General features: G+C 38.0%; 3 protein-coding genes across 3 annotated transcripts in view; 1 reads left to right on the top strand and 2 right to left on the bottom strand.

The window, feature by feature from the left end:
* LOC135779019 (macrophage mannose receptor 1-like) overlaps positions 1 to 8,679 on the bottom strand; it is a 19,206-nt gene extending 10,527 nt beyond the window's left edge. The window contains exons 1-3 of the mRNA XM_065289650.1: positions 8,614 to 8,679; positions 8,139 to 8,504; positions 6,548 to 6,883 (exon numbers count right to left, since the gene is read on the bottom strand). Coding sequence (XP_065145722.1) covers positions 6,548 to 6,883; positions 8,139 to 8,504; positions 8,614 to 8,647 — 736 coding nt within the window. The 5' untranslated portion in view covers positions 8,648 to 8,679. The remainder of the gene's footprint in view (positions 1 to 6,547; positions 6,884 to 8,138; positions 8,505 to 8,613) is intronic.
* Positions 8,680 to 49,987: 41,308 nt separating this feature from the next.
* On the bottom strand, positions 49,988 to 51,281 carry LOC135779020 (C-type lectin domain family 19 member A). Its single transcript, XM_065289652.1, has 4 exons — positions 51,276 to 51,281; positions 50,821 to 50,884; positions 50,347 to 50,712; positions 49,988 to 50,049 (listed from the first exon to the last, which is right to left on the bottom strand). Exons 1-4 carry the CDS (start codon positions 51,279 to 51,281, stop codon positions 49,988 to 49,990), a joined length of 498 nt encoding a protein of 165 aa, XP_065145724.1.
* Positions 51,282 to 66,910: 15,629 nt separating this feature from the next.
* On the top strand, positions 66,911 to 70,770 carry LOC135779021 (E3 SUMO-protein ligase KIAA1586-like). The gene is made up of 3 exons (XM_073815909.1): positions 66,911 to 67,301; positions 67,914 to 69,628; positions 70,585 to 70,770. The coding sequence occupies exons 1-3, from the start codon at positions 67,127 to 67,129 to the stop codon at positions 70,768 to 70,770; spliced, it is 2,076 nt and encodes a 691-aa protein (XP_073672010.1). The 5' UTR covers positions 66,911 to 67,126.
* Positions 70,771 to 72,089: the final 1,319 nt, after the last annotated feature.

Genomic DNA, 72,089 nt, shown 5'->3' with positions numbered 1-72,089 from the left:
AACATCACCATCTCCACATTACTTCACAGGAAGGACTATCCAGCTGGCCTGATCAACAGCATAAACCAGAAGATCACTTCTGCATGCTCCAGCCTCACGGCAATCAAAGTTGCACACCATCCGAGCCTTACAACAGAGGACTTATACGATCACGTGCACCTAAGCCAAGAGTGTGTACGAATCTTTGCTAAAAACTTAAAAGATGCAGCTCTTGGTAGAAAGACACAACCCTCTTCCTCACAACATCATCGCACAAGACCCAACAGCCATGACAGTAACCAGCATACGACTTCAAAGAGGCATCTACAAACAAAAATCTCTCCCATCAGAACACAGCAAACAACATCAAAACAGACTGAAGGCCAACCAAGTACTTCTCCGTTCAGCCTCAGTCAATCTACAAATATGGACACTTCTACCTATCAGTCAGAAGCTACCAACAGAGCAACACAGCCCATCTCACCATCACAGCAGTCCACATATGCTGAGATTACAAAGGGCAAACAACACACTGGCTCCTCAGACATTACAGAAGTGAGAAATCTCCTACACCTCATCTGTAAAATGCTAGCATAAGGCAACTGGACTACCAAAACACCTATCTCTACCTCACAATGGCATCCTTTACTATAAGCGCTTGGAATATTCAAGGCCTCTACTCCTCAACCTTAGGGGCCAAAACTCTAAAAACAGAGTTCCTAAAAAACATTAATAATCAGGACATCATTATTCTACAAGAAACATGGTGCAGATCGGACACTGACACTCGCTGCCCTTCCGGATACATAGAAATTATATTGTCATCACTTAAGAACTGCAACGTGAAACGTGGAAGAGACTCTGGCGGCATTATCATTTGGTACAAAGAGACTTTCAAAAATGACTTATTTGTACAAAAAAAGGATTCAACACACATCTGGCTTAAACTCAAAAGAGGCATCATAGACTGCGAAAAGGACCTTTATATCTGTGCAGCCTACATACCTCCATCAGAATCACCATACTACAAGGACAATCTCTTTGATCAGCTTCAGATGGAAACCAGCCATTTTCAGGCTGAAGGAAACGTACTGTTATGTGGAGACTTTAACGCCCGAACAGGCTCAGAACCGGACATTATAGACACTCATGGGAATAATCATATACTGAAAACAAACATGCATCTCATTCCCACTACTACAACACGAAACAACCCTGACAGTACAGTTAACAAAAATGGTAGGGAGTTGGTGTGTCTCTGTCGAGGTTTGGGCTTATATATGCTTAATGGTAGGATCCGAGGTGACTCCTTAGGCCGATTCACATACTGCTCATCTCTTGGTGCTAGTGTTGTTGACTATGCCATTACAGACCTAGACCCCTCCCTAATACGAGCATTTACAGTTAGACCACAGTCTACCTAATCAGACCACTGTCAAATAAACGTGTTTATAAAGAGAACACAACAAACTCATAGAAGCAAACAAAAGCCCTGCAATTTGACCAAATTGAACCCAACATTTAAATGGTCCCCAAACTCTGAAACCGAATTTATTAGTGCAGTCAGCTCCAAAGACATTTCCAACTTAATTAATACATTTAAAACAACACAGTTTATGACTAGTAAAATCGAGGTAAATGCTGCAGTACAACAAATAAATCATATTTATGAAAGATGCGCAATCAAAAGCAAACCTACTCCGTACAAACAAAAAAACTAAAGTAAAATCTGGAGATGAAATCTGGTTCGATAACGAATGTAAAAGTAAAAGACAACGTCTTCGACAACTCTCCAACCAAAAACACAGAGATCCACACAAACCAGAAATAAGACAAAACTACTGCGAAGCACTTAGGGATTACAAAAATACAATCCACTACAAAAAACAACAACACCTCAATTTTACTCTCAAAGAAATCCAAGACTCAGTTCATAATAATCAATTCTGGGAAAAATGGAATAGCCTAAACAAAAAACAAAACCAGGACATACCCATACAAAATGGAGAATTATGGAAAGACTACTTTAAAAACCTCTTCAGGGAAATCTCCTCAGATAGTCTTACACCTGATCAAAAAAATGTACAAACTAAACTAAAACAATTGGAATCCATCATTAAAAACAACCAAAACCCTTTAGATTACCCGATTAGCTTAGAAGAACTAAAAGAAGCACTAAAGAAATTAAAACCCAGAAAGGCATGCGGTTTAGACAACATCAGAACAGAAATGTTGAAACACAGTCCTGCAGCAATGCAAGAGGCACTTTTAAAAATGTTTAATTTAATCCTACAAACTGGACACTTTCCTGAAACCTGGAGTACAGGTTTAATACACCCGCTATATAAGAGCGGAGACAAATTTGACCCCAATAACTACAGAGGCATTTGTGTAAATAGTAATCTAGGGAAGACTTTCTGTAGTATCTTAAATGCTCGGATTCAGGCCTTCCTTACCAAACACAACGTCTTAAGTAAAAGTCAGATTGGATTTTTACCAAACCACCGCACCACGGACCACATTTACACACTACAGACGCTAGTCAATCAACACGTTCATCATAAAAACAAAGGCAAAGTTTATGCATGTTTCGTTGACTTTAAAAAAGCATTCGACTCGATATGGCACGACGGCTTATATTATAAAATTCTACAATCAGGCATAGGAGGAAAAGTATATGATATCATTAAATCCATGTACTCAGAAAACAAGTGCGGAGTTAAAATCGGTGACAAAAGAACAGAATTTTTCAGTCAAGGGCGTGGGGTGAGACAGGGCTGTAACTTGAGTCCAACTCTATTTAACTTATATATTAATGAGTTAGCAGTGTTACTGGAACAATCCAGCACACCCGGCCTCATCCTAAACAACTCAGAGATTAAAGCTCTTCTGTATGCAGATGATCTGGTGCTATTGTCAGACACTGCACAAGGTTTACAGCAACACCTGGACCTGCTGGAGAAATACTGTCAAAATTGGGCCCTGACGGTCAATCTGAAGAAAACTAAAATTATGATTTTCCAGAAAAAAGCAAGATTACAAGATAACAGATACACATTTACTCTAGGAAACACTGCACTAGAACACACCTTACACTACGACTATCTTGGGTTAAAAATCAGCGCATCAGGCGGTTTTGGTCTCGCGGTAAATGCACTTAAAGAGAAAGCTAGACGAGCATTCTATGCCATCAAAGGCAAATTTAAACAAACAGACATTCCTGCTAGAGTTTGGTGTAAAATATTTGATAGTGTAATAATGCCCATAGCTCTGTACGGTTGTGAGGTTTGGGGTCCACAAAGCCTAACAGATTACTTCAAATGGGACAAACATCCAATGGAATCCCTGCATGCTGAATTCTGTAGAAATATTTTAAGAGTTCAGAGAAGAACACCTACTAATGCATGCAGGGCTGAATTAGGCAGATATCCCCTAATAATACACATCCAAAAACGCTCCCTTAAATTCTGGTCACACTTAAACTCAAGTCCCCCGAACACACTTCAATATGAAGCCCTTAAAACCCAAGAGAAGAGACCTAAAACCAGTCCCATCTGTCAACTGGCTCTAAAACTCCAGACCAGCACTAATAAACGCAAACAAACCACAATAAACCAAATCATTAAAGAAAGTCAAACTTTATATTTGGATCATTGGGATAATGAAAGTAAAAACCAAAGCAAACTAAAATGTTATCGGTCACTAAACAGAAAATACAGTCTGTCAGAATATCTCTCCACTGTTAGAGATGTAAAGCAGAGACGAATCCTCACTAAATACAGACTCAGTGATCACAGTCTGGCAATAGAGAAAGGCCGACATAGACAAACATGGCTCCCAAAAGAAGAGCGAATCTGTGTCCATTGTGACAGTGGTGAGATCGAGACAGAGACACACTTTCTCCTTTACTGTGGTAAATATAAAGAGCTTAGAGAAAAACACTTTGACAAAATCTCAAAGCTCATACCAGAGTTTCATAGCTCTTCAGATTCAGATGAAATGAAGATGTTACTGGGGGAGGACAGACACCCATCAGTTGCTGCTAAATTCATTTATCAGTTACACACCATCAGAAATAATCTACAGCCCTGATCTTGTACAGTATTTTTATTTTACCTCTCATCTGCCTCCATAAATGTACATTTGTATACTTCCAATGTTTATATTTCAAAGTCTACTTTATATTGTAAGTATCCTCTGATTCTATTTTATTCTATTTGCAGTAGTACTTCATCCATCACCCAGCACCTTAGCTTAATTGCACCTTAATGTTTGTTAATACTGTGTTATTGTATGTTTCTCGTTTTATGTATAATGCTTTGGCAATATTGTAAGTGACACAATCATGCCAATAAAGTTCTTTAAATTGAAATTGAGAGAGAGAGAGAGAGAGAGAGAGAGAGAGAGAGAGAGAGAGAGAGAGAGAGAGAGAGAGAGAGAGAAGAATAAAGGTCTGACATCAGGTACCCAGGTCAGGGAAGCTAGAAGACAATAAACGTGTCAAAAGTATATAGCCATGGCACTCATCTCATTATAACTCATTTAAACTATAGTTTAATAAAATAATGTATGTTACCAGCAATACTTCAATTACAAACTTACTATAGTGATTGTATTTACCAGCTGCTGACCACCTTCAAAAGTGCATAACTCACATGGAAAAATCATCCATTAAATTTCCATAAATGTTTCTTAGTTTAAAAAAGCTTTTTATTTTATTAACTTTTTGTTATTGCACTTTAATTGTAAAGATGTTCCTACAATTAAAAACAACTAGTTTGAGATTTATATTCCCTTGTTGTTTTTGAACTATACTCAGTGCTTTAAGTGGGCCGGAACGTGCCGATACTCAGTACCTCCACTTCTAAAAAATAGCTCTTGAGCGTACCACCACCTCTAGCTGAGCCCAGAACGTGCTTTTAGCGTACCGGAACGCTCATTTGCACATCTGTTTAAATCAGAGGTTTTAATCCTTTGGCTGCGCTGCCGCTTTTCAGAGCGCTCTTCCCAATGTACACTTCCTAATTCGTCCCACCGAGAGCAGAGACTACATTACCCATACACCCTTGAGTTTATAAGTTAAAAGCGCATGCGTCACCTTTGCTGTCAGTCAGCCTCAACCTGGTAGCCTCAAGTATCCCGTTTTGGCCGGGAAAGTCCCGTATTTTACCCTTCTTTCCCGCCGTCCTCCCGTATTAGTATTTTCCCTTAAATCTCCCGTATTTTATCCTCCGTAATTTCGCACGCAAAGGTTGTGATCTATAAAAACATCCTAAAGATCGCTAAAGATCCACTGATTCCGCTAATCCACTTCGTGTTTTCCCGCCCGCTCCGCAGCATCTCTGTGTGCACTCTCTGCCTGGACGACAGTTTCTGAAGTTCGTTGCATTAACAGGTAGATTTATTACATTATATCAGCTGTTAAACCGCAGAATTACTCATTTGGAAGTTTGTTTATGTATTTGTAAAATGTAAAAGTGCTAACAACTTAGCAAGCAAACAACAAAAAAATATCCACATTCTTACTATTATCGCTTGTCTAGTGGATTTAATGTTCCCGATCAGATCTAAGTTAATATAAACACACTTAATTTGCTGTTGTTGGCACACTTTGTAGGCAAAAAATACAAAAAACATAAATGCCTTCACAAAATAAAGACAGAGAACGGAAAGGGAGGCTGCTTCTAAAGGCAGTTCAACATTGCAAACATGGATTCAAAGATCCATCAAGCCAGCAGGTAAATCATATTGAATATTTTTTGTCACACTTTAATTCTTGTTATTATATTTCCCATTATAATCACTTGTCTTAGTTGATGCTAGTAATATAACACGTCATATTTATAATACTTTATTAAAACCATACTAATAGTACCACTACCCCCTTAGTGCCCTTTTTGGTTTGGGACACTGCCCAACGAAATTTAAATGAATTTGAACGACGCGCACAGTAGTTTTACCACCCGCAAAATGGAAAATATGGGAAAAAATAAAGTGACGACTTTCTAGTTTTAAATTGCCAGTATTTAAATTGCTGCAGAGTTTTTGTTTTTAAGCTCTTTCTATCTGAACAACTAGTTTTAGCATTTGACCATGCTGAAAATTTTACTTATATATCTACCTTTTGCACATTTTATGTATGTTCAATAGCTATTTCTAGCTCAAGCAAATCCACAAACTTATATAAGGATTTATTATTTTTTACAAGGTCGTCTGTTGACTGCTGAATATAAAACCCCTTCAATATAGAAGTCCAGTCAGCAAAAATAAAAAATAAAAATAAAAAAATAGAGTACCGGCACTTCTTTTGGGCCACTTAAAGCACTGACTATACTAGAATCCTCCACCTTTCCCCGCTGTAAAAAAGTAACTTTTACTCTGAGTAAAGTTAAAATGACTTACTTTTTACTTTTGCGTGAGTAGATTTTTAGACAAGTAACTTTTCTTTTACTTAAGTAAAATATTATTAAAGTAACTTTACTTTTACTTGAGTACAATATTTTATTACTTTTTCCACCTCTGCCAAAAAGTGTTGACCAGTTTTGATCTTTTTACTCATGAAACTTACAACGTAAGCAGATAAATGGAAGGGTCTCTGTGCAGAATCGATCATCAAATCCATCAAGAGTTGTAGCGATACAAAGTGGGTATGGGCCAGTCATGTCAGGTTGTCCAGGGCTCCAGTTTCTGGGGAACGTGTTCATTGTTTTATCTGACCACCTAAAAGCGTCCTTAAACAGACCAATCCATGCTTTGTCATATCCTACCGTCATATTCACCAGCAGGTCATTTTCAGTTTGATTCAAAATCATGGCCAGCTCTGTGTGATACTTTGTGCAGTAAGCCCTAGCATCTGCCTGTGACTTGTTTTGAGGGATGAAAACAAATCGGTCTGCTGTGTTCGCTGTAATAAAATGAGAATGAGGTCATTTGTTACATTCCTTTTTCACACTAAATGTCTCCTTGTCTAAAAAAACCTGATTCAACTCAGCTTTTTTTCTGCTTTTAATTAGGATGATCATACTTGCCATTCTTCTCGGACGCATCTTCCGGAAGTCGTATCCTCAAGGTCTGATATTTCAGGTTCTATTTCAGACAAGCAACCATTACATTTCAAGGTAAGAATGAAATGACGATTGTATGTTTTACGTTTTTTAATTGAAATGTGAGAACCTTAATGACGTATGCGGTCGACAAATATGACTTCCGGAAGACCCCAAATCCTGTCCAGGACGCGTCTGGGATGAATGGCATGTATGGTCACCCTACTTTTAATAAAATGCTCCTGAAGACTTGAAGTCAGTTTGTCAAATAAAGGAAATATTCACCATTTGTACTGTAAAGGAGGCCTCCAAACATCAAATCCCCAGTGTTACATTAAAATCAAAACATTTATTTAACATTAAATGGGGGTACAAATATGATGTTTAGGGTGCCATTTTCACCGGACACGTCCTGACCAGGATTTTTGGTATGTACTCCGGAAGTCACATTTGTTTTCCACATACGTCATTGAGGTACTTACATTTCAGTTAAAAACATTATAAAATAGAGATTTATTTATTTCTCTTAAGACGTACAATCGTTGTCTTTAAATGTAACGGTTGCTTTTCTGAAATAAACCTGATATATTAAACCTCACTCACATATGGTCACCCTAATGATGTTGATTCAATGAAATTAATGTTGATGCATTTACACTGATTTAACATCACATCATGTTTGCTTGCTATCTAGGTGTGAACTCATTCAGCCAAACGCTGATTGAAGGTTTTAGTTAAAAAAAGTGCTTTGAATGTTCTTTGTATACTAATGTTATGACCACCTGGCTAATCTTATATACTGGTATATGATGGGCGTAAGGGCATTTGCTATTTAAACAGTGTGGGGCTGGACGTGAAAATGATAACGCGTTGGGCTGAAACTAGCCCCAAAAAAAATGTACCGGGGTAAGGCCCATTATTTCTACCATGAACACCACTTTCTTGAAGATGTCTACACACAGATTTGTGCTGTTGAACTGCCTGCGGCCTCATGTCTCTGGTTTAATCACAGCCATCCTGATATACAGACATATCACACTCCTACTCGAGCAATATCGCTACAGTAAATAGTATTCACCACTCACAATATATACATTATATAGACATGTTTCTTACCATTTAAGCAAAAAAATGGAAACATTTGACCGCATGATATATCATCCCATCCACTGGCACTGATGACACCACAATCCGATTTTCCATCAGAGTTGTCTGGCTGTCCAGGCTTCCAGAATGTGAATATGGCATTCCTTAACTGATAAGTCCACCCCCAAGTGTTAGTGTTTCTGTACAGTCCAGTCCAGGCCAATGCAGGCAGCGCAGTGCTAACCGCTTCTCGTACACTTGTCTGGTCTTCAGTGCTTGCAATTGTGGCCAAGTCAATGTGATACTTTTTGCAGTAAGCTTGTGCATTGGTCCAGGTCTTATTCTCCTGGATGAGAACAAATTTATTTGAGTTGCTCTGTGTGAACGTCCAGAATCCTGTTGAGAGGAGAATAAGAAATAGATAGACAGAAGCATTTGAAAATTAACTTTGTCAGACCCCCGGTGTTAAATGAGTGTTGTCCTGTGTCTGTATGAGTGCACTGACCTGAGAAAAGCAGTAACTGAATCAGCCTTTCCATTGGTGATGGGTTAACAATCTACAGCGAATCCTAAACAATACATGAAAAGAGTTTATTAATAATCTGAATAAACTTTCATTGTGAATACTAACAGCTGCTCTGACCTATACTGTATATGATTAGTCTGTCATGGGTGCAGTAACGGACTCAGATGCGGGAGTGCAGAAAACAGTTTATTAAATCAAAAGTCTCAAAAAACAGGAGGTAAGCAAAAAGCACAGGCGAGCTGAACTGGATACTGAGTCACCAACAGAGGAAAACATTCAGCACGGACGCGCTGGACAGGGTCTTTACTCCGCCGGAGCGGGCAGAAAGTTTAGAGCTCCTGCCATCACTGGTGAGATGTTGGTAGACTCAAATAATGCTCCTCCAAACCGAGATGCACTGAGAAGACAGCAAACGAGAGAAAAAGAAAACAGAAGCACAATCCGGGAGCCTGAAGAGCACGGGACGAGAAGACAGATAACAAACAAGACTTGACTTTAACTATGACTATAACTATAACTTGACTTCTAGAAACTTACAAAACTATGATTAGCTGCGAGACAAATCACAGGAGTCAACCAGTATGGACTGACAAGGAACGAGAGAAACACGGGGAATAAAAGAACATGGAATTAGAGAGAGAAGTGAGCACCGGTGTGAAACTAATGAGATAATGACAGAGGAGACGAGAAGGGCGGGGCAGACAGATGAGCACGTGGCGGCTGTCAAAACAGCGCGAGCCGCCAAAACAGGTGAGAGCACACACACACACACACACACACACGCACACACACACACACACACACACACACACACAGCACAAACACCAACCCAGAGTGATCAGAGCGAGGACATGACATAGTCAACTTTACTTAATAATAACCCTAACGCATAAAACTTTATTAAATTAGTGACATTAAACTAAACAATCAAGCAGGAGTGCGTTTCCAGAACAACAACGTAACTCGCTGCTAAACCACCATTTTACGATGCATAGTTGGAAAAACTAACTAGCTTGTCACGACTGTTTCCTGAAAGCATAGTAAATTTGTCGCACATTCAGCCTTGTTGGTTTAACAACAGAGTTGATGATGTCACATGTCACATTTTTATATATTTAGAATGATTGATATAGAGTCTATATTATAGACTGTACTACATTTTTTTGTTTATTTTGTTTAAAAGCGTGATCAACGAAAATCTTTACATTACAAAACAAGGAACCATGCTTCTAATGACAGGGGAAGAGCTGCCGTTCAAACCACACAAGTTTGCGATGCAGCTTGCAAATGTTCGTTGAACAAATCGTTGAACTTTGTCAGTAAGGACGAAACTTACAACAGTAGATGGCTAACGATGCTTTTGGGAAACGCACCCCGGAATGTTAAAAAAAGGTTGTTTAAGCGTCCTCTGGTAAGATGTTGATGACTATTTCATACATGCACAAACATCTTTGATGAGAATTAACAAATGTTTAACTTTAGTTCAGATTATATTAAAAATTAGTTTTGTCTGAAGTCAATATTATGGTGATCAGTGTTTCTGTTAGTTGTGCAGTTGAATTTCATTAAAATAATCCTCTTTAAACATTTGCAGTAGTGTTTTGTTAAAACATTTGTACATTGACAAGCTACTGTCATTATTGAGTTTAAATTATGCCTGATTTATTTAGGATTTTAACACTTCATCAACATTTTATTTCATCAAAATACTTATGTAAGGATCGAGCCACATATTGCCCCAATGACGGAATCCAATGGCGTGGGTGGAGGAATCTCTTGTTCTTTCGTGTCTTGGCACTTCTAAAATAATAATTCTATTTATCAGGATTAATTTAATTTCTTTGACCTCTGTGTTTAAATTATATTTTGACTCCAATTTAATATAATAGAAATTTAGTGCATTATACAAATTATCTGTGGATCATAATTTAGATATTTGATTATTTATAAATTTTCATAATCTTAATTATTTGTTCATTAGGGACCCGATATCGCACAGAGTATTTGTTGGCTGTTGCATATATCTCATAGACACAAAATTGTCAGTCTGATCTTAGTCAGAGGTTGCCGGGTAAACTATCATTTTATGTCTGGCCGCTCCATGCTTGCTCCGATCATAAAAATAGTTATTTTAGTCACAATCGTGCAACTTGCTAAGTCAGGTAAATCTGAGAGTCCTGGGGCCTCATTTATCAACAGTGCGTAGAAAATGTTCTATATTTGTACCTACGAATGAAATTTAGAATGTGTCTAAGTACAAAAAAATCGGGATTTATCAAACGTGCGCACGGGGTTCGTACGCACATCAGTAAGTAATCCTTGATGATAAATCCCACTTGTTCTTAAGCACCATGCTCGTGCACGTTCATGGTCATTTGCATTCCGAAACGCCTCCAATGAACCATATATGGTGACAACACCTCCCGTTATAAGTCACGTGGTTGTGCTTTTTCCCTCATCGCAATAATGGCAAAGAGAGCGAAAAAGAGGAACTTTACAGACACAGAAATTGAGTTACTGGTGGATGAGGTTAATAACACATCTGTTTGGTTCACTTAGTACGGGAGGAATGACTAACAAAAGAAAACAAATCTGCATGGGAACATGTTACCAGTGAGTTTAATTCCGTTGGGTATGAGAACACTTCTAGAAAAAAAAAGTGGTTTGACATTAAATTATCAGCCAAAAAAAAAAAAAAAAACGCGTCACAGCACACCGACGTGAAATCTGTAGGAGGACAGACAATGACAGAACTTTCCTTGGACAACCGCATAACCAGCATCATCAGCGCGATCTCTGAAAACACGCTCCCGGCGGAATGGATGATTTGCCAAGTCTTCCAATAATGCAAGATAAGCCACTGTTTTAAGCATTTGACGGAGCTTTCTTACATAGGGTTAGACACTTATTTCATTAATTAACTTCAATACTGATTTGCAGTTACTTTATTAACAGTAATCATTTTTAACACCTGGGGGTGGATAATAAATAGACAAAGTGTTCTTTTAACACTGGGGATGGACGGTCCTGTGTAGTATCGCTATTCTACCACTAGATGCTCTGCGTACGCATACTCCGAGGTGTGCGTATATTTACACACATTTCTACGTATAAGTACAATTTGATAAATTCCACACTTTGCGTAAAACTGTTCCTACGCACACTTTACGCACACTTCTGTTCGTACGCACGCTTGATAAATGAGGCCCCAGGTGAATGTATCCCATGCTCCATTCAACATCAAAACACCAGTATGAATATATCCTGACAGAATGAAATTAATAATAACAAAACTATTTTGCCAGGCAGGTTACACTTAAATCAATCATTTGGTTATTCAAATTCATCAATCAGGAATATAAACATTTACATCAAAAATAATATTTAACTAAAAAGACCAACAAAAGTCACAAAGTCGAATAATACCTGGCAATCAAAGACACGCAGTAGTGTGGGAAGTTCTGAATAAAGATGCTACCATAATGTTTGAATACACAGACAGACTGTGAGGGAGCTTCTTGCTAAAGAATTGCTCCATGATGTTTTAAATGTACACAAACAAAGTGTGAGGGAGATTCTTGCTAAAGAATAGGAAATCAAAGTCCCACATCAGGATTTGGTTGATCAGGATCTTGTGACCCGGGGCACCAAATGGAATTGTTAACCAAATCTCCTTAGGAAGACAGGAGTGCAGATTATGCTCGAAGTTCTTAACTTTGGTACACTTTATCTTAGAATAATAAAAATTAGACCTTATTACCATTTGCAGATTTTTTTGTTTTATGCATAAATTCGCTTAAATTTGATATGTTTGTCTAAAAACTAGAGTAATTTTCTTAGGTAATTTGCTCATCAAGAAAATACATCTTGATTTAAGAATTTTTAGATATTTCTACTGAAAACAAGACAAAAATATTAAGTAAGAAAGTCATTTTTTGCAATGCATGTTGTTTTTAAGTAAGGTTAATTTACTGGATTTGTGCAAGTAGAAAGATCAAAACAATACACAAAAAACCTCTTTGAATTGTAATGAAAACCTCCATGTTTACCTGCAGGAACAGTGAAGACTGAAGCTGAAGTGCTCTGTACTTTTTCAGTCTCTAATTTCGGGTTTTATTTCCTTCTTCCTACACAAATGCAGTATATTTTATGTAAAACCTCTGTCTTAATCTCATTTGCATTAAGATGTTTAGATTTTCTGTTCAGATTTTGTTCAAACGAACATGAGTCAAGAAAGCATTTCCATGAACTCTGAGTTCATATAAGCTCAGCCAAATAATTTTACTACATCTTGTTATGAAACGTGTTTGAGTGGCCAAAAGATGTAAGATTGACATCAAATGTTGCCGCCAAATAAACAGATCAAATATCCAAATCTTGATGTCCAGACCTTTTACATCCACACACTCATGTCCTTTGTAATGCCGAAAGCTTTTGCTATAGTTGACATTGCAGCCTCTGCTTCAAAAACAAACTGTGAATTTTTGTGCCTTTTCTGTTATTTATTCTGTTTGCGAACCACCATAAAACATCAAAAAAGATGTAACCCGTGGGTTGGTTGGGGTAGATCATTAAAAACAAAATAAAAAGCCCATGTATGTTGCTGAAAGCTATGATTAGCGATGCTAGCCCTGGCACAAGTCATGAACTGCGCAGACATGGTAAACATGCCGACAGCAACTTGTAAACAGAGCGAAGAGAAGAACTGGTCTCCTTCATGCTCTCTCTCGTACATGCAAAGAATAGGTGTTCCCTCTCTGGAGCAGGTAGAGTGTTGCGCATGTGCATTTTTTTAAATAGAGGCCCGCTTCAAATCACCCCACAGACCCTTATGCAACAAACATATATTTCTCAATATATTACATGACAATATATTTAATGTGTCTCCATATATTGTGAAATTTACAAAGTAATATATATCATGATATATTATATAAATATATATTATATATATGTAAGTGATATATTGCAATATATTATACAATACTGCAATTATTGCCGTTTTCATATATTGATTAAATACATCTCATTATACTATTTAATATATCCCATAATATATTGGAAATATATGAAGTAATATATTGATGCATATATTCTAAATGCATGTAATATATTGAAGTATATATTGGCAATATATGAAGTAATATATTGATGCATATATTCTAAATGCATGTAATATATTGAAGTATATATTGGCAATATATGTAGTAATATGTTGATAAATATATTCTAAATGTATGTAATATATTGCAGTATATATTGGCAATATATGGAGTAATATGTTGATAAATATAATCTTAATGTATGTAATATATTGCAGTATATATTGGCAATATATGGAGTAATATGTTGATAAATATACTCTTAATGTATGTAATATATTGCAGTATATATTGGCAATATATGGAGTAATATGTTGATAAATATACTCTTAATGTATGTAATATATTGCAGTATATATTGGCAATATATGGAGTAATATGTTGATAAATATATTCTTTATCTATGTAATATATTGCAGTATATATTGGCAATATATGGAGTAATATGTTGATAAATATACTCTTAATGTATGTAATATATTGCAGTATATATTGGCAATATATGGAGTAATATGTTGATAAATATACTCTTAATGTATGTAATATATTGCAGTATATATTGGCAATATATGGAGTAATATGTTGATAAATATACTCTTAATGTATGTAATATATTGCAGTATATATTGGCAATATATGGAGTAATATGTTGATAAATATACTCTTAATGTATGTAATATATTGCAGTATATATTGGCAATATATGGAGTAATATGTTGATAAATATACTCTTAATGTATGTAATATATTGCAGTATATATTGGCAATATATGGAGTAATATGTTGATAAATATATTCTTTATCTATGTAATATATTGCAGTATATATTGGCAATATATGGAGTAATATGTTGATAAATATATTCTTTATCTATGTAATATATTGCAGTATATATTGGCAATGTATGGAGTAATATGTTGATGCATATATTCTTTATGTATGCAATATATTGCAGTATATTGTAAAATACATGAGTAATATGTTGATACATATATTCTATATATATGTAATTTATTGCAGTATATTGATAAATATAAATAATTGTCGCTTTTAATATATTGCACGTGAATATAATATATGTGTTTATATATCTCAAAATATGCAATATTATATTTACAAATATCCACCATATTGTATTCCGATTGATATGCAAAAATGTATTAACAATATATGTACAGATATAGTGTCACATGTATGTTTACTATATTGTAGAATATATTTTAAATAATATGTAAAATTATATAGAAATATATACATAAAAATATGTACACACATTTATACCACATATTAACACAGACTAATGGATAATCTATCAAAAGCCACCTTTATTTTCTTTTAATCAGGCACACATACTAAAACTAATTTGAGGTAGAGAGCTAAACAGACCTATTACAACCACAAGAGATTTTGCACATGGTCAGACAATGTGGTTTGCTTTACATTACATAAATGTCTTGCATTACATTAACATAAATTACATTTTAAAAGAGTGACATAAAACAGAAAATATACAAAATATAAATGAAAGCAATTTAAATTACAAAGGTCTATTTATTTCAAACTTTCAGCAGTGCCGTTATACAGTTAAAAATACAATATAAACAAAATGCACAGACAATAATAGATAAATAAATAATAAACAAACTTTCAAGGAGCTTTGGCAATGTGAAAAAGCAAAGACATAAATTACCAAAAGAACAGGCCTTTATCCTGGCTAGGAGTCCATCTTGGCTCTTCACTGGTTTAAATTACTTATATACCCATGCTTTTGCACTTCACCTGGTGTCTTAGCTCGCATATTCTACTGTTGATGTATTTTCTAACATCAGCTTCGGCCGTGGAAACTGGTTTAAAACAGCATCTGTGGAACAAAACAACAACGATTACTCTCTCCCTTCTCACTCCTTCCCCTCTGGTTCACAAAAATCTCTCCTGGAAGAGATGCAATCAAAACTGGAAAGCACCACCTCTGAAAACTATGTACCTTGTAAAGCTTGAAGTTTTTCCTGGGTTGAGAGCATGCCAACGATCAGTCTCCTTCTCAAGTTTTACTGGTGGTTAGCAAACAACTTTTAGGTGCATTACCGCCACCTACTGATTAGGAGTATGAGTTAGGACTATAGGTCAGGACCAGAGATGTATAAAGTACTAGGGACCCAGACTTGAGTAAAAGTACAAGTGCTCTATCAAAAAAGTGACTTGAGTAGAAGTTGAAGTGCTCTTTAAGCACAGCACTTAAGTGGAAGTACTAAAGTATTAAACATGTTTTGTACTTAAGTATTGCAAGTAGTTTATTTTAAAATATACTACTCAAGTACTGAAAGTAAAAGTACAAGTATTGTGTAAAGTAGTTATTAAAGAAAACAGTCAAAAGTTTGAATATAATATTGTTTATATTATTTCAAATGTTTTAGCTAAAGGACACTCACAATTCCTTTGGCTGTAGCAGGAGTACAAAGACAGGACTGTTCAGATAATTTAGATTAATTTAACCAAATAATTAAATATTAGTCGATATAATGGTAATAGGTACAGTAAAGGTACAAGGTGTTTCAATGAACTTAAGTTTCCTTCTTTCACGCACACTCGCCCTTTCTCACGCATTCTCTCTCTCTCTGTCTTTCTCGCGCACTTTGGTTCTCTATTTGCTTCACTTTGTCCACAACCCCGGCTCATATTTGGGAGTGAGAGGGAGGGAGGGGTCCGCCCTTCACTATCTCCGATTGGTTTAGAACACGATCTGTGTGTGTTTCTAATGTGTATCACCGCTCTGGCAGTGATAATGTGGGTTTGGAATGATTCGTAACATTTGAGTGTAACGAGTAACTATGCAGCACATAAAAAATGTATCGGAGTAAAAGTATTAAACTCATCGAAAATATGTACTGAAGTAAAAGTGGAAGTAGGAGAAAAAATATATACTTCAGTAGAGTACAGATACTGTCTTTTAGTACTTAAGTACAGTAGTGAAGTAGTTCTACTTCGTTACTATACATCTCTGGTCAGGACCTATCAGCCTCATTGTTGCTAGTCACAGGTATGTGTCCTTGTCCTCTCCTCGCGCCTGAATCTCAGCTTCCTACTCAAGCATTATGCTCCATCGCCTTTGGCACGCATTCTGGTTGAAGCAGTCGGTGCTGAGTAGAGTACTGACAAACGTAGAAAATGAAAGAAAGGTCTCTGCTGTTTCAATAAAACTGTTATTTGTGTAATGCAGATTTTTGTCTTTAATATTTTCTTTAGGCTATATGCCATGCATATTCATGAATATGCTGTAGTTGTTTATTTGGAAAGTAAAAATTGTTAAATCATATATACATACATACATACATACATACATACATAGCACATCCATATATTCATGGGCATTGCTAGATATAAAGCTCTACTGGGGCACAGGCCCCCCATTTTTTGCTGACTTTTTTGAAAGCCTGCTGTGTGCAAGAAGTGTGCAACACTTCTATACAATGTCCTTTGCTCAACCCACTATTCTACAGTTCAACAGTTACTGCAAAAGATACATATATACAAGTATAATCTTCGTTATACCTAACATTATTACACATTTCTTGAAACTATGCCTCATATTCTCAAAACAGTAAAGACAATTCCAATTAAGTCTCACACAATACTCCAAACATCATATTTTCAGGTCAAAATGAAGCTCTACACTCAAAACCATTCACTCTTACTGAAATACCAAACTTTTCCCTCAGACAACACACACAAGCTTTCAAAAACACACACACACACTACAATATAGTATTACACACTTGTGCAATCAATTCAAAACAATATATCCAAAACTGGTAAGTTGCTTGTGGTTCTCCCCCTCAAAAACCTTTTCACATGACCAAAAAGACACAATCAATGTATGCATTTTTATTCATTCATGTGCTATACACAGCACAACTGTAAATTGTAATATTTCGCCTCAACATCCCGTCTTAGTTCTGGGTCAGGCCAGAGAATCTCATCCACATCACAGGCTATATTGGTCCTAGCCAAACAGCAAGGGTAAAATCCTCTTGCCTGATCCACCCCTTGCATTCATCTGCTGATATGTCTATCTGTATGGAAGGCAATTTGATGCATTTCTTTATTCCAGTAGCATAGTCCAACAGTGTATGCACACTAAAGTTACTGTATAGAGCAGTCTTACTGTAAGTACACCTATCTGTTTTCCTCCCTGAAGGCTCTGAAGATGGAGGCATAAGTAAAGCGACTCAAATTAGGCTTTACTCGTTGCTCAGCCTCCCTCATAGTCATACCATGGACCAGGACATGGTCAACTAGAGTGGCTTGTATTTCACCTTGAAATTGCTTGTCACCTTGCCCTTCATCTCCTTCCTCCTCTTTCACCACGTCCTCCTCCTCTTCCTCCTCCTCCACTATGTCCTCTTCCTCCTCCTTCACCACGTCCTCCTCCTTTCCCTCCTCCTCTCCCTCCTCCTATTCCTCTCCCTCCTCCTCCTCGACCTATTTCTTCATCATGTCCCCTCCCTCCTCCTTTACCATGTCCTCTTCCTCCTCCTTCACCACGTCCTCCTTCTTTCCCTACTCTTCTGCCTCTTCCTCTCCCTCCTCCTCTTCCTACTCCTCCTCGACCTATTTCTTCATCATGTCCTCTCCCTCCTCCTTTACCATGTCCTCTTTCTCCTCCTTCACCATGTCCTTCTTCTTTCCCTCCTCCTCTTCCTCCTCCTCTTCCTCGACCTATTCCTTCATTTCTCTGTGGATCCATTGTTTCAAAGCTCAATGAACAGATTCAGGCCCTTTTATGTATCTATTGAAGGATCTGATTGCTGTGTGTTCAATTTTGACTTTTAGTGTTTCCAGCTTGGTAATTGTTTGCTAAGCTGTGCTGACTTGAGTGAACAGTATTGAATGCTAGTGCTTTCCATATGACCAGATGGTGTAAGCACTGAGAAATGTAAGGATTTGTGTGTAGAGTTTTGAAGTAACAGTTCACCAAAACTGACTCATGTGTTAACCAAGGTGAAAAAGTAGTACACTTCCATAGTGTATTTTAAGTGCTTTATTTTCGCACACTAATTTTGTACTTAAGAAGTACTAAAGACAAATTTTTAGTATATTAAGATGTTCTTAAGATCATCTTAGTGTACTTCACTGTGCTATTTTGAGACACCATAAATATGAACTAAAATGTGCTAAAAATGTATTTAAAAAATGTATTTATGTACCACTTGTAGTAAACTTGAACCCATCTTTGTATAAAAGTTGAGAGTATGTTAAAAGTGCATGTTAGTTCATATTCATGGTGCCTCAAAATAGCACAGTGAAGTACACTTAGATAATCTTAAGAACATCTTACATCTGTCTCAGCAACAATTCAATTCTACAGACTTGATGAGGTTTTCCTGAGATTTTTCCTCTAATGTTTCAGACCTGATCGGGTGAGGATGTAGTTTGTCTTACCTCATTAAAACTCATCATCTCTCTTGTCTGCTTCGCTTTCCCTGCTTTGCACAAAACATGTTCATCTAAAGAAGCCAATAATGATCGAGTCAAAATAAGATTATTATTATTATTTAGAAACTTACTTTAGTCTGGTCATGTTTTCATAAGCTAAGTCACTCGCGTGGCATCACCTTTTGAATGCGGTTGTGTGCAATGCGGATGAGCGCAAGACGTGCGCGGACATGGATACGTGCGTGCACGAGTCAATGCGACTGCTTCGTTACAAGCGTAAATTGGGTAACTACATTGCATATAGATCCGTTTTTGCCGCGATTATCTTTGTAAAGGAATACACTATTTAACTGCTAAAATTTAAACTTGAGATTTACACCGGGGCACAAAAGATTTACACTGGGGCATGTGTCCTGGTTAAAGGGGTCTAGCGATGCCCCTGCATATATTGCAGTATATTAAATCATATAAAGACAAACTATTACATGGAAAAACATAGTGCCCTTTTTGGTCTTGGTTACAATATATTTTGTATCAATATATACATGTATGGTCTATTCATATACTGCAATATAATGGAAAATATACATATTAAATCCTATATATGGGAATATACTGCCTAATATATTACATGATATTTTCTATGCATATATTACAATATATTGGGAAATATAAATATTAAATCCGATATATGGTAATATATTGCCTAATATATTACATGATATTTTCCAATATACTGCAGTATATGTTTGTTGCATAAGGGGATATTCAATGATATTCAGGTCTGGAGACTGGGATGACCATTCCAGAACATATCAGAATGTACTTGTTCCTCTGCATAAATGCCCGAGTAGATCTTGAGCAGTGTTTTGGTTTGTTATCTTGTTGAAATATCCAGCCCCATCATAACTTCAACTTTGTGACTGATTCTAGGGTTGTTCTGATTCCGATACCAGTACCACAAAAAATTCTGGCATTTCTTCTTCACAGCTCTCAATGCAAACACCAGGAAGTTAACACGTGCGTGATGCAACCCCTGTTTAGAGTGGCGAAGAAATGAAAGCACGCAGCCATATGCCATACGAACAACATTTTTATGGACTTTTAAGTTTTAAATATATTATTTTGTTATATTATTCATATTCAATTTTTATTCCTTATTTGTTGCACTGTTCAGTGTGGACAGGATTGAGGAGGCCCTTGCCTCCATGATCGTCCCCGCTATGGGGAAACAGCAACAATTCATCGAAGCACAGACTGGATAATATTCAACACGCCTTCCAGCTGCTTAAATGGGGTGAGAGAGTTATGTGACAGATATTCCAGCCCAAGTAGCCTTGTTGGCAAAACTGAGAAAAACTATGACAAGTGCGCTAACAGATTAACATAATTTGTGGAAAAGCTAGTGGATTTAGAATAACGGAGCCGCAGAGATAATGTTCGGATTAAAAATCTCCCAGAAGACGTAGAAGCATCAAGAATCACGAGCAGGGCTTGACAATAACTTCTTTGCTCACCAGCCAAAGTGGCTGGGAGTTCACAGCAGCTCCCATAAGATCTCAATGTATGCTAATGATATCCTACTATATATTAGTGACACAACTAAGTCTAATCAATACATGTTGTCCACTTTTAATACATTCAGCCAGTTTTCTGGTTTAATTAATTAATTGGAACAAGTCTAACTTGATGCATTTGAATAATTCATCTTTGAAATCTGTTCTTCCTTCATTTATACAAATTGTTAGAAGCTAACACATCAGCACAGGGTATATATAACCGAGTAGAAATGGACTTAACTCGCTGGTCAAATTTACTTATGTCGTTACAAGCCCTTATGTCATTAAAAATGATATTTTACCTTGCATCAATTTTTACTCCTCCATGATACCCCTACCTCCACCATTAGAAAATTGGTCATAAACCAGTGGTTCTCAACATTATTCCTGGAGGCCCACTGCTCTTACACCTGATTCAAATCATCAGCCCATTAGTAGAGATCCCAGTGCCGGCAGGGCAGGAACCAGGGTGGATCCGGAAACCATGGTGGTGCTGGTGGTTTCAGGAACCCACAAGGAACAGGGTGGTGCCACAGGTGGAGCCAGAGACCAGGGCGGAACTGTAACCTATGGTGGTTCTGGTGGCAACAGGAACCTAGGCAGAGGGAGAGAGCAGAAAGAGGCCCTCTGGGCCAGGTTAGTTGTGCCAGAGAGTTCAGAGAGCTCAGGAGCAGCCATCACGGGCCAGGCAGAGAGTTCAGGGAGCTTAGGAGTGGCCATCTTGGGCCAGGCAGAAAGTTCAGGGAGCTCGGGACGGCCATCTTAGGCAGGACAGAGAGACTGGGGAACTCAGGAATGGACATTTTGGACGGGACAGAGAGACTTTGGTGGTCATGCAAGGCAATTTTGGCTATGGAGATTAGGAGTGACCTTGTTGGCTGACTTACAGAACACAGGAAACTCAGGCTCAACTGTCTCTGCCTTTATCGGAAACTCAGGGAACTATAAAGGCATGTTTTATAGTTCCCTGAGTTTCCGATAAAGGCAGAGACGGTTGAGCCTGAGTTTCCTGTTTTCTGTATGGTCAGGACAGAAAATTCAGGAAACTTAGGATCAGTTAACTTGGTGAGACAGGAAGCTCAGGGCACCCTAATTTAGACCCTTCAGCCGAAACGGGGAGTTTGGCAAATACAGGAAGCAAAGAAGTCAAAGGACATACCTCAGGCACCATAGAGACCCCGGAACTGGACATAAACGGACTTGGGATCCCTGCCGTCCGTGCAGACATTATATGTGTATCCTCCAGACTAGACATCAACCGCTGGGTCCTCGCCTGAAAAGTCCTCTCCCTTTCTCCCTCTCATAATGGGAGAGGGAGGGTCTTACTGCGCCGAGTCGAAGTACTCCCAAAAGTGCTATTACGCCATAAAATATATTTCCTCTTTTAAATCCGCTTAGAAAAGCGCTACGTTTTATTTTGTACCACCAAACTTGCTCATATAACTACTCATCTCAAATAGGAAAAACGTTGATGTGTTTGGTCACTTCTAACTTTATCTCTGATTGGTTCCATTGAATGAATGGGGCTAAGCTAAATGCTATTGAAGTGTCGCAGCGCGCTCCAGCGCTTACGTGCACGCACACAGATGATATAGGGATGTATCAACTCTTCTTAGTTAAGGTAATAACATAGTTTAATATTGAAAATGAGTAGACTATTCCTTTAACTGTGTTAATATAGACCTGAAAAGCAGATTTTGCGAGATGGCGCCGGTGTGCAGGGCTTGCCGTCCGCTGTCTGTTTTACTTGTTCGTTTTTCTGTTTTAATGTGTTTTGTGTTTGCTATTTTACAAAATGTTTCATCATTTTTAACGTATGATCGCCAAACGCTGTTTGATATTAAAAACACAACTGAAGATTTATTTCGTGATATCCAGTATGGTACCCAGTTTCATTCAACTTTGGTGACTATACCTGACTATCTGCGCTGCCTCCATTGTCCTCTGCCTGGAAGGAAGCGCCGGAAAAGACGGGGAAGACGTGGAGGTTTAGCAGTCAAGTTCAAGCTCCTCCTGATGTCTGAATCGGTCTCCCCGCGCATTACGGGCCTCCGCGCTTATGCAACAGCCTGTGGCCGCTTTGTGGTGAGGAGATCGCTGGAACGACTGCATGTTTGGAATACACCAATTGTAGGTGATCTTTTGGATCAACGTCCAAAGAGCCGATCACCCCGTTTGCGCCGCGGCGGCGTTTGTGCTAGCCACCTGCGTCCGCTATGCCGGGTTACACAGCGGACCGTCGAGCCGCGGCAGATCAGGATGTCTTTGATCAACGCCAGGTCAGTGGTTAACAAGACTATCATCCTCAATGACTTTTTTACTTCACGCAGCCTAGACTTTCTTTTTATCACGGAAACTTGGCTTAACGCAGGGGATAGGAGCCCACTCTCTGAACTTGTACCAACTGACTGTACATGTTTTAATTCCCCTCGTTCTGTTGGCCGAGGGGGAGGACTGGCCTCTGTTTTTAAACAGAACTATTATTGTCGAATGTTAGCGACTGATGTTTATTCGAGTTTTGAATCGCAAACATATGTTTTGGAACTAGACAGCTCAGTGGTGATTTCAGTTATTTATCGTCCACCTAAGTTTCATAAAGATTTTATCAATGATTTTTCAGACTTTTTAGGGGGAATTATCCCCAATTTTGATAGACTGTTAATTATTGGGGATTTTAATATACACGTGTGTTGTCCAGCTAATTTATTGGCAAAGGAATTTTTGAGTCTTGTGGAGTCCTTTGATTTGGTACAGTATGTTAATGCTTCTACTCATATTCAGGGTCACACTCTTGATCTGGTGCTTTCACACGGCCTGACATTGTGTGATGTGTTAATAGAAGATCATGCTATTTCTGATCATAAGCCTGTTACTTTTAGAATGCCTATTAGTGTTAATATCACAAAACCTATTAATGCTGTTCGACTGTCTCGTAAGATTACAACAACTACTTGTACCGAGTTCACAACTGTTTTTAAGGAAGCGTCTCAATCAGCAGACTTATTTTGTGATAATTGGAGTGGTGCAGATTTTCTTAATTACTTTAATATCACCTCCAATGATATTTTAAATTCCTTGGCTCCCTTAAAAGCCAAACAACACAAACCAATGTCTGAGCCTTGGCTCAATGATGATACCCGTGCTCTTCGCCAGGTTTGCAGAAGGGCCGAAAGAAGGTGGAAAAAAGACAAGTTGCAAGTCTCATATGAAATGTTAAGGGACAATCTGATACAATATCAGAAGACGGTAAAAAAGTCAAAGTCTAAATATTTTTCAGATTTGATAGAAAAACATAATCACAATCCAAGAGCTCTTTTCTCCATCATAAATGCTGTTGTTAACCCCTCTGTTGGTTCTGTCCTCACAGAGTCCTTGGCTATGTGTGACACATTTTTAAATTTCTTTGTGGATAAGATAAGTAACATTAGACAAAATATCTCTCCTATATCTTGTGAGTCTATTATCCCGCCAGTGTGTACAGGTTTCCTGAGTCAATTTGAGCCTGTAACTTTGACTGTGTTACAAGATATTGTTGGCAAGCTCAAACCTTCAGGATCCCCATATGACGTTCTTCCTCCATGGTTTTTTAAAAACATTTTTGAGGTGATTGGGCCTATTGTCCAAATGATCATGAATAGCTGCCTTAAAACTGCAATGGTACCAGACGACATGAAGCATGCAATTGTACACCCACTTCTGAAAAAGCCAAATTTAGATCCGACGGTTCTGACAAATTTTAGACCAGTTTCTAATCTTCCTTTTATTTCTAAGATTTTAGAGAAAATAGTGTTTTATCAACTCCAGAGTTTTTTGAATGGAAACAAGATCTTTGAGGTGTTTCAATCCGGCTTTAAGAAAAATCACTCTACAGAAACAGCCTTGGTTAAAGTTTTAAATGATATTTTATTGACCCTTGATTCTGGCCGGTCTGCTGTGTTGGTGCTGTTAGATCTGAGTGCAGCATTTGACACCATTGACCACTCTGTTCTAATTTCACGTCTGGAGCACTGGGTGGGCATTCGGGGAAATGCTCTTAAATGGTTTCAATCATACCAGAGTAACAGAAAGTTTTCTGTTAAAATTGGTGAGTTTACTTCAAATGCAGCACCTCTTACATGTGGGGTCCCTCAAGGCTCCATCCTTGCGCCGATTTTATTTTCTTTATATATGCTTCCCCTAGGGTCAATTTTTAGAAAATATGGAATCTCCTTTCATACCTATGCAGATGATACCCAAGTCTACCTACCCCTGGGATCAAACAACATGGGCTTAGATACTCTGTTGGCTTGTCTGGCAGAGGTAAAGGCTTGGATGTCCCTAAATTTTCTCCACCTTAATGAAAATAAAACTGAGATTATTGTTTTTGAATCATCAGTAGCAGTGAACGCCCCTTGCATAAATTTTGGGTCTCTACTTCCATGTGTAAAACCATCTGTGAAGAACCTAGGCGTGGTTTTCGATAGCACTCTTAAATTTGACAAACAGATTAACATGGTAGTCAAAACCAGTTTTTTTCATCTCAGACTCCTAGCTAAAGTTAAATCTTTTCTTTCTTTTAAGGACCTTGAAAGGGTGATTCATGCTTTTATTTCGACAAGGCTTGACTATTGCAATTCCTTGTATTTAGGCATCACTCAAGCAAATCTTAATCGTCTGCAAATGGTGCAGAATGCAGCTGCTAGGCTCCTTACTGGTGTGCGCAAACGAGAGCATATCACCCCTGTGCTTAAGTCTCTGCACTGGCTCCCAATACGTTTTAGAATTGATTTTAAAGTTTTGATGTTGGTTTTTAAATCCTTGAATGGGCTGGCTCCTGAATACATTGCTGACTTAATCTCCATCCATAATCCTGGAAGATCACTTAGGTCATCCAATCAGAGAACGTTAAGTGTTCCGCGGGTCAAATTAAAAACTAGAGGAGATCGAGCGTTTTCTGTGGCTGCACCAAAACTGTGGAACAGTCTACCTGCTGTTATTACAACTGCCACTACACTACATGAGTTTAAGGTTAAACTCAAAACCTACTTGTTTTCCTTGGCCTACAAGTGTAGTTGATATTGTGGTGTGTGGAGTGTATTTTATGTCTTTGTCCTGTCTTTTTTGGTGTAATTAATGTTTTTAGTTTCATTTTATTTTTTATACTGTGGATTAATGTACAGCACCTTGGTCAACAATCGTTGTTTTTAGTGGTGCTATATAAATAAAGTTGAGTTGAGTTGAGCTGTTGGTATAAATTGTATAATGAATGTTAACTACACTTTTACCACATGCTAACCCTGCCAAAACATCTAGAACTGTTATGAAACTGAAAAGTATACACTTGAATGTACTAAAACATACTTAAATACCAGCAAGTGCATTGATATTTTTTGCTAAGTAAAAGTTATAAACTACAATAATGTTATTTGAATAAGAAGCCTCATACAGTAAACAACATCTGAAGTGAAATCAATCTCGGCATCTTCAAACTGGAAAAGGTTTTGCATAAAGATTTGTGTTTTTGAGAGAAAAGCCAAAATGTAGAGATCAAAACATGACGGCCATTTGTAGATGTAAAAGCATGTAAACTAGAATTCCTTCTTGTTTGAATTTTTAAAGGGGGTTTGTGGCCTTGGTTTGTATTTAGTTTTGTATTTTCACTGCAGAAGGCAACTGCTTGTCTTGCCAGGAACAATGTTACTTCAATGAAATGACACAACAATCACTCGTCTTTACTGATCTCTGGCAGTCAGCAGTTCTTGGTCTGCTCTTTTAAATGATGACCAAGAATCTGATCTCTAGACATCCTGTGTGGAGATGAGACAAAGCTCCAGGAGGACAACCATCACCAAAACATGAACAAATAAACCACACACTAACAAAACCTAAACCAGCTATAAACTCTTTGGAGGTTCCAAATGTTACAAATGAGAATAGACAAAGGAACTGAACTAATAAATACATAAGGAGACACCAATGAATCACTGAGGCAACGGATTAATTATTACGTAATCAGTAACCATAGAAATTAAGTACAGTTAACAAATAACTATGGGTGCACCGAAATTTTGGTCACCGAAAATGGCATTATCAGTTTCGGGCTGAAATAAAAAATCCAGCCGAAAATGTCAACCGAAAATGAATGTCAACCGCACCCCTCACATCTGTGCGCTAGCGCTTGGATTTCACTCACGGTGATCAGTCGTCACCCACCCCTCCCCTTCGTGCTCAAGCAGGTTTCACTCACGGTCGAGCTGTTTGCACGCGTCTGCAAAGATTAAAAATGTCTTGATGTGTAAACTTTAGATTGAGTTGCGCTAATGTGTCTCAAACTGTAATCCATAAACATACATTTGGCAAATAAAGCAATAAAAACAATGTAACGTTTTTATGTGGAGCGACTGTTTCACTGTTTGGGATTCACCCTCCGTCTCTGTGTGTGCGCGCGTGTTTAAGTGCCCTCAATAGTGCACATACGAAGAGACGCTTTAAAAAAAAAAAAAACAAGCAAACATAAAATCTCTCTTTTATTGACAAGGCACATATAAACTAAATTTTCTCCACAGTATTCTTTTTCTAATAAAAACATTTGTTTATGTCTTAAGTGTATGTACAGTATAGATTATAGACAGAAACCAGTCTGTGCTTAAAGATTAACCTACTTAAGTCTGTGTCATTAATGTTAATCAAACAACCCATGACAAAGAGACAAATAGCTCTAAAAATAATAATATATTTAATTGATACAATAAAGACAGTGTTATGATTCATTTCATTTGATTTATGTGCCTAATGATAATTTCAGACCTTTTTAATGTACAACTTTCTTCTTTTTTATAAATGTTTGCAATTACTTTATTGTTTATTAGATTTTTCCCACCCGCTTATCCGAAAAATAGTCTGATCTGTGCCTCAATAACTTTAATGTGATCCGAACTCTGAGTTTATTGATCCGTCACACACCCCTAGTAAAGTTAGTACACAGTGATAGCCATAAATGCAATTGTACTAATAATTGGCATAGTAATTTCTTTCGGTGTTTTGGTTTCGGTTTTCGGCCTTGATTTCCTTTTTTTTCGGTTTTCGATTTCTGTGCATCCCTACAAATAACATTTAGAACAAAACCTAAACAAGACACTAAGGATGGCCCAGACTAAGTATTTACATATTCAAATCAGAATTGTCGAATCTTGCCTATAGTCAACTGATAGTTAAATCATCTATGTGTGTATGCATGAGCTGGACGGGGGACAAGACCACATAGTCAACAAATTGGTAACTTTAACTTTCTCTCACAAAACATGATATTTTCCCCTTCTAAGAGCACTTGAAAGGGGATGCCACAAACTTTTAACACTTACAAAAACATGTGTTTCTATGGATTAAAGGAGACATTTCACGAGACTTGCGCTAAGGTAACGTTAATCCTCATCTTCAACCTTCAGAACGACCATTAAAACTACAAGTTATAAGATTGTAGGCTACTGTTTGTGTTTGAGAGAATACAAACGCGTTGTGTTGTCAGTCATTCTTTCTCTCTGTCTCTCGCACTCGTGAGGCCGCGTCATGGTTGGATAGTGCAGATGAAGGGGCGGTATCATTATAATAAGATCCCCTTACTACGTCATGGGGGGAGTGAAATCTGAATGAGAGTCTTACCAAAACAAAGTTACAGGGTTGCTATTTTTCATGTTTTCTGGGTTAATGGAAGCACTGTGGACCCGATTATAACACTTAAACATGGAATGTCCCCTTTAAGACTTTGTGCAACGACTATTTCTGGTATTTTTGTGTTTGCACGGCTGTACTGTGGTACAGAAAATTACTCTGCACTTTAATTACATTTAGCACTGTACCAGATGTATTTCTGGGTGTGTTTTTATTTGGTTATTAATGCAGTGACATGTCTGTTGGCTTGCCTATAGTTGACTGATAGTTGAATCATCTATGTGTGTGTGTGTGTGTGTGTGTGTGTGTGTGTGTGTGTGTGTGTGTGTGTGTGTGAGTTGGGAGGGGGACCAAACCAGGTAGTCCTGCAGTAAAAATGGTTGACTTTTATTTTCTCTCAAAAGCAGCACACAGAAACAACTTTCTTATATAGTGACCATAACTGCCTTTCAAGTGATACAAAAGATAAACAAAAACATCAGGGGGAAAAACACCACTGGGATCTCTGCTCTCTAAACATGGTGTTTTGTTTCATTTAAATGCTGATGACACTCAGTTGTATCTTCCCATAAAACACAATGATTCATGTTCTATTAAGGCTTTGATAGCATGTGTACAGGATCTTAAATCATGGCTTTCACAAATTTTTTTAGCCTTAAATGAGAAAAAAAAACTGAAGTTATTGTCACAGGTCTGAGCATACCGCCACTGTCGCAAGTCGCGCTCCTCCCTCTGTTTCCACCCCGAGCAGGCCCGGTACTAGGCTTGCTGGACTGGGGGGGCAGTCAGGATTTTTGGGTGGGCAGCCATTTCTCGACTAAAATGATTCATACACTAAAATTATGTATGTTTCAATCCAATATTACTTTGCATGTCTTATAATAAAAGGCAATTTATATGTCATTTTGCACGTTCACATTTTAAAAGTAGATGCAATTAGATTAATGATTTATAATGTTATAATGATTACACTAGTTTGACACATTTAGTCACAGTTAATGAAATCAGGCAAGCAGGTGATATAAATATAAAGCTGTACATATAGCTATATTTTATTAATGTTTACACTGCATTTAATCTATTATTTCACTTATAGATAAATTAAAGCCATTCTTATACCTACCCTACCCAACATATGCCTTTATTCTAAACAAACACTTGTTAGGAACTTTATTTCCACTTCTCAAACATTTTCTTCATGTAAAATAATGTATTTTCAATGTGATAAGCTGTATTGTCATTAATTCCTGACCCTATCATTGCTGCTGCAGCAACCTCAAATATCACAACAAAGCACAATGCTTTAAATAATATATTGTTGCATCCAGTGGCGAAGCCAGAAATGTTTAAGTGGGTGGGCCTTTATAAAACAGGGTGGGCAAAGCATAGAATGTACATAAACTGGGGGCGTGCACAACAAAGTTTTTACGCCTGTGGTGGGCGTATGTTTTTTTCCCAATGGAAGCATGGCGTTTTTCAAACAGCCAGCAGCTGTCCATTTATTGAAAAAGCTCAGCTCGTCAATGTAAGTTCTCACACGGCCGTTTAATCACAGTGGACGAAGAGCGGGACAAATATCACAACAACCAACCAGCTCACAGCTCAAGTATCACAGCAACCAAAGCGCTAGGCTGAAAAAACAGCTGGTATTTGGCGTCCTCCAGGCGTTTTCAGCCGCATTTAAAAACGTTGGTGTGCACGCAGCCAAAATTATAAAACAACTTATAAATAACCAACAGTAGCTTGTCTACAGTATATGGGCAGGTGGGGCTGTGCCTGTTTTATACAGTCTATGGGCAGTGCGTGCCACACCAAATTATTAATCCACTTGAAAACACAGAAATCAATATAAATCACAAATCGCATGTGTTGTCATTTAAGTGTACATTTTATTCCAACAACAGTAAATCATACAGCCTATGACACAACACAGAGTCTGCCCCCTTAAATAGTTGACTGGAGTAATACTCCTGACTATAAACTGTAAATAGTAATGACACCACTATAAACATTAAGAAAATGTCTGAACTCACCTTTGGATGTCCTATTGTATTAGTCTGAGACAGTGCTTCTGGTTAAAGATGGAGAAAGTCTCGATCATAATAACAAAGTCCAATATCTTTGATCATAATATGTCCCTTCGCGCAAAGAAAAGCAGAAATACATTTCTCAGACGAGCATTTATCATCGATGAGCGTAACGTTATATGTTTTATACCGTATGTGGTGAAGAACAGTCTTTGACACAGCATGACGTCTTATCAAAGTAATAAGTGCTCGTTTCATTTTGACGACGTTTGAAAAGATGTCCTCAGTAATCCAACATTTCCATGAGTGATGTATAGTCTCTGTCTCCAAAAGTAAACAGGCATAAGCAGATGTCATCGTGGAAAGGCTGTTAAACGCGATGATTTGCGACTTGCTATTTTCAAATTCAGTTCAATCGCGCGTAGGCGGAACTAACAATGACTGACGAATCATATTCAACGTTTCATGTTGACAAGCGTGTGCACCAATAGGGTAAAAGAAAACTGCGAAACTGCTTAAACATGCAAACTTGCACTTATATTTTATATTTTAATTATATTTATAATTGTATTACATATATGAAATTATAGTGTGATAAGACGTCTATTCGTAGTACTATTATTTATTTTTGTTAAATTATTTACACATTTGTCTGGAAAATGGCCTTCTGATTGGATGGGCCACAACTCAAAGTGGGCGGGCCCAGGCCCGGCCAGGCCCACCCGTAGCTTCGCCACTGGTTGCATCATGTAAGCAATTTGACATGCATGACAAATTCGTCAAAGGTTACCCTGTTTGCCTATAACAGCACCAGACAAAAGCACAAGACCTAATAAAAAACTGTAAGTGTGATTTGCGACGAGACCAAAGATAAATCACACTGCTTTGTTTATAACACAGCAAATTAGATATTATAATACAACGCAACATTATAAAATACAACGTTTTACCTTACGATGACCTTGCGGAGTGAAAGCTCCTCTTGAACTTAAAAGTCTGTAGATTTTTGCGTGTGAAGTTTTTCTCAAACACGAGCTGAATGAGCTGATGATGAATGACGATGACAAAACCGCGAAAATTTTATTTTAAAACTGCACGCGATGCTCAGCTGTTACAATACTGTATATTTACTGTATAACCATCTTATATCATTTATATCTACTATATAGTATGCCACAACCAAACTGCATATTCTAATTTTAATAAACAGAACTACGTCTAAAACAAACACATTAAATGCTGCTGGAGACTTGCCATTGGCTGTTGTATTTGCATGAATAAATAATGAGGTGAGTCTAAGAAAGGATAAGGTGCTATTTTGGGCATGTTTTACTATAAAAAAAGTTTTAATTTAATATGTGTTGGGTTATTACGTTTATGTAATACTAAATTGCATTGTTTTTGATATATATATTAAAGATGCTTTTTTTTAGTTACCGTCATAGAGAACAGTAGTACTTTTCCTGTGACTTAAATACTGCTGAAAACACCTCCAAGGTTTGAATAAGCTAATCAGACATTAGAGGACGGGAGCTGTAAACGCTAGCGCTTGCCTAAAGAAGATGTTTTTTTTGTAAAGAGACTCCGTTATTTTAAGGTTGGCTGGACATTTTTTGGGGGGCACAAGGAAAATCTAGCCCCCCTGTAGACCTGGCCCTGACCCCGAGGAGGTCCCAAAACACCCCAATGACCAGACAGACGAGATATATAAAATTTAACACGTTTTATTAAATATTAAAAAGAAAGGGAAAGGGGAATTTAAATATTAAAAAGAGTTTCCAGCGGGCGTCTCCTCGTCTCGCTCATGGGCCGGCAGGCAAGTCCTCTGACCTTCGTCTCCTAGACTCACACATGGGCATTCAGGTAGATATACAGGTGAGTACACTGGGCTTGTAGCTTTGGGCGTGCAGGAGGTATACAGGTGAGTACACTGGGCTTGTAGCTTGGGGCATACAGGAGGTATACAGGTGAGTACACTGGGCTCTTAGCTTTTGGACATACAGGTGAGTACACTGGCTTTCAGCTCTTTGGGCGTACAGAGGGAGTATACACGTACAGGGCTCTTTCCTCAGCCTAGAATATGATCACTGACATACATTGACAAGAGCACAGCACTAGTGCACACACTTCAAAGGAGTCACACACCGCACTCCACACACTCACAGTGAGATAGGGTCAGTGTCACAGCTTCGGCCCGGGCTCGGAGTCCTGGATAGTCGAACGACTGAGGCAGAGGGCAAGCACGTGAAAGCGTCGAGGCCACGATCCTAGGGCTCCTCCTTCCTCTCTTCAGCCAGCTCCAACACGTCAACAGGGCCTCAAAGCAAACTGGGTGGTAAGTAAACACTTAATCTGGTAGGCAGAAATAAACGGGGACAATAGTATTAGCAGCAATGCAGATGGCAATACAATAACGGGGGGGGGGGGGGGTTCCAAACATGTCGCACTGTTTCTTTAACTGCTCAATACCTCACTCTTCATTACAGATGTCCTATATATCCGAAGTGTTGTTCAAACAGAATACTCCATTCTCTTCCGTCATCGATTTCCCCCCTTAGATCAGTTTCCTGTGTCCTTCCAACATATAAGGTTCCTTCAAGACACACAGTCGAACCAATGACAGCACTGCATGAATGAATGGTTTAACACTTATCTCTGTTTTCATTCTCAGCACAAATCTCCGTCTTGGTTTCACCCAGCCTGTAAATCCACACAAACACGTCTCCTCTAGCACACCAGTAGTTTTCTGCTTCACTCCCCGCGAACGCCGGAACAAATGTTGCTTTCCAAACTCCTTCCTTGAAGGCTGCTTCTTCTCCACCATTGGCCTCTTTATCCAGACACTCGTCTTCACTCTTGGTTTCGGTTTCGAGCTCTCCCTCACCCGCCCCCCTTTCATATCAATCCCAGCGGGCTCCCAGAGCGAACTCCACTTCCTGCTTCTCAAACGCCCTTTTTGTAAGCCTCCTCTCTTCTCCAAGGCCCAATCATTGCACCCCACATTCGCTTTGCACACCTGATACGGATTCTTTCCGTTAAGAATTTTGTAACTGTTATTCATGCATTCATTACCACACGACTTGACTACTGCAATTCACTTTATTATGGAGCTAATTGTTCCTCGGTTGGGCATTTACAAATTGTTCAGAATGCGGCAGCAATACTTTTAACTAGCAGCAAAAAATATGATCATATCACTCCCATATTGAGGTCTTTGTGTTGGCTTCCAGTTAAATCCAGAATAAAGTAAAAAAAAATAATAGTTTTTGTGTATAAATGTCTACATTTATTGGCTTGGCTCCAAACTATCTTTCTGTTTTAGTACACCCTCATAACCCAACCAAGTCACTTAGGTCTGGTGATCTTGGATTACTCTCTGTATGCAGGACCAAGCTAAAACATTGAGGGGACAGAGCCTTTGCAAAGGCTGGCCCCAAACTATGGAATAGCTTGCCAGTATCTATTCGAATGATACCATCCCTTTCCACTTTTAAATTAAAGCTTTAATCCTATTTTTATCTATAGTGTTTAATAACTAATACTTTGTACTATGTGTATTTTATTTTGCTGTGGTGAAGTGGTTACTTTTAAGTATTGTTTTTTAATGTACAACACTTTGGTCAACCTTGTGGTTGTTTTTATATGTGCTTTATAAATAAATGTACTACTACTACTATTCACTTAAGGTACAAAAACACATGATATCAATTTTTTTAATCATTTGTTTCAGGAATCTCTTTTCTATCATTTGAAAGTAAACACTGACCATAATATTAAATTATCAATACATCAAAAAAAAAAAAAAACGATATAAAATACAGACTTTAATTAGATCTGAATTTACCTTTACAATAAAAAAACAGGTTGTCAATTTTTGCTTACTTAAATGTGTTACAAAGGTTTGTTACAACCATTACCTATGAAGGTGTATCTTGTGTAAAACAACTGCACACGTGTGACAGTGGAATTTGTATTTGTAGAGATTATCCAAACATGTGTATCAGTAAATTTGAAGTGACAGATGAAGAGTTGCAAACTTGTAGATTTTTTCTTTCCCTTTAAATTCAACACAACAGTTACACCTTCACAAATCCCTCAGTGCAGTTGCACAAATCCCATTTTACAAATTACAGATTAAGAAACTCATACGCTCACTTTTTTGCTACAATTGCTGCAGTAAATGTGATGGAAAACCTACTTGAACGCCTGTATTAAAATATGTGAAGTCACACAGGAATTTTGCACATTTACAAATCATTATGTGCATCTTTACTGAATGAGCACTATGCTGCGTCCGAACTGATTGCACTATATTTTATATGCACTATTTTAATTCTTTTTATTTCTCTTGTTTTTATTCTTATTTTTAACTGTTTTATACTTGTATTCCTGTTTTATTCTTTTTCACACATTTAAACAGTTTTTATTAAAATCACATTTATTTTCTTTTAATTGATATTTTAAATTATGTATCTTTGATTTCTTGTTTTCTCATTTCTATGTAAAGCACTTTGAATGACCTCTGTGTATGAAATGTGCTATACAAATAAACTTGCCTTGCCTTGCCTTGCCTTGAAACAGACTGGATTCGACTTGTGATCCCCACAAAGGTAAATAGAGTCATGTTTATTTTGCATGTTGTCATTCGGACTTCTGTCATAAAATACTACATATGATGCTAGAACATCTCAAAAAGGGTTTTACAGGGGGTATGGCTTAGGTAAATGAGATATAAATGAGGCCTATTGTCTCCCCTGGTTGGAAAGAAGAGTCCCTTTCTTCTCGATTTTCTCGGTTTGAGTATTCCTGAGTTCCTATATTCAAATGGCCACAACTTCTGCAAATCTTATCAGATTTCCATGTGTTACACTTCGTTGGAAAGCTTAGAAACTGCACTTTCAGAATCTATAAATAACTCAAAATGGCCCAGATCCGACTTGTGTCACTACTTTACGTGACACAAATGTGTACAAAATGTGCAGGGGAAAAAACACAAGCCACAAATTATTAAATCAGATAACCGTGAGTGATCTATGAATAAAACAAAAATAAATAAATTATTATAATAACGAAAGTATAGCCAGAATTGCCAAATTTGTCTGTTTAACTGCAGAAATAAAGAGATAACTGCGTCACAATCGTTTATTAACCCAAGAAACCTCGTCTTGTCACAGGGGTTGTTGTATTTATTCACGAACTTTAAATTTTTTAATTGAAAGCTACTTTTTCCACATACACTGTAAAAAGTGATATATATATATATATATATATATATATATATATATATATATATATATATATATATATATATATATATACATTTTTAAATGAGTCAGACGTTCTTTTAAAAATGTATTACATCTTGTGTGAAAATCAAATTTTTACATACCTCTGTGCCCACATTACGAACCCGGTGTCTGTCTCACTGATTAGTTGCTCGAGACAATACATTATGTAAGGGATAATGTAGAGGCAGCCGGTAGTTATTGGGAAATAAGCCCCGACAGTGTGATCAGGACCCGACGCGAAGCGGAGGTTCTTGTATCACACTGAAGGGGCTTATTTCCCAATAACTACCGGCTGCCTCTACATTATCCCGCTTATTACACGGCTACTTGCCACATAAGAAAAAAAACTGGACATGAATATGAATTTGAAACATTTTATTGGCATATTTGTTTTAAATTAACATTTTTATCCTTCCGCGAAACTTTGCACAGATGCATAAAATGATCGTAATACCTTATTAAGATCCTCTGCTTCATACTTGTCTGTCTCCATTTTTTTCTCTTTAGCCAGTCTTTGAGAAGTTTTAATGCCCATTCTGTATTTTTTTGAGTGTTGGCTTCGTAGCTGTCATGCTCTATTTTGTCAAGTTCAGTCTCAGTAAGCTGTCTGTGTCTTGTCGTGGTTGTCCAGTGTTTGTCACAAGATGGCGTCAAACAGATAAAGATCTTATTGATCTTTATTGGCGCGGAGCAATTTTACTCGTGCAAGTAGTCTGGCTATGCGTTATTAATTTGGAGCGGTTATTATTTGAAAAGAACGAACCTGCAAATGTCTCAACTGACCAATCAGAATCAAGCATTCCAGAGAGCCGTGTAATAAAATGAATTAGAGTGCTGACCAGACCCAGTTGAGTGTGTGAGAAACACCCCTGCTTATTCAGCAGAGCCAGTAGGACAAGTTAGCCTAAGCTCAGAGCGGGAAAATCAGTGTAACATTACACGTCACTCACATGAGGTGATTCATTTAACCTTAATTGTTTGCAGAGAAATGCAATATACTCAAGCTTTAGTCATGAATACAACTTTTTTTACAACATTCAGAGCGAGAAACTATTTTTTCCTTTCATAATATCCGTTCAGTCAGTCTATATAATATTAAGTTCTTGTCGAGGAAAATCTTTGGCTGCAGTGGCTGCTGGTCAGTTGGCTAGAGAGGAAGCTACTTTAACATGTTACCAAAAAGTTAAATATATAGTGCAAATTCATTCAAAATAAAAACATTTAGCAAATTAATTTCACTCTTAGTCAAGTTATATTTTTTCCTTTTTTAATTAAAATCAAAACTGAGTTCGTTGAGTGTGTGTCATGTTTGTGTTGTGACCGGCAGCTCAACGCATGTGCTCCAGCACCACAGCACCACACTCTGCACAGCCATTATACAACTATAGTCCAATCACAACATTTTTCTCTCATTTAAACCAATTCAAAACTCCTATGTCTCTATGGCAACAAAGTAAGATATTTATTAAGTTATTTTGACAATAACATTATTTTGGTTTATACCATGGTCTGTTTAAATACTCGATTCTGATTGGCTGGAAGGTGTGCATTAAAACCGTTTAACGCACAGGTAGTTCCAGTCAGTTTGATTAAAGTTAGAAATTAATCCACTACTATAAACATTGGTAACCATAGTAACACAGTTACACTTGCAGAGAGAGCGAGAGAGAGATTTCCAACTGTTTGATTTTTGTTTTCATTTAATTTAATCCATTTCAATAAATGTAATGTGTCCTTATGTAGTAATCGTGGTTAGAGACGTCGGTTTTATTTCACACTTTACATAATTCATTTAAATAAATGATTAGTTCAAATAAAGATTGCCTTGTCACTGTCAGTGTTGGCTGTCATTCATAAATTATTTAATGAATTTAAATAAATATGATAATTCATTTAAATAAATGCAATACAATGGCACTACTTTATTTAAAGCGGACGGAGTGCGAGCCTTAACTTAAGAAGATGACCGTCATTTTTTACCTGTCGGTTAAAATTACACTGTAAACATTAATTACAGCTTTAACTTGGCAAATAACCAAGGTATAAGCGGGATAATCCACGGCTAGCCATGCATTAAAGGGTTTTAATGCACTTCGCAGAGGCAACCACCCTCCGCTACGCGTCGGGTGGTTCTTCGCCTCTACGTCGTGCATTAAAACCCTTTAATGCATGGCTGGCCGTGGATTATCCCTTACGTACAACACCACAACGTTAATGCTATTCAAGTATTTAAATGCTGAACGAGTTTCCACATTATGCTAGATAGGTCAAGCTAGCCTGCAACCTGGCTATAGGTAAAAACTAAACTAGTCACCTTATAAAAATTATAGTGTGAGTGCTGACATAAAGGGCAAGGATAACACAGACGTGCAATTTTGGTTAATTCCTCCCTTACTTGACAAACAGGTCCTGTTCAGGTTGTTCAGCAGTTAACCACAACTTCTGCATTCGGTCTTTCCCAGAACTTTCTCTCGAGTTTTCATCTGTGCGCATGCGCAAACCATGCTTAATCTAATAAAAGTCATTTGATCGAATGTTTAATTTGAATTTCATTGTTATGTTATAATTTAGTAAAAATAGATTGAAAGACACATACAAATTACAAAATGTAATTTTACTTAAAGGCGCAAAAGAGGATGTTTTTCGCCGACTGAGAATCCAAAAACGGTTACTGAGTTTTTTAAATGAGTGCATGCGTAAGAACAGCCTCCCTCCTTCACAGCTTATTTCTAGGGAACGCCTTCCAAAACTCATGCACAAATATTTGAACATGAGTGTTTGTTTAACACCGGCATATGCTGTGTCGCGAGACTCGCGTCAGTGGATTCATTATGTGAAATGATGATAATAAACTAATAAGACGTAAAGTTAGATCAGTCTACGCTACTCCCATTTCAACTAGCATGTAGCAGACTGGTCACTGCCTTACAACTACAGTACAAGAACAACGTCTATATACTTGAATAACAGTACAACAATAACTATTCCACAAAGAAAGAATAATCACTGCGCGTCTGTCTTGACACCTCTCTGTTCCTTCATTGCTCTCCATCGCTGAAATGTATCTCCAATAACGACTCTGTTTACATTACGTTCTTCTGACAATTTTCTCCTATTCCCAGCGGCTTAAAAAAGTCTTTCTTTTGCGTCCTCCTTCGAGTTTCTTCTCTACCGTGATGCAAATTCGAGGAGGAAAGCAGGATCGTATGAGGATCGGAACCAATCAGAATAGAGAAAACAATGAGTCATCAGGTGCCTCATTTCATGGCTCCGCCTTCCCACCTGCGCTTGCAAACTCAAATCAGTGAGAGAATCGTGACAAAACTGCAAGCGCAGAGGGACCAGTAGATGTCGGGTTATTTCAGGAAATAGTTTTCCCTTCGTATGCAACAAGTCATTTACAACTGGTTTATTTTACACACAGAGACAGATTCTGCGCGATTAATTCATATTTGCCGTTCATGAACGTGTGTTTTTCATTGCACACCACTGTTTGCAGACTTGCAATGCTTTTGGCAGTATTTCAGCGCAAAAACCGTGCCAAAAGTGTAAGCGCGGAAAAACTGAGGTCAGGTGCATACAATTCATACTTATTTAGTGCTAATATGAAGTTTCAGTTTTACAAGACACGAATTACACTTACGAGTATATTAATAATATTACTTTCAGTGCAGACTTTTATCATTTAGTAAAGACACTTTCAAATAATATTGCAAAAATGTATAAAACAAACATCCTCTTTTGCACCTTTAACAATCTAATAATTTTAGGCTATCGAAATGAAAAAAAAATATATCAAACAAAAAACAGCAATGTTTTACTTTTTACAGTGGATCATTTGCATAGCATTATCATAATAGGCTTTATATTAATATATTGGGAGAAAGCGGTTTTATGTGAAATTAGATAATGCGCACCTTTATACAGCCAAAATTAAATGATCTTCATTTTATAACACATCTGTGATGATTGAATTGTGAGATTGGTGGTCGAATCAGGTTTCTCTTATTGGAACATCGAATCTTCTATTATTCGGGGTCACCCCTACAACACACACACACACATACCATAGAAGTTTTCCCATAGTCAACACCCTAAATGCAGCTTTGAGTTCCCCCGAACAGGAAACATGAGACACGCATAAAAACACTCTGACATAATCTCAAATCATATTTATTTGTATAGTAAATATATCTCAAAATGTGGAACTCATATGTCTACACGTTACACAAATATATTGTATGGTGTCTGAACATTTTTGACTGAGTTGACATGAACAGACAGATTGTACCTCAAACTTTAATACTTCCAGAAATTGAGCAGTCTTGTTGAATAATTTAAATCATAATTTTGTCCTATTTATTTCATCTTTCTTTTATTTAAGAAGTAAAGAAAACTAGAAATTGTGCCACTTTTAAATGTTATCTGTAGCTTATTCTTTTATGTGGCAGTCTGTGCCACTGGCAGATGTGCATGTTTTGGTTTTGTAAAACTATGCATAATCATGTTTTTAACAAGAGATCAGAATGAAAGTTTCTGTTGAGCTTTTATAAAACTAATGTCAATGTTTAATCAAAATACATCTTAAGCAAATAAAAGAAATTAAATAAAAGTGAAACAGCCCTGCATGCAGGTGTAGGTTTATTGTAATAATCTAAACTTAACTAAATACAGACAGGGCTATAAATGCACGGAGGAAAATAATGAATTACTATGGCAAAAAACAGGGATGTGACTAGAAGGGATACAGCTACGGCCAAAATCTCATTAAAATCTCCTAATCCTACCCCCAAACCTAACCCTATACACAACATCTCACAAGATTTGACCGTAGATGTATCCCCTCCCTTAAGCCAAAACCAACAAACATGGAGATGGGTGTGGCTGAATTAATGATCAAGGTAATGAACAAGGAAAACTGGAGGAAAAATAACAAAGAACAACACTTATAACAACAAAATAACAGTACAAGACAGTGGAGACTATATCAAATGACTTTTATTAAGGTTTAAAAGTGTTACAAAGGCAACAAATCATTACCGAACATCTTATAATAATATCTTTATTAATTATTTTTAAAAGTTGATTTATTAAACTAAATAGTTCAGCTTAAAAGTTACACTTACACAAGCATAATAGATTTCATGCTTTATTTTAATAAAACCAGTACTGACTTTTTAAAAGTTTACTACTTAAACTAAATACTTCAGGTTGAAGTTACAGCAGTATATATTTGATATGGATAAATATGAAAAAATACTAAACCAAATTACAATAGAATGAAAAGTGTAAGTAAATTACATAATAAACATTGTATATAATTTGAGTGATTCAAGTTTGATTTTTTGTTAAACGCATAGCATTCTTTTACAGACTTTACAGTAAATGCATGAAGACCTTGCTGCTACCAAAAGCATCACACCCCAACTAAAACCTGCTTATGTGTATATATAGAGAGAGACAGTAAAAATACAGACCGCAAACGCAACTCTGCCAAAGTTTACTGTAAAATAGATTGCTGTGAAAGGCAGTGTTGGGGAAAGTTACTTTTAAAAGTAAAGCATTACAATATTAAGTTACTCTTCAAAAAAGTAACTAATTGCGTTACTTAGTTACTTTTCATGGAAAGTAATGCTTACCTTACGTTTAAGTTACTTTTGCGTTACTTTTTCTTACTTGGCTGAGGCTTGATCTCTCTCAGGCGATGCAGGTGTTTTTTATGATGGCAAAAATGTCAAGCTCTGGGCTGGCCTGCAATCTCAGTTTCTGACTCAAACTGTTCCCACTCAGGTGCACAGAGTGCGTAATTCTATGTTAACACGTCGAGTTTAATTCAGTACATAAGTGTATTTTTAAATTGAATTAATTAAACTGAGAAGCAACTCGCATTACTTTTTTAAAAAAGTAAGTAAAATACTTATGTGTATATTTATAAAGTAATGCGTTACTTTACTGGTTACTTCAGAAAAGTAATATTATTACGTAATGCACGTTACTTGCAATGCGTTATCCCCAAACACTGGTGAAAAGACTTAAAATTGAAACAATAATATAAACAAAAATTGACTTCTAATGCTGTGTGCACATCACCAGAGACTTCGCTGCTGTGTGTCACTCATTTTTTTCAATGAGGCCATGAGACGGCGTTCCTTATTCAGGTTGTCCTAGAATAAACAAATTGGTAACCATCCTCTCAGTAACTGATGAAAGACTAGACATGAACTCCACTGCTTCAATCATTGGAAGTCGCTCCGAAAGTCATGTGCATAAAGTTGAGCTGTTCTAGATTTGGTCAAGTAGACAGACACGTCCACTTCCTTTTGCTAATGTTCACAGTCCCTTGTGTTGCCGAAAGTCACCAAGCTTTTATTTAAATGAACGAGATCGTGTCAATCTGTCAGCGCAAGAAACTGACGGTGTGCACGCAGCATAAGACACATTTTTTTTCAAGTAATTATTCAAATGCCTTAGATTATGCAAGATTAATTTGATTAATTGAAATATAAAATGAAGTAAAACTAAAAAATTTAAATGAAGTAAAAATTCTATTAATATCATTTTTAGAGAGATTTGATTTAATACCAGTCTTTAATATCGTCAGATATGCTACCTGTTATATTTAAAAGGAAGGGTCTGAACAGGGTGTCTGGCCCTTTTCACTTTCATTTTTTGATGAGAAAACATTTCCATCTGGCTGAACTTTCCATGTCAATGTTGTGTCATTCCCTATCCCACGATCCTTCAGTTTCTGCTTTATCTGAAGAACAGAATCAATCATGAGTACTGGTCACACAAACAAACTTATTTTACCTAAACTAAAAACAAAACTGACACTTTACACCAATAGGATAAAAATAGAACATACAAAAACTTTAAGAAAAGCTAAACTATAACTAGATATTTAAAAAAAAGAGTTGGATAAGATGGTAAACATTAAAAATCACCAGTCAAGTATTTATTGATTTATTTAACTACATTTGTTAATCATTTAAACCAGTTGTCGGCGATATATGGTGCGATATATTGTCACAGTTGATATTTGGGGGGGGGAATGTGCCTATACAATTTTTCATGTCAGTATTTCTACTCAGCTGCATTGGTGTTTTGTTCCTTAAGAAAACAAACTTAAAACGTAAAAATCCAAGCACTCGTCTTTATAATCCCCATAATCCCCTGCAAACAAGGGTCGTTTATTGCTGGATTTACATAATTCATTCAGACAGATGGGTCTACACCAACTGTTTGTGATCAAACTGCACTTTCTTTTATGTGAATGTCTGTTAGCTCATTTGCATTTAAAGGTACACACATGAAAACCATGTGTTTTTGATCTCACCCAATTAAGGGCATTTTTGTCATGCTATAATAAATGATCGTCTCAGTTACGTATGTAACCATCGTTCCCTGAAGGAAGGGAACGGAGACGTCACGTCGTGACCGACGAATTGGGAACCGCTCCGCGGGTGACCTATCTACTTCGAGAAACTATAAAAACACCAATGAACTTGACATGCAGGTATTTGCATAATGCCGGCGCCGCCCCGCCAGGTGCATATATAAGCCGCAGGTGCACAATACCAAATTAGCTATATTATTGCTGAGAAGCCGAGCAACAGTGCCCGGCCTGAAAACTGCAATGGAACAGCAAACTGTGGCGACGGGACGTGACGTCTCCGTTCCCTTCCTTCAGGGAACGAGGGTTACATACGTAACCGAGACGTTCCCTTTCAGTCGGTCACTACGACGTCACGTCGTGACCGACGAATTGGGAATCCCTACCAAAACGCCACTGCAGCTGAACCCTTCCAGTGTCTGTAAAAGCCCTCCGCCCTCCACATAAGGGGCGGAACCTAAGGCGAAATGCAAAAGGCCGGTCACTACTTGTTCCTTAACCCACGATAGTGAAGCAGCGAACTGGGGAAGCGTCTAAACTGAGCGGAGCTAGAACACTGCGGAAGCCATCCCCTAAAAAGGTTGAATGGATGACATTAAAGTATGAAACAACCGATAGGTTGCTCATAAGAAGTCTCTGAACAAAACATAGTATGCAGAGAGATACAGAGCAGGCTCTGCTAAGGAAAACGTGGAGGATTAGAACCCCACGGAGTATACAGACAAATGAACCCCACGTAGGGTACAAATGTGAACGCCTAGCCTACACAGGTTTACAGAGAATACATCAGTGATAGGTTGACAGCGGATGCTCTGCAACACCAGCTATCAGGGCGGTGGAGGAGAGGCAAAAACAGTTTTTGTGACGTTTTTGTGGCGATGGCCTTCCATATTGGTGCAAATGTGCAGCACCAAAATAGAGGCTCCAAGCCGACACACGAGCCGACCCTCGGCATTCTTAACTAGTTAGTAGAAAGAACCCGAGTGGAAACCGGTTCGACACGAACACTATAGAATCTTGTGAACGTATTAGGTGTCGCCCAGCCTGCAGCTCTACAAATATCTGTTAACGAGGAACCGCGAGCCAGTGCCCAAGATGATGCCACACTGTGTGTAGAGTGGGCACATAAATTAAATGGACAAGGCACGTCCTGCTTCTGATATGCAAGGGCTATAGTATCCACAATCCAATGTGACATCCTCTGCTTGGTGACAGCTTTTTCTTTCTGCTGACCACCATAACAAACAAAGAGCTGATCTGAGGTCCTAAAGCTTTGCGTCCTGTCTATATACACACGTAGTGCACGAACAGGGCAAAACAAAGCCATGGCTGGGTCTGCCTCCTCCAAAGGCAGCGCTTGCAGGTTCACCACCTGATCTCTGAAAGGGGTGGTGGGAACTTTGGGCACGAAGCCGGGCCGGGGTCTCAGTGTTACGCTGGATGCAGCTGGCCCAAACTGAAGGCATGAATCATCGACCGAAAATGCATGAATATCTCCTATCCTTTTAACAGAAGCCAAAGCAAGGAGAGTTAAAGTCTTCATAGTAAGACATTTTTCTGCTCACAAGCCCGTGAGGGGAGAGTAGGCTGGTCCCGCCAGGAGGAAGCGACACCGGCCGGACACAACTGCATCGCGACCGGCCGCTCCACTGACGGGATACCAGTATACACCCTGGCATCCCACCCTCGAGAGAGGTGAGGGGTGAAGGCTGAAACGGCCGGTTTTGGGCGGAAAACGGGGTTTTCCACGACCGCGTCAGCCCTTCATGCACCTCGGGGAAGAAGGGCACCGGGGGCGAGGACTGAGAAGCCCTAGCACCCCCGAAGTACCAATCGTCGAGGCGGGACGGTTCAGGTGGGGGAGGTTCAGTCCACTCCAAGCCGACCGCCGCCGCCGCCCGAGCGAGCATGGCTGCCATCTCGGGGTCGAACGCAGGACCCGCAACCCGACCCGAAGGCGGGAACGGATCTGGATCGACGTCCGAGGCTGACAACCCCCCCCTCCGACGTTACGGTGGACATCGCGTCCGGTGGAGGCTCGACAGAGCGCGAGGACACCGTAGAACACGGGCCGAACCAGCAGACCGACCCAGCACCGTTATACAGAGGTCATCCTTCGCAAGTTTGGTAGCTGCGCCCTTAGCAGCACCAGACTTGGAAGGCGGGCACCGTTCCCGGAGAAACGACACCCGTCTCCGCAAATCCGCCATAGTCATGCCCTCGCAGATGGAGCATGAACTATCACGCAACGCTGCCTCTGCATGCTGGAGCCTCAGACACGAAACACAACGCTCGTGGCCATGCCGGGGAGCGATGAACACACCGCATCCAGAAACGGAGCACGGGCGGAATGCCATCTTTAAAAAGACACACCCAACCGTGACACGAATGAGTGGCTGTCTATAAAAAGACACAAAGCTCAAACCTGCTGCTCTTTTAGAGAAATCACTCTTTGTGCAAGCTGGTGAAACACACAGGGAGAAGCAACGCACTCACTCAAACTCAAATCCTAATTGAAAGAGATAGAGAGAGAGAGAGAGAGAGAGAGAAAGGGTGGAGAAAACACTGCGAGCCTCCGCTGAGGTGTCTTTGCCCAACCAACTTCGGCAAGCTGAGATCTTTTTCTCTGGATCTACGAAGATCAGTAAACAGCTTCTCGAGAGCAGATGTCTGCCGGCTTCGAAGCAATAAAAGCTAATTTGGTATTGTGCACCTGCAGCTTATATACGCACCTGGCGGGGCGGCGCCGGCATTATGCAAATACCTGCATGCCAAGTTCATTGGCGTTTTTATAGTTTCTCGAAGTAGATAGGTCACCCGCGGAGCGGTTCCCAATTCGTCGGTCACGACGTGACGTCGTAGTGACAGACTGAAAGGGAACTGTGTGACTTCACAAACACATTCTGGGCTCACCCGAGACTTATATTACATCTTGTAAAATTGGTATAATAGATCCTCTTACCAACTGTAAGATGTTCTCCTTCACCACAGGGTCATTCGGATTCTCACTCGATTTCAACTCCACTCTCATGATCTTATTCTTTGAATCTGTTAGAATATTACATGAAGAGAGCAACAAAAACGTACATCTGTAAATAATTACATTTTAATGTTTACTGCCAGTTGTTATTTAAGATTTCAAAAATAAAGTTGTTTATACTTATACTACACTATTATAAAAAACTTATTTCCAAATTTGTTTAAACTGTCTTTATATACCAATACATAAGTACAATGTAAGTACTCTGAAAAAGAGAGTATAAAACTTGTCTGTAGACCTCTCACGACGGTTTTAAACACAGCTAATTATTAGGGGCCAAGCACCGAAGGTGCTGAGGCACCTATTGGAATTGTCATGAACCGTACGTAGGAAAATGATGAAATTTGGCACAGTTGTAGTGGTGGTCATAAATAGTCATGTGACCAAAAATGGGGTCTCTAGCACTAACTCTATAGCGCCACCAACAGCTCAAAAATTCAATGTTCAAATGGTTATAACGGCTTGATCTATGAAAATTCTACTTAGTACACGTGATTGCTCTCCTCATGCTTGTTGTTTTTAATACCTTACAGTAAAACGCCACCCATTACAGTAGTGGCCCTTTTGAAATGTACTGTATTCCGTTTATTCGCTACTCCTCCTTCAAATTTGGTTCAATTGTTATGAAATTTGGCACAGGTGACCTTTGGAGTGAGCCGCACAGAAATGACTGAACAGAATTTTGATATTTATCTTTGTTCAAAAGTAATAAATGCGCAAACTTAACGAGGTTGACTCAAAAATGGTTCTGAAGCTGTAGCTCGGTCATTCTTTGATCAATTGAAATGAAATTTGGTACACTTCATGTGGACCATGAACTTGGGGTTCATGCCAAATTTGGTGACAGCGCCAACTATGGGTCATGAGAAAAGGCTATTTTTGCCCATAACTTCTGAACTTTTTGTCAGAAAATTATGATCTTGATGTCTATGGATTGCTTACCTCATGTCGCATCTGTCGATGTGTATTATGCCGGGTTTGACCGAACCGCCTGTCCGCCATTTTGAAATTTCACATAATTTGTTATATTTTTTGAACTATTGGACATATCCGCGCAAAAATTAGTAAGGAGCTTCGACATGATGTTCTGAAGGTACCTGGGAAGTCAGAGTACAGTGCCACCTAGGGGTTATAAACTATAACAGTTCTTATGGAACTGCTTATAACTTCTGAATACTTTGTCTGATATTAATTTCTTTGTGAAATTGTATTCACTGGTTTATGCCGATTGCAACGATACCTCGTTTGTCATTTTCCAACATTCTGTTCATGTGTTATTGTAAAGCATATGGTAGATGAATTTTTCGCTACTCCTTTTACAAATTTTGTTTATTTTATGCCAGGTGCTGCTCGTATAATGTTTGGAGCAATCTGCACAGAAATGACCGAACAGATTTTTGATATTCTGTTCTCTTTCTTAGAAATACCACTCCAAAGTTGACCGTGCCTGTGACATTGTCTATTTGTCATAGTAAATTAATGTGACTGTATATTACATTGTATAGCATTACTATACAGAATGATCTTCTTGTCTTCAATCTCACTTGAGCTTTTTGATTCTCATATAGATTGTATTTCTTTTAGTTCTGCTCTGCACTGTCAGTTCTGGAGTTAACCACATGCCACGAGATTCTGAGGTCATGGGTTCGAATCCCATGTGCAGTGATATTTTGTCTTAACTTTTTTCTTACTTTTGTATTTCAGTTATTTGTGCTCTCTGTTGTGATTTCTGCACTTTTGGTAATTGCTGGATATCAATGTTTACAGCTCTAAATCTCTATTCTATAGCTTGAACACACCAACTCAGTGGTTTAATCATTTGCTCAGTGGTGCATGTGGTTAGTGCCGTGCTTTGAAAACCTGAGTTTATGGGTTCGAATCCCATGTGCAGTGTTTTTTTGTCTTAACTTTTTTTCTCACTTAAGTTTTGTGATTTTCATACTATACATTGTATTTCAGTTATTTGTGCTCTCTCTTGTCATTTCTGCACTTTTGGTAATTGCTGGATATCAATGTTTACAGCTCTAAATCTCTATTCTATAGCTTGGACACACCAACTCAGTGGTTTATTGTTTACTCAGTGGCGCATGCGGTAAGTGCTGTGCTTTGGGAACCTGAGGTCATGGGTTCAAATCCCAGCTCTTACTTTCATTTATTGAGATTTCCTTTTGTGTTCCCTTTAACACGTTCTTCTCGACCTGTCTGGTTTCCCACACGTGTTATATTTTTGCCATCTTTACTGTTGTTGCTCCGCACTGCAGTGGTTCTGCTCTGCATTTGCTTTGCTACGGGTCCGGGCTCTGTATTGCACGCTTTCTGAAATGTATTTCATTTGCTGCATCGTGTGGTGTTTGCTGTGCTTTGGGTGCTCATTGCGCTGAAGGTGCTTGGCCCCGCAATTGCTGCTTGCAGCTATATTTTCAATTTGGGACGAAACAAATGATTGGCTTGCGCGACTGTCACTCTCTCTCGCGACCATGGCTACCACCCCTGTTGCTATGGTACTCGGCCCACACATGCGCACACCCGATTGATTATCCAGTGCACGGGGCACTCTAGGAAGAGCAACAGTACAGCAGAGAAAGAGCATTCAGAACTCACAGTACCTGCATATGCAGTCAGCGAAGGCAAACAGGGCAAAAAATGTATAAATGAAGAAATTAAACGAGAGTAACGCGTGGCTTTTCTTTGAGTCGACGATGCGGTAGCGGTATTGTTTCCGGAGTGTAGTCCTCATCAGAGTCAACAATGCTTTCATCATGGAAACTCTTACATGCAAAACACCGTTTATGTTATAAATCTTTTACGCTATTCACCTTCATCACAGTGTAACTGACGGTAATAAAAAAACCTGTATCAATGCAATCTGTTTTTTGCTTTGTCTTATAAATATAACTAGCTCATTTGTTACCGAATCAAACTAAATATATTTTAAACTTTACCAGTATCGATATGCTAGCTTAATAGTGAGTACTAAAAGCCATCCTATTTGTTTATATTCATAGTGATAAAGTTAGGTGTATTATTACATGTGATTGTGACATGATGTTACTACATGCACCGCGCTCCTTCCTCTTCGCTCGTCTCAGGTAAAAGCTTCTCCCAGCAGAGCCGGCCAGTGTCGTGAGTTCATGGGTTTTGGGGGCGTGGCTTTAGAAGAAACCCAGAAGGGAGGGGGTGGAGAGAATGGAAAAATGAGCTGTGTTTAAAACAGTCGTGAGAGGTCTACAGACACTCGATTTTTACACTATTTTTCAGAGTATTTACATTTTACTTATGTATTGGAATATAAAGACAGTTTAAACAAATTTAGAAAAACGTGTTTTAGACTATTTTAGACTTAAACCTGCCTACCCTGCCTTTAACAGTTGTGACTTATTTAGGGAAATTCCAAAAGTGTTGACCAATTTTGATCTTTTTACTCAAGAAACTTACGACGTAAGCAGAAAAATGGAAGGGTCTCTGGGCAGAGTCGATCATCAAATCCATCAAGAGTTGTAGCGACACAAAGTGGGTATGCACCAGTCATGTCAGGTTGTCCAGCGCTCCATTTTAAGGGCAATGCGTTGATATCTGTTTTATCTGACCACCTCCAAGAGTCCTTAAATATACCAATCCATGCTTTTTCATATCCTACCATCATATTCACCAGCAGGTCATTTTCAGTTTGATTCAAAATCATGGCCAGGCTTGTGTGATACTTTGTGCAGTAGGTCAAAGCATCTGCCTGTGACTTGTTTTGAGAGATGAAAACAAACCGGTCTGCTGTGTTCACTGTAATAAAAGGATAATGAGGTCATTTGTTACATTCCTTTTTCACACTAAATGTCTCCTTGTTTAAACAAACCTGATTCAACTCAGCTTTTAATTAGGATGATCATACTTGCCATTCTTCTCGGACGCATCTTCCGGAAGTCGTATTTGTCCTTAAGGTTTAATATTTCAGGTTCTATTTTAGACAAGCAACTGTTACATTTCAAGAGAAGAATGAAACAACGATTGTATGTTTTATGTTTTTAATTGAAATGTGAGAACCTTGATGACGTATGCGGTCTACAAATACGACTTTCTGGAAGACACACCCAAAATCCTGGCCAGGACGCGTCTGGGATGAATGGCATGTATGGTCACCCTACTTTTAATAAAATGCTCCTGAAGACCTGAAGTCAGTTTGTCAAGTAAAGGAAACATTAATTAATAATAATAATGATCATGTTTCTTACCAGTGAAGCAAAAAAATGGAAACATTTGACCGCATGCTGTATCGTCCCATCCACTGGCACTGATAACAGCACATTCCTCTTTTGCATCTGAGTTGTCTGGCTGTCCAGGCTTCCAGAATGAGAATATCAGTGGCTTATACTGATATTTCCACCACCAAGTGTTATTTAATCTGTACAGTCCAGTCCAGGCCAATGGAGGCATCACAGTGCTAACCGCTTCTCGTACACTTGTCTGGACGTCACTGCTTCCCATTGTGGCCAAGTCAATGTGAAACTTTTTGCAGTAAGCTTGGGCATCAGCCCAGGTCTTATTCTCCTGGATGAGAACAAATTTATTTGAGTTGCTCTGTGTGAACATCCAGAATCCTGTTGAGAGGAGAGTAATAAATAGTAGACAGAAGCATTTGAAAATTAACTTTGTCAGACTCCCTGTGTTAAATGAGTGCTGTCCTGTGTCTGTATGAGTGCACTGACCTGAGAAAAGCAGTAACTGAATCAACCTTTCCATTGGTGATGGATTAACAATCTTCAGGGAATCCTGAACAATAAATGAAAAGAGTTTATTAAATCAAACACATTTTCATAATCTAAATAAAATTTCATTTTGAATTCTAACAGCTGCTCTGACCTATACTGTATATAATTAGTCAACTTTACTTAATAATAACCCTAACGCATAAAACTTTTTTTAATTAGTGACATTAAACTAAACAATCAAGCAGGAGTGCGTTTCCCGAACAACGACTTAACTCGTTTCTGAACCACCATTGTACGATGCATAATTGGAGAAACTAACTAGCTTGTCACGACTACTTTGTTGCATATTCGTCGTTTGAGCCATGTTGGTTCAACAACATACTGTAGTTGATGATGTCACGTGTCACATTTGAATATATTTAGAATGATGAATATAGACAACACAGTCTCACACCCATGGCGTCAATATTTGACGACACTTGACCATGCGTCAATATGTTGACGCGGAGGGTATACCTTTCGCGTCACTTTTTGACGAACTGGGGACTTCAATACTATTAGGTACGCGAAATTAAACAGTTGTCAACTGACATTGGGGTTAGGGATAGGTTTGGGTAGGGATGTCATTATGTAAATCTAACCCTAAACGACGCGAAAATGGTAGAAAATGGTAAGAAAATAGGAAAGAGAATTTCGCGTACCTGATAGTATTGAAGTCCCCAGTTCGTCAAAAAGTGACGCGAAAGGTATACCCTCCGCGTCAACATATTGACGCATGGTCAAGTGTCGTCAAATATTGACGCCATGGGGTGAGACTGGGTTGATATAGAATGTACTACGTTTTATCTTATTTTGTTCAAAAGCGTAATCAACATCTACATATTAAATAACAAGGAACTATGCTTCTAACGACAGGTGAAGAGCTGTCGTTCAAACCACACAAGTTTGCGATGCAGCTTGCAAATGTTCGTTTGAACTATGGTTTCAGGAAACACCAAATCTTTGAAATTTGTCAGTAAGGATGAAACTTACAACAGTAGATAACGATGCTTTTGGGAAACGCACCCTGGAATATTAAAAAAGGTTGTTTAAGCATCCCCTGTTAAGATTTCATGCATGCACAAACATCCATGATGAGTATTAACAGAGGTTTAACTTTAGTTCAGATTATATCGAAAATCAGTTTTGTCTGAAGTCAATATTATGGTGATCAGTGTTTCTGTTAGTTGTGCAGTTGAATTTCATTAAAATAATCCTCTTTAAACATTTGCAGTAGTGTTTTGTACAAAACATTTGTACATTGACAAGTTACTGTCATTGTTGAGTTTGAAATATGCCTGATTTATTTAGGATTTTAACACTTCATCAACATTTTATTTCATCAAAACACTTATGTAAGGACCGAGCCACATATTGCCCCAATGACGGAATCCAATGGCATGGGTGAAGGAATCTTGTGTTCTTTCGTGTCTTGCCACTTCTAAAATAATAATTATATTTATCGGGATTAAATTAATTTCTTTGACCTCTGTGTTTAAATTATAATCTGACTCCAATTTAATATAATAGAAATTTAGTGCATTATACAAATTATCTGTGGATCATAATTTAGATATTTGATTATTTATAAATTCTCATAATTGTAATTATTTGTTCATTAGGGACCCGATATCGCAGAGAGTATTTGTTGGTTGTTGCGTATATCTCACAGACACAAAATTGTCAGTCTGTTCTTAGTCAGAGGTTGCCGTTTAAACTATCATTTTATGTCGGCCGCTCCATGCTTGCTGCGATCATAAAAATAATTACTTCAGTCACAATCATGCAACTTGCTAAGTCAGGTGATAACCATACATCTGAGAGTCCTGGTGAATGTGTCCCATGCTCCATTCAACATCAAAACATCAATATGATCTTATCCTGATGTATCTATTTTGCAGCAATACCAGTCTCCTGCTAATCTACTGGAAATAACAATTTCTGAAGAATTAAAATGAATCAATACTAACAATTTATTTTGCCAGGCAGGTTACACTTAAATCAATCATTTGGTTATTCAAATTCATCAGGAATATCGACATTTACATCAAAAATAATATTTAAAGGAGCGGTGAATCTAAAACTCAATTTTAACTTGATAATTTGGAGGTCATCATACTTAAATGAACATCCTGCAAGTTTCAGAACTGAAAACGTCTGTGCTACCGAAATTTAACAGTTTTTTGGCACCAAGCCAGCTAAACACTCCAGTGTGGAATTCGGAAATCTATGACGTCAAAGTAGAATTGAAGCACCTCCCCATAGCCAAATACAATGACCACTTTTGTAGCCCCGCCCACAGCTTCGCGTGACACACATGTGTCTCAATCAGTAAACATGTCTTTAAAGATTGAAAAATGTAACCAAAATGACTTTTGAATAAATTTTTTCTTATAGACTTTTATTTTGACGCGGTGATCTGTTATGATAGAGTAACCATGGTAACGAAGACTAAGGTTGTGTAAGAACCGCGTGGGAACAACACAGAAGCTGAATACTTTAATTCGGAGGCTCGGAAAATACGTGTCTAAACACGTATGTTTGACTGTTTTAATTTACTAAAAACATTAAACGATTAATAAAGGTACAACACTTAACGATTGTAATTTAACGGTAGAAATATGCAAATGAAGGACTTATCCTCCGCCATTTAGATTCTGATGCCCGCTTACTGTGTTGTATACGGTAATTTAGGCAAGGTGCGTTTGAACGGTCAAACACTCAACAAAGCTTTTTTTATCATATAACTGTGGTATGTAACGTTACGTGTATCTAAGAGCAACCTCACAAGCACAATAGAAATATACAAAGTTATTGATAAGAGCTTATCAGCCGCAGTTTATAATCTGATGCACGCTTACTGTGTTGTATACGGTAACTTAGTCACGTCGAGTTTAAAGTTTTGTTTCTACTTTACTATACGTATTGTCATTTATGTGTATCATCTTTAGCACCCAGAATCTTTTGTGGCTCAAACATATATGTGTTCGGCTGCTATTTTCACACATTAATGTTTTTATAACATTTCCCCACATGTAATGACGGGGAATGAAGCCGTCCAATCATAGCAGTGGGTGTTTCCGTCCAGGTCTTCAATGTGGCCCGCCCCTTCAAACTAAGCTTTTCTCCAGAGAGCCACTAATCCATGTTACAAAATAGCCTATTACTTATTGTTTTTAATGTTTTTGAATGTAAAAACCACGCAAACATCATATGTAGACCTCAGACAACAGTATAAAACAATAAAATCGACAAATTCACTGCCCCTTTAACTAAAAAGACCAACAAAAAAAGTCACAAAGTCAAATAATACCTGGCAATCAAAGACACACAGTAGTGTGGGAAGTTCTAAATATAGATGCTTCCTTAATGTTTGAAGTCATGCATAGACTGTGAGGGAGCTTCTTGCTAAAGAATTGCTCCATGTAAGGGATAATGTAGAGGCAGCCGGTAGTTATCAGGAAATAAGCCCCGACAGTGTGATCAGGACCTGACGCGAAGCGGAGGGTCTTGTATCACACTGAAGGGGCTTATTTCCCGATAACTACCGGCTGCCTCTACATTATCCGGCTTATTACATGGCTACTTGTCACATAAGAAAAAAACCGGACATGAATATGAATTTGAAACATTTTATTGGCATATTTGTTTTAAATTAACATTTTTATCCTTCCGCGAAACTTTGCACAGATGCATAAAATGATCATAATACCTTATTAAGATCCTCTGCTTCATACTTGTCTGTCTCCATTTTTTTCTCTTTTAACCAGTCTTTGAGAAGTTTTAATGCCCATTCTGTATTTGTTTGTGTGTTGGCTTCGCTGTCATGCTCTATTTTGACAAGTTCAGTCTCAGTAAGCTCTCTGTGTCTTGTCGTGGTTGTCCAGTGTTTGTCACAAGATGGCGCCAAACAGTAATCTTTATTGATCTTTATTGGCGCGGAGCGATTTTACTCGTACAAGTAGTACCGGCTATGCGTTATTACTTTGGAGCGGTTATTTTTTTGAAAAGAACGAACCTGCAAATGTCTCAACTGACCAATCAGAATCAAGCATTCCAGAGAGCCGTGTAATAAGATGTTTTAATACACACAAACAAAGTGTGAGGGAGATTCTTGCTAAAGAATAGGAAATCAAAGTCCCACATCAGGATTTGGTTGTTCAGGATCTTGTGACCCGGGGCACCAAATGGGATTGTTAGCCTCCTTAGGAAGACAGGAGTCCAGATTATGCCCGAAGTTCTTAACTTTGGTACACTTTATCTTAGAATAACAAAATTAGACCTTGTTACCATTTGCAGATTTTTTTGCTTTATGCATAAATTCGCTTAAATTTGATATGTTTGTCTAAAAACTAGAGTAATTTTCTTAGGTAATTTTCCTCATCAAGAAAATACATCTCGATTTAAGAAGTTTTAGATATTTCTACTGAAAACAAGACAAAAATACTAAGTAAGAAAGTCATTTTTGCAATGCATGTTGTTTTTTTAAGTAAGGTTAATTTACTGGATTTGTGCAAGTACAAAGATAAAAACAATACACACAAAAAACTCTTTAAATTGTAATGAAAACCTCCATGTTTACCTGCAGGAACAGTGAAGACTGAAGCTGAAGTGCTCTGTACTTTTTCAGTCTCTAATTTCGGGTTTTATTTCCTTCTTCCTACACAAATGCAGTATATTTTATGTAAAACCTCTGTCTTAATCTCATTTGCATTAAGATGTTTAGATTTTCCGTTCAGATTTTGTTCAAACGAACATGAGTCAAGAAAGCATTTCCATGATCTCCGAGTTCATATAAGTTCAGCCAAATAAGTTTGCCACATCTTGTTATGAAACGTGTCTGTGTGGCCAAAAGACCTGAGATTGACATCAATTGTTGCCGCCAAAAAAAAAGATTACACAGATTAAATAACCAAATCTTGATGTCCAGACCTTTTTTTCATCCACACACTCATGTCCTTTGTAATGCCCAAAGCTTTTGCTATAGTTGACAATGCAGCCTTTGCTTCAAAAACATTGACAAACCGTGAATTTGTGTGCTTTTTCTGTTATTTATTCTGTTTGCGAAACAGCATAAAACATCAAAAAATATGTAACCCGTGGGTCGGTTGGGGTGGGTAAAGAAAAAGCCCATGTATGTTGCGTGCCTTTCATTATAGACTGTATTAAATATCAGGAATATATATTTTCATATATTTGATAATAAATATGTGTATATTGCGTGAGGTCCCCAAACCTTTGGCCTCATGTTACTAAAGCTGTGCTGTGAGGTAAGGTATAACTCCGCGCCGGGAACTTTGTTTCTATTCGGCAAAGGCGGATTATCCCCACCAACTGGGCTGGAGTGTCTATTATTCAAGCTCTCAACAGAAGAATATACGGGTGTGAGGCGTTGGAACACTTGTTGGAATGCATCGTTTGCAGCGATTTTTGTGTGAGCATATCAGTGAACACCCCTGACCACTCGGTGAGTTTCACGTCTTTGTAAACGAAAGTTTAATGCATTTTAGGAAGGATTGTTCCAGTGCACCTATACACCCATTCTAGAGATGGGAGGTGAAAAACAAACACCAGAAAATTCTCAGGGCAGTCGCATATGTCGAAATTTCAGTCAAAACCGTTCTATTTCATCATAAACAATCTGAAAACAGGGCTTTAAGTGTAAAATACCGAACTTGTCCTTTAAATTTAGCGTTCAAATGTTGTAATCAATAATTAATCTTTATTTAATGACCCCACTAACTATTCTATAAACATTAAACATGTTTTGACCAATGGTGAATCTCATTTATCAAGTTTTGAATGTGGCTTGTGTGCTTATTATTATTACCATATGAAGCCAAAGCAACATGATCTCACAAAAATCCGTGAAATAGTCACGCATTATTTTGCTCAGTTTTGCGTGACATTGTCACGTATTTCCACCATATTACGTGCCCCTGACACGACTTGCTTTTCCGTGACAGTTTCACGTATTGGTTACTCAACTGTTTTTCCTATTTTTAAACAATTTTCGCTTCGGTTTGGGGTTAGATTTGCTGTTTGCGTTAGGATGTCACTTAATGTATTGGTTTATAAAAAAAATTCGTATGCTTTTTAAACCATCGTCGCCTGACGTTGGGGTTAGAGTTGGGTTTGGGTAAGGATGTCATTTTATGTAACAGAAGGTTGTTCTAACCCCAAACCGAAGCGACAATTGTAAGAAAATAGGAAAAACAGTTGAGTAACCAATACGTGAAACTGTCACGGAAAAGAAGTCGTGTCAGGGGCACGTAATATGGTGGAAATACGTGACAATGTCACGCAAAACTGAGCAAAATAATGCGTGACTATTTCACGTATTTTGTGAGATCAGGTTGAGCCAAAGATTTTACTAAAAGGGCACAAATTTGTTTACAAGAACATAAAAATCCTCATAGATTTTGTCACTTATTTGTACTCTCAAAATGCACCACATTGATGTATTTACCTTTAAATGCACAAAATGATTTTGTTCAGTCTGATGCAGTGGCAAGGCTACATAATGGTCAGGGTGGCACTTGCCCATGCTGATTGTCGGCCACTCAGATCGATCAATTTTGAACTCAAATTATATTTCAACTGTATTAAATTTTATATATATAGTGTATGTATATATATATGTGTGTGTGTGTGTGTGTGCGTGCGTGTGTATGTCGCCTCGTCATGTTAGGTGTGCCGTATATTTTCCTGCTTTTTTGTCCTTTGCCAATGACACCTATGCTGGAGGCTCACTGCTCTTACACCTGATTCAAATCATCAGCCCATTAGTAGAGATCCCGATGCCGGCAGGGCAGAAACCAGGGTGGATCTGGAAACCATGGTGGTGCTGGTGGTTTCAGGAACCCACGAGGAACAGGGTGGTGCCACAGGTGGAGCCAGAGACCAGGGCGGAACTGTAACCTATAGTGGTTCCAGTGGCAACAGGAACCTAGGCAGAGGGAGAGAGCAGAAAGAGGCCCTCTGGGCCAGGTTAGTTGTGCCAGAGATTTCAGGGAGCTCGGATCGGCCATCATGGGCCAGGCAGAGAGTTCAGGGAGCTCAGGAGCAGCCATCTTGAGCCAGGCAGAAAGTTCAGGGAGCTCGGGGACAGCCATTAGGCAGGACAGAGAGATTTGGGAACTCAGGAATGGACTTTTGGACGGGACACAGAGACTTTGGGAGTCATGCATGGCCATTTTGGCAAGGGCAGAGAGTCCATGGAGATTAGGAGTGACCTTGTTGGCTGACTTACAGGACACAGGAAACTTGGGAGTAACCATCTCGGCCTTTACAGGAAACTCAGGGAACTAGGAAACAGGCCTTATGGTCAGGACAGAAAATTCAGGAAACTTAGGCTCAGACTCCAATTTAAACCCTTCAGCCAAAACAGGGAGTACAGGAGACTCAGTTCGGTTCGGACCTGTCAGTCGTGACAGGAAGTTAAGGAGACTCGGGTTCAGGCTTTGCGGCCAACTCAGATGACTCAGGTTCATGGGGTTGAGAGACATCTTGTGAAACAGAAGAACAGAAAGCAGACCACACACACCACAGAACCATGGCAAATTTAGGAAGCAAAGAAGTCAAAGGAAATACCTCAGGCACCATATAGACCACGGAACTGGACATAAACGGACTTGGGATCCCTGTCGTCCGTACAGACATTATATGGGTATCCTCCAGACTAGACATTAACCGCTGGGTCCTAGCATGAACTGGTGAGGCGGCCATGTTGTGAAGTGGCTCGGGTAGCGGCAGCCATCTTGTGAAGTGGCTTGGGTGTGGCAGCCATCTTGTGAAGTGGCTTGGGTGTGGCAGCCATCTTGTGAAGTGGCTCGGTAGCGGCAGCCATCTTGTAAAGTTGCTCGGGTGTGGCGGCAGCCATCTTTGAAATTGCCATACAAAAGACAGGACTGAACCGAGTTAACGTAGAGTATTCAGGCGTCCGTGGCTGATCTGGCTCCTCAGCTCACGGAGCCTGATGCCTACTGCCCCCCCAAAAAATATTTAGGACCGGCGTCCATCTCTACCCTGCTTACGGTGATAGAGGACCCGCCCAACAGTAACCCTGTCTGTCCGTCTGTCTGTCTGTATGGTAAGTTCAAATATGATGCGTCATTGATAACATTGAATCTCACTGGTTCTTGTGTCTCATAATAAATGTTCACATGCATGTTTTTTCACATGGAATACAAGAACTAATAAGATTGGATGTTATTGAGGTGCTGCCACACTTTAACTGACTATACTGCCGTGTATACATTATATAGCTATAGTTAAATGAGCTTAAAATATTGTTTTTGTTCAGCTAAAGTAAGAAAGACAATAAGGGGCATCTCCTCCATCCTGCACTTTTGAATTGATGCCATCCAATCAATGCTACTGTGTTCCGCAATGTATGAAAAACATGTCCACATGATCATTAATTTCACAAGCAATTATACTACTAAACTTTACTTCCTTTAGTATTAATTATTGTCCAGCTGGTCTAGTTAAATTTCAACATCTGAATTGTTTTTATTACTTTACTATTTGTATATTGATGTGCTTACTGGTCTATTCAATCTATTCAATGTTTTGTCTTTTTGCTCTCAAAATAAGTAGAGTCAATGTTGCTGAAGAACAAACAAAATGTTTAGGAGAATTAATACTGAAATCATCTTAGAGGTTTGCCTGCTATACACCCTTCTGCTGTGCTTACACAACAAAACATTTAAATAAACAAAAAGCTAAGAGAAGGCCTTACTGGCAATAATATAATTGTAAGTATTATGTGTTAGCCAGTAAGTCGATTTTTTTATATCTTTATAAAGGTGAGCAGTTTTTCACATTTGCCAGACTTAAATAAATAATTTTCTATAGTGCCTTAAAGTACATCCCAAAGCGCTTTACTACTAAAATTCAGAACAAAAACAAATCACACAAATAAAACAACAAACATAAAAGTTATACAAATTTAAAATAGAAAATAATCTAGTAAAAGCCACCATAAAAATGAGATTTAAGATTTCTTCGATTGCCGTATCTCATTCAGTAAAGCATTCCATAATTTAGGAGCTAATGAAGAGAAAACCCCATCACCCATCGATCTTAACTGGGTTAATATAGACCTGTTGGTATAAATTGTATAATGAATGTTTACTACACTTTTACCACACGGCAACCCTGCCAAAACATCTAGAACTGTTATGAAACTGAAAAGTATACCCTTGAATGTACTAAAATATACTTAAATACCAGCAAGTGCATTGATAATTTTTGCCAAGTAAAAGTTATAAACTACAATAAATGTTATTTGAATGAGGAGCCTCATACAGTAAACAACATCTGAAGTGAAATCAATCTCGGCATCTTCAAACTGGAAAAGGTTTTGCATAAAGATTTGTGTTTGAGATAAAAGCCAAAATGTAGAGATCAAAACATGACGGCCATTTTATGTTCAGGCGTGGCTGTAGATGTAAAAGCATGTAAACTAGAATTCCTTCTTGTTATTTTCACCACAGAAGGATCAATGTTACTTCAATGAAATGACACAACAATCACTCGTCTTTACTGATCTCTGGCAGTCAGCAGTTCTTGGTCTGCTCTTATAAATGATGACCAAGAATCTGATCTCTAGACATCCTGTGTGGAGATGAGACAAAGCTCCAGGAGGACAACCATCACCAAAACATCAACACACTAACAAAACATAAACCAGCAAATAAACTCCAAAGCAAAGGTTACAAATGAGAATAGACAAAGGAACTGAACTAATAATTACATAAGGAGACACCAATGAATCACTGAGGCAACGGGTTCATTATTATGCAATCAGTAACTATAGAAATTAAGTAACAAGTTAACAAATAACATGCAGAACAAAACCTAAACAAGACACTAAGGGTGTCCCCGACTAAGGATTTACATATTCAAATCAGAATTGTTGAATCTTGCCTATAGTCAACTGATAGTTAAATCATCTATGTGTGTATGCATGGGCTGGAAGGGGGACAAGACCACATAGTCAACAAATGGGTAACTTTAACTTTCTCTCACAAGACAAGATATTTTCCCCTTCTAAGGGCACTTGAAAGGGGACATCACAAACTTTTAACACTACATGAACATGTGTTTCAATAAACTAAGACTTTATGCAACGACTATTTCTGGTAATTTTTGTGTTTGCACGGCTGTACTGTGGTACAGAAAATTACTCTGTACTTTTATTACATTTAGCACTGTACCAGGTGTATTTCTGGGTGTTTTTTTATTTGGTTATTAATGTAGTTACTTATCTGTTTGCTTGCCTATAGTTGACTGATAGTCGAATCATCTATGTGTGTGTGCATGAGTTGGGATCGGGACCAAACCAGATAGTCAACAAATGGTTAACTTTTATTTTCTCTCATAAGCAGCACCCAGAAACAACTTTCTGATAAAGTGACCAAAACTGCCTTTCAAGTGATAAAAAAAGATAAAAATGCATCGTCAGTTTCTTCTTTAAGTTAAAATGAAAGGCGATCTGTGTAACAGGGCCGGCGTCAAGGGGGGGCATTCGCGGGCAGTGCCCGCCCAAACAGGTTGTTGTGCCCCCCCTACAAAGTTTTTTATTAATTTAATATATATATCAAGAATAATTTTAAATAAATTAAACATTGAATGTTTCATGACTTGTAATGTAATCAAATGAGGAAAATATAGTTGATATATGTTTTCTTTAATTAAAATAGACCAGTTTCTCTGATTGGATGTATTGCCGCGTCTCACCCGTCTTACGTCTTTAGCATATTTGTGACTTGATACTAGCAACGTGTTTTTTCGCGGCATTTTATGGATCGTGTAAAATATGGATATTAGAACATTTAGAACGAACCAGCACCGCCTGCTTCATCTGACTTCATGCAAACACAGACTGGCTCAAACTCAGAGATTAGAGGTCGAGGTGGAATTTACAAATCTACAGGACACTGTTTTAAGGAAGTTATGTTCGTACACGCCGTCTTCAGCTATTTCAAAGGTAAGTTAGCGTTGTTTTAAATTACGTAAGCTTAAATGTGAAGTGTGTCTATAGACCGTTAACAGCATTACAACGTGATTATGGTAAAGCGGCTTTTTTCAAGCCAGGACGCGGTGTGCGGTGCGCTATGAAACCCATTCATTTCAATGGCTTGCGCCGCGCGAGGGCGGTTTTTTGTTGCGTAGAGCAAAGCGCGAGCGTAGCAGAGCTCAGCTTGAGCTCACGTCGCGTTCGAAGTTCAATAGTTTTGTGCATAGTTTGTGGTCTTTACACTTTATACAGGAAATGAGCTGACAGTCTGTATCAGTTGTATGAGTGTGTGCTTGCTGTATTTGTTGTTTAATGTCTTGTTTTTGCAAGTTATTGTTGCTATTGCGTGCCCCCCCCGTTGGAAGCCAAATGCCCCCCTGTTAGTCATGGTCTGGCGCCGGCTCTGCTGTGTAAACATTCATTAAATGATTCCTCATAACATTTTAAAGCCATGATGTGCAGAACATCACACAAAGATATAACGAAACATTTTGATAACTAAACCTAATAAATAACAAATGTGATCCTGCCTTGGAAGCCCCGGCTAGTTCAGCAATCTCATGTAATTTTGAGATTTAGCGCGTCAAAGTGGTTATGGCAAAAAACACCTGACAAATAACATATAATTTGGCATTGTTACTGTAAATGATAAACACTAATCTTTATATAAAATTTCTTAAATGTTAATTTATAACAAGATACTAAAATTAATGATTTTATAGACACCATGCTTTTTTTGTAAAGAAATACCTGCTTGCTTAATTTGACTTTGATCATCTCTGTATTCACTTTAGGTACAGAAACAACTGATGTTAATTTTTAAATCATTTGTTTCAGGAATCTCTTTTCTTTCATTTGAAAGTAAACACAAACCATAACATTTAATTAAGACTTAATTTAGATCAGAATTTACCTCTACAATTAATAAAATAAATAGATAAAAACAGGTCGTCAAATATTGCTTACTTAAATGTGTTACAAAGGTTTGTTACAATCATTACCTATGAAGGTATATCTGGTGTAAAACAGCTGCATACCTGTGACAGTGGAATTTGTATTAGTAGAGATTATCCACACGTGTACCAGTAAATTTGAAGTCACAGATGAAGAGTTGCTAACTTGTAGATTTTTTTCTTTCCCTCAAATACAACACAACAGTTACACCTTCACAAATCCTTCAGTGCAGCTGCACGAATCCCATTTTACAATCACAGATTAAGAAACTCATACACTCATGTTTTTTGCTACAATTGCTGCAGTAAATATGGTGCAAAACCTACTTGAACGCCTGCATCAAAATATGTGAAGTCACGCAGAAATTTAGCACATTCACAAATCATTATGTGCATCTTTGTGATGAGAGTTGCATGTGTGTACAATGTTTCACACAATTTTTTTATATATTTTTCTAGCACAACAGGCTTGTGCACAATTTAGAATTTCAGAATTGGCCTCCATTCAATTCATGAAATAGAATTGAATTGACTCCGCCCTACAGGAAGTTGAATTTGAATTGGAATTGGAATGACAGGAAGTGGAATTAAATTCATGGCAATTCAAAGAAATTTCACAGTCACACAATAGAAAGAATCTCCAATACATTCAGTGTTAGGAAAGTTACTTTGGAAAATTGTTTGGCAACCATTTTAAATACTTGGTTAAAGTAAAGCATTCTGGGAAATTAAGTCTTGTTCCATCGTGTTCCACAAAATTACAATTACAAAAAAATCTAACTTAATTATTTGTTATGTGACTAGAGTTTTTAACATTAATTGCAGGGGGAAAGCTTTCCTGTTAATGTAATCTGTAGTTCAAACTAATTTAATTTATAGAATATGTAATGCAATCATATCTGACATATACTGAAAGCCTAATCTTTAACACTTCACTTACTGTATAATATGTTTAATGAATTTCTTTGAATTTCTATTGAATTGCAATTCTGCTTCCTTTAATTCAAACTACAACTGTTTGAATCTGCTGCTACAAGTTTCAAACACTTTTTTTCTCTTTTAAACAAATATCTCTGATATAAATAGTGTGAAAGTGATTTGTATACCTGTAGGGCCTATTCAAATCTTACCCTGGAGGGCCAGAGCAATGTGTAGTTTAGCTCCAACCCTAATCAAACTTTGCCACCGCTGATTGTCTAATGATTATGAAGACATTGATTAGCTTGCTCAGGTGTGTTTGATCAGGGTTGGAACTAAACTATAAAGTGCTCTGGCCCTCCAGGGTAAGATTTGAATAGCTCTGCTGTTAATTACCACCAATGTTTCAGCAAGGTAAATCACCTTTATCATTTTCACCAAGTGGAGAACAATATAAATAGGAGTGCTAGTTGTACACAGATGAAGGTAATTACACACAATACTCCAATGATTCATTAGTAAACAAAATATAAGTCTTCCTTAAATCTCAAACAATCAATATGCAGAAAAAACACATATACATTTAAATAAAAGTCCCATTCATTTTTAATATCATAAAACCTATAAAAAAACAACCCAAATCAAAATCTGCTTTTAAAATATGTGTGGCCAAATTTTGCATTTAATATACCTAAAAGGCCTTCTATCTAAGTAAACATTGGTCCACCTCACCTCACCTTCTATGGAAATCCCCTCTCAATTCCTATATACAATAATGAAGTAATAGGAAGATTTAGTTCAACAAAATGCAGTGCTAATGGCAAGTTCATATTTCTGCATATTATTACACTCTGATGTTTCGTGATGTGTGTTTTATATTCTCTATTTGTTTTTCCTACATATGATTTACCACTATGACATATTATCAAATAAATAATAGCTTTTATTTTACAACATATTTCTTAAATGGGAATTGATTTACACGTGTTTACGTATTACTACATTGATTGAATCACACTGATCATTTAATTTTCTTCTTAGATCGGTGTTAAAGTGTTTTCTGTTGGTATAGATGGAGAAGAAAGGTCCGATCTAATTAATTTATCTCGTAGATTACCTCCATGTCTAAATACTGTACCACAAGAGGAGGATCATGAAGTTCAGTAGATTACAAAATATGCCAATGTTGGTTGATTATCTTTTAAATTGGTTTCACACGTTTGGTATATTAAGTTGTAAACATCACTGAAAATTCTTTTTAATATTTCTCTTTTTTTCTGGAATAAATCTGAGCAGGGCTGAGCACCGTTTTTTGTCCCACAGCTTGTTTTGTTTGGGGGTGTATCCCAAAGATTTTTCCATATCATTATTATTCTTAATAAAATCATTTGGGCCCTAATATATTCTTTTTAGTCAACATTTGACTGTAAGGAAGACTTTTCCTCAGTGCTTGTATTTTTTTATTTGTTTACTAATGAATCATTGGAATATTGTATGTAATTACCTTCATGTGTGTATAATTAGCACTCCCATTTATATTGTTCTCCACTTGGTGAAAATAATACCTTGATAAAGGCGATTTACCTTGCTGAAACATTGGTGGTAATTAATAAACTCTGCTTCAGTGAGTGTTGGGCGCCACCTGGTGGGCAGTGCTGAACAGTGCTCGTCTTAACGTACAGGCAGTGGTTAAATTGGCTTTTGTAGGGAGGGGGAGCACTTATTTACGGTAAATAGTCATCATTCAAAATTACGCCGTAAAATTACTTAATGTGTTTTACACTAAAGGGGCTCTTTTTCCAGTATTTATGTGTAAGGTAAGATTGAGTAGGTATTCAAACAAAGATAAATACTTTACAATTCACTTACAAGTTTCAGCTTTAAAGCTGTGCCAGAGGTTGATCCAAACTTTAAAACCTGAACTTTAAATTATGCTAATCTATGAGTCTGACACCCTATATGCATTTGTTGCACATGTTATTATGCACAATTGATCAAACTTTGAAAGAAGGTATAAGACTCAACCTCCTTGACTAATTCTAAGCATAAGATAACCCAAAAGATTAAATTAACAAGAAAAACGACATACTGAATCAGCATCAATATGTCTCATAAATTAGCCATAGAGATAAGCTGGTCAGCAGTTAGTAAAACAATCACTATAGTTAGGTTGTAATTGATTTATATAACCAAAATACATTATTTTATTAAACTATACAATAAGTTCAGTCTTATCTTTTAACATATTTTAATGAGATGAGTGATATGGCTATACATACTTTAATCATTTGTTTCTAGACTTCTATTAAGTTTTCTCGACGTGTGCACCACTCTTACCTCTCTATCTCTCATCTCTACAATGTCTAATGTCATCCTGTGAGAATGCGCATTCTTGAGGATCTGAGTGAGACGCGGGGCTGCGTACCAGTGATGCGCGGGTCAATGTATAAACAACCGGCACCTGCCCGCAACTTGGACCGCAAAAAAGACGTCTGTGATTTTGGCCGATTCGGACGGGATAAAAATTCTCATGCTTTTCCTGAGAAAGGAGCGTCTGTTTCATGCGTTTTGGCGTTGCAACAGATCACGTGCTCTGGATATGCGTGTTTGCAGCCTAATGTTTGATATTTTGCTTTAAATGTAAAATTATTAGCCCACAGAACATGTAATTTATTAATTTAATTTTAACAAATCAAAATAACTTAAACAAATCATATAAAGTAGCCTACGTGTGTTATATAACTGGCTGCTTATAAAAAAACTAAAGAAATTAAGAAATAATGATTAATAACAATTTATTATCTTTATTAATTAACATTACCATTCCAGAGTGAAACAAAATAAGGTTGAGTTCATACCTTATAACGTTACTGATTTTACAGTGTTTAGGCTTAACCGTGGATGATATTCAGCTCGTCTTGATTTAATTATTTTCAGTGGTGTAGTCTACGTGACATGCAGGTATACGGCGTATACCCACTAGAAAAAATTACAGATTTCCGTATACCCACTGAAAAAAGTGCGGAGATACGTAACAACATCGTTTTATAACAAAACTTTCATGCTTTCATTCATAAATCAATCACCTTGTCTGTGTTGCGAACTTGCGAAGCACTGATCGCACTGATCTTGTTTGGACCATATTTGGGCTTCCGTGGCCTGTGACCTGGATCTGACGTATTTAATTAAATAGTGCTCCATACTCCTATCCAGTAGGTGGCGGAAAATGCACCTTTAGTTGGTTTGCCAACCGCCATTTCAACAACAGAAAAAGAAGACCTGGATCTGACGTCAAACCAAAATAGCAACACACGGAACGGCGTTTTTTCTCGGCGCAAGTTTTAAATGAACTAAAGTCAATGTAGATATGAAACGAAAGCAAACTCAGACTACACTCTTTCACTGTTTTCGTAAGTCTGCCCATGAAGTTATTGCCGCTTCGGGTGACACTGCAACAGATGACACTGCAACAGATGACACGAACGTTGCAGAAGAATCTAACGTTACAGAAAATGAGCCAGATTGTACTGTGACTTTACCTGGTAAGTAAAAGTAGCAAATACGTTTTCATTAACGTAAATGGCGATAATTCGTATACTGAGTTGTAAATTAGCCATGTTTTTGTAGTATAACTACTAGACGTGTGTTTGTGGGTGTTTGTACACGCGTGTGTGCGTGTGTTTTGTGTGTGCGTGATTATATCTCCTTGTTTTAGATGACGAGAGGGAAGACAAATCCTGGCCAGCCTGGTGGACTGAGAGTCAGGCTATGGAATTTAAAATCAGGCATCCTTGGTTAGACTGGAGGGACAGAAAGTTAGGTAGATATATCAGCACATATGCAAAGCTGATATAAACTATTGAATTTCAGTGACAATGCAAATGACAGTTAATTCAATGTTATCTTAAGGCTTCATTAATTTACACCAATAAATTACTATATGGTAATGTTAGTTATCAGAAAAAAACAATTAAGAGAGGAACATTTTTCTTCTTTTAGTTTTTCTTTCAATGGTGTTAAGATTATAAACAGTTTATAAAATATTTTTAATTAAAATATGGCCCTGCTCAGCAGATGTTAATATAGGTGCAAGGTGCTAATATAGATACAAACTTATGATGGTGCTAATTAGTCATGGTTTTGTTTACTTCCAGGTTGTGCTGTTTGCAGTGCAACAAAATCAACTGGCATCCTCACAGAACAAAGAGTGTCCATGTCTGAGGAGTGGGTACAGATACAGCCCTCAAACACAAACAGATCAACATCTCTGGCCTCTTTGAGGAACAAGATAAGACGACATGAGACATCCAGGGCGCATGAAATAGCCCAAGAGCTCACTAAAAAGGGTGAACAGGATTTATTTGGAAATTTGATGAGAACTGTGTCAGACACTGTTTTGGCTGAGACAGATGCTGTATTTAGAACAGCATACTGTCTTGCAAAGATGAACCGACCTTTCACTGACCATGAATATTTGATTGAGCTTCAGGAAAAAAATGGTGTCAACATGGGCACTAGTCTGCACTCTAGATACAGTTCCACAAAAATTGTGGAACACATAGCAAAAGAGATGCAGAAAAAAATTGTTGACAGTATTGTATCATCTTCAAGCAAGTTGTCTGTTCTCATTGATGAGGCTACATCTCTCAGCCACAAATCTGCCATGATTGTCAACATTAAAGCCTCATTCGATGGAGCAACTCCTGAATTTGTTTTTCTGGAGCTGGTTGAGCTGGAGAGCCAAAGGGCAGAGGATATAGAACAAGCTCTACTTAACTGCTTGGACACTGCAGGCTTCAGTAAAGAGTGGCTTCAGATGAACTGGGTCTCATTTGTTTCTGATGGAGCCAGTGTTATGTTAGGCAAGAACTCTGGTGTGGCAACCAGGCTGACTGCAAGGTACCCTAACCTCTTTACATGGCACTGCTTGAACCACCGTTTGGAACTGGCAGTATCTAATGCTGTGGATGAGGTTCATGCAGTCAACCACTTCAAAGCATTCATGGAGAAGATCCACAATCTCTACAGTCAGTCCAATAAAAATGTACGTGAGCTTCTGGAAGCAGCGCAAGAAGTGGGCTCACAAGTAATGAAAATTGGCAGAGTTTTAAGTACACGATGGGTGGCCAGCAGTTTCCATTCTGTAAAGGCTGTGTGGAGATCATATGAAGCACTTAACAGACACTTTGAAAATGCTGCGGGAGACCAAACAAGAAACAGCAAAGAAAGACAAACCTACAGAGGCCTGGCATGTCGTATGCAAAGCAAGGAATTCCTGTGTGACCTTGGACTCATGTATGATGCACTGTCTGAACTTGCAAACCTGTCTGAGCAACTCCAGGCACATTCAGTCACACTGTTGAGGGCAGACCAGCTCCTAAAATGCACCATTAGAGTGCTGACATCATTCAAAGACATGCCAGGAGAGAAATTAGAGGAGGCACTGACAGCACAATCTTTGGGACGTTTTCGATCAGTTCCCCTGGAGTCAAATGGAAAGCTCACACCAATCAATGCAAAGCAGTTCCTGCAAAGTCTGATCAACAACATGGAGAAGCGCCTGTCATTTGAAGGTGAAATGCTTCATGATCTCAGCATTCTAGATAAAGGAAACTGGCCATCAACACCTGGAGTACGGCATGGTGAAGCACAAGTGAAACGACTGTGCAGACGGTTTAATCTTTGTGAACAGCAAGCAGTTAATGGTATGAGAGATTTCCTTGAGCACCCAGACAGTGAGCCCGAAGGCATAAAACCACTCATACGATGCATCCAGACCATCCCTTGCAGCACAGCCGAGTGTGAAAGGGGCTTCAGTCTCATGAACATTATATGTACAGACAAAAGATCTACACTGTTGTTGTCTAATGTAAGTAATTTGATGATGATTAGCATTAATGGGCCCCCTCTAAGACTTTTTGAGCCAAGAAAGTATGTTACAACATGGTTGAAAAACCATCGCTCTGCCACACAAGCAAGGAGGCAATGCACACCTCAGACACCAGAGTATAAACATTTATGGAAATCTTTGTAGACTAGCAGGCTACCCTCCCTCATCTCTGATGGCACCCTATACTGCTCTTCTTTTTGCCCTACCCCAAGATCATTGCCGCAATCCAGGTGGAATAGGGGCTTGATAGAACTGCACAAATGTTCAAAATGCTAATGATAATCCTCAGCTTTCTATGGTAGTAAGAAAAAATGGTTACTAGGTAATAATAGTTGCAACCTGCACTCTTAAATGTTCATTGAAAATCGCCAGCAACCTTTGCTGTAAGAGGATGTAAAGGCTGCCCAGCTGTATGTTACTGGCTGTTAACTATATGTGTTGTTTATAATAAATGAATACAATAAATTGACATGTTGAAAACATATCAGCAGTCTTTCAGAATGCTCATAATTATATGTAGACACATACTCTATGCATTAGTAAGTGTGGTGGTGCTTATGGGTTGTTGCTCTATGACGGTTGAGTATGAGGCTGGGAGGGAAAATCACAGTATACTCACTACAAAAATCTAGACTACACCACTGATTATTTTATTCCGCCTAATGGAAAAAAACATCCATATCTGCTGAATGAATGGGACTCAAGACCTATACGACAGATTTCGTTGGCCAAAACACCAAAAGAACCGCGTTTTCAAAAGATATTGCGAGCAGACACAGACATTTGCATCCGGGCGGGATTACATTTATCAAAAGACCTGACAGTAAGTAAATTGCTCTTGAATTTTTACAGAGGTTGCAGAGAAAAACACAGACATGGCCGATTCGGACGGGATTAAAATCACAGTGGACCTCTGAGAAGCTTGATTTGCTCAGAGGTCCCCCTGTAAAACTAATCCCGTCAGCTCCGGCAGGGTGTGTTGTGGACCTGAGGAGGCGGAGCTGTGCTCCGATGAGCTCCGGCCCAATTCAACCACTGCCTACAGGTATACAAATCTCTTTCACACCATTTATATCAGAGATATTGTGCAAAAGAGAGAGCACGTGAAAAAGAGTGTTTGAAACTCATAGCAGCAGATTCAAGCAGTTGTTGTTATGTACTTGTGTTTGTGCTAGAAAAAATATGAAAAAAATAAATAAATATTTTGTGAAACAAATTTTACACACTTGAAAACTCTCATCACAAAGATGCACATAATGATTTGTGAATGTACTAATTTTCTGCGTGACTTCACATATTTTAATACAGGCGTTCAAGTAGGTTTTGCACCATATTTACTGCAGCAATTGTAGCAAAAACCGTGAGCATATGAGTTTCTTAATCTGTGATTGTAAAATGGGATTTGTGCAGCTGCACTGAAGGATTTGTGAATGTGTAACTGTTGTGGTGTATTTGAGGGAAAAAATCTACAAGTTAGCAACTCTTCATCTGTGACTTCAAATTTACTGATACACATGTGTGGATAATCTCTACAAATACAAATTCCACTGTCACAGATGTGAAGCTGTTTTACACCAAATATACCTTCATAATTACCTAACATTTTATAATAATTATATTAATTCTACAATCAATTTCAAGTTGATTTCTTAAACTAAATAGATCAGCTTAAAAGTTACAAATACACAACCATATAGATTTCATTTTTTATTTGATTAAAACCAGTACTGACTTTTTAAAAGTTTACTACTTAAACTAAATAGTTCAGCTTGAAGTTACAGCAGTGTATATTTGATATGGATAAATATGAAAAAAAAAAAACTAAATCTAATGACAATAGAATAAAATATGTAAGTTAAAAACTACTTTTTTACAATTTTGCAATTAAAGTTTGAAATTTTTTGTTAAATGCAAAGCATTCTTTTACAGACTTCACAGCCCTTGCTGCTACAAGCATCACACCTCAACTAAAACCTGCGTATGTTTAAATAAAGAGACAATAAATATACAGAACACAACGCAACTCTGACAAAGTTTACTGCAAAATAGATTTCTGCAAAGTCCAATCACAGACTGGAGAGATCTTGAGACAGAGAAACTGCAGGTTTATGTGGGGCTGCTCATTCTGACCGCTGTTTACAGATAAAAAATGAATCAGCCCTCAGACTCTGGAGTGAGAAATCAGGACAGGGCACTATCCGGGCTACAATGTCCCACAAAAGGTTTCACGACATCAGCCAAACACTGTGGTTCAATTAATGTTAACATATTGGCATATATAGGGTTATTTTTTTACAAATTTAATTAACATTTCATATGTATGTTTCACGCAGAAGTAGTTCTAAAGACACAATATTGATGTTGATGATGATATTTTTAGAGCAGTTTTTGGGAAGGTTTAATATTTTGGCCTTAGGATCACTTACGTACGTTTTTTTTT

Source organism: Paramisgurnus dabryanus, chromosome 1 (assembly GCF_030506205.2).
Source record: "Paramisgurnus dabryanus chromosome 1, PD_genome_1.1, whole genome shotgun sequence".
NCBI lineage: Eukaryota > Metazoa > Chordata > Actinopteri > Cypriniformes > Cobitidae > Paramisgurnus > Paramisgurnus dabryanus.
The sequence above is the reverse complement of the archived record's forward strand: the minus strand, read 5'-3'. Positions and strand labels throughout refer to the sequence as shown.

Coding starts and splice junctions, on each gene's coding strand:
- LOC135779020 (XM_065289652.1), bottom strand. Junction 50,713..50,820: donor TCAGTTACTGCTTTTCTCAG/GTCAGTGCACTC, acceptor TCCTCTCAACAG/GATTCTGGATGTTCACACAG. Junction 50,050..50,346: donor TCCATTTTTTTGCTTCACTG/GTAAGAAACATG, acceptor TTAAACCTTAAG/GACAAATACGACTTCCGGAA.
- LOC135779021 (XM_073815909.1), top strand. CDS start 67,127: ATGAAACGAAAGCAAACTCAGACTACACTCTTTCACTGTTTTCGTAAG. Junction 67,302..67,913: donor TTGTACTGTGACTTTACCTG/GTAAGTAAAAGT, acceptor GTTTACTTCCAG/GTTGTGCTGTTTGCAGTGCA. Junction 69,629..70,584: donor CTACACTGTTGTTGTCTAAT/GTAAGTAATTTG, acceptor TGATTTGCTCAG/AGGTCCCCCTGTAAAACTAA.